The sequence below is a fragment of the Salvia splendens genome, chromosome 14 (assembly GCF_004379255.2).
Source record: "Salvia splendens isolate huo1 chromosome 14, SspV2, whole genome shotgun sequence".
Lineage (NCBI taxonomy): Eukaryota > Viridiplantae > Streptophyta > Magnoliopsida > Lamiales > Lamiaceae > Salvia > Salvia splendens.
In genome coordinates, this window is record NC_056045.1 from 25331273 (window position 1) to 25387812 (window position 56540).

Consider the following 56540-nt stretch of genomic DNA (forward strand, 5'->3'; position numbering starts at 1 on the left):
TATCGCCGGCTGCAAGGCCTTTTCCATCCATTGGTTTATCGCGTTGGTCGTATAGGCGTCCAACGCTTCGGCCATTCGACGTTCGTACTCCTCAGCATCCCCTCCGCTACCACCACTACCACCACCAGCGTTACTCATTTCGCGTTGTTGCTCTTGTACAGAAATTAAGATAGAGAGAGTACTCGTTAAAACAAGTGGTGCGAATGAAAATGACGAGCAAAGCGCGTATATATAGTGTTTTGGAAAAACAAAAATTCGCGCTAGACGGTGCGCTGGGCGATCCGGGCGCTGCAATAGCGCCGAGCGGATCGCCCAGCGCCACGCGACCACCCAGCGCTGCGCGGTTTCTCTCTCCATTCACCCGTTGGGCGACTGCAATAGACCGCCCAGCGCCGGCGCTCGGCTGGGCGGTCGCTGGGCGGCATTGTGGATGGTCTTAAAAGAATTTCATATTCGGACTATGTTATAATAAAATATTTTAACCAAGGGAAGGCAATGATGTTCACATTTATTATTATGGGAGTTAATGCGGGAATTTAAAACACCACAAAAGATGAAAATTTCGAGAATTGAGGCAAATTCTATTGCCAAAAGAGGTTATGAATTGATATGATCCTAAATTCATCATCTTCGATCATGGAAATTATATATAGTATTTTTTAAAGAAACCATGTTCATAATAGCAATAGATGACCAACACTCTTACGACACGACACCTATGCAATAAATGGGGAAAAAAGGCATTTTGCACTCTTCAATAGAAAATCTACAAACGTATCATCTTAATTTAGGAGTATCTGAATAGTGAATATCACATTTATGATACCTTCCAATTTCCCCAAAACATTGTAACATAAATTTTGAGGTGATTACCAATTCTGCCCTACATTTGTGGCTAAATGTAATTGTTCTAGAATGTTAAATTTACAATTGTGCCCCCCTATGTCATCTCGCATGACTGCCCTCAGTTTCTCGTGATCTTTGCGTGCGACGCGCGACACGTAAGGGTACAAAAGTAATTGCGAGGGCTATATATAGACGGCCAGTGATGTTCGTACAGTCGAAAGGAGAAATGCAAATTGATTTGTGTTATCCAATTTCTTTTTTTGTCAAAATTTCACCGTAGCTTTAATTTTCTCGTTTAATCGATCAATTTAGGGTTTTTCCGATTCGTCACCCAGTCGACTCAGCCATGATTTCCGATTCGATCCCCAACGCGTCTGTCGCTCTTGCCTCATCCAACCCCAAGGATTTGGCCAAGAAGAAAAGGGTTCGTTTTCTGCTCTCGATTTTTCCTCTTATGAGTTTATGCATGCATTGTGAGCTGCATGTTGATTTCTTTCTTGTGAATGGAAATGATATAACTTTTCCCCATTCAAATTCGTGTTTTCGGAATTTTTAGCTCTGGAATTTATGTGGTTTAAAATTCCCAGTTTTCATTGCCGTATAAGTTTTTTGTTAAACAATATTTTTCGAAATTCAGGCCAATCGGTCGGCGAAGTTGAAGCAATGCAAGCTTGATGCTCGCCGGGAACAGTGGCTTTCTCAAGGTATTGGAAACAGCCCCTTTTCCCACCATTTGGAAGCACTATTCTCCTTTCCGTAAAGTGTTTTTGTTTTTTTGCTTTCTTGGATATGATTACTTAAAAGTTATTTTCACTTTGATAGTTTGATTAGTTACTAGTATTTGATGAGCAAACGATTTTATTTATTTTTTTAATCTTTCCAGTGAAGGGTAAGGGTGGGTGTAAGGAGGAGGTGAATGGTGAAGGGGGTCTAATGAAGTTGGAAAACAAGAACATGCCTATAGAGAAGCCGGAGAAAAGTCCAAGGCGTGAGGATGGAATATATATAGATGGATTATCCGTTCACCATTTTAGTGATTTCGAATCCTCGCCCGCTAACAGCCCCACCAGTAGTGCATTGGGCGGAAACGATTCTGGCGTTAATTTTACTTCCAGTTGCCGAAGCAGCAGCAGCAGTAGCTGTAGCACTAATGGTTGCTTTTCGGGTATCATGAGTGAGGAAGATGAAGGGAATGGTGGTGATGATGGATGCTTGGATGATTGGGAGGCTATGGCTGATGCCTTGGCTGCTACGGAAGACAAGCATTTGGGTCATAATCCCAGCTCGGGATATGGATTACCTGTGGAGAAGCATGGAAATACTGCGGTATGTGGTTCTGGGCTGAATTTGGCAAAGCAGCCTTTTTGTGAGAATGATAATCCAAGAGAGAAGCAAGAGAGTGACAGGACATCTGTGCGGATATCTCAAGCAAAATGCCAGGCTTGGAGGCCTGATGATACATTTAGGCCTCAGAGTTTACCCAATTTGTCAAAGCAATATTGTATTGGGTTAAATTCAGATCGGCATTTTGGTCTAGGAGGTTCCGTTTGGGGCTGTAAGAATGTTGGGCCAGTCCCTACATCATGTCCGATTTGCTATGAGGATTTTGATTTCACAGATTCAAGCTTTGTCCCCTGTCTCTGTGGATTCAGGCTCTGCCTTTTCTGTCACAAGAGAATTCTTGAGGAAGATGGGCGTTGTCCTGGCTGCAGGAAGCAGTATGACTACAGCCCTGTTGAAGGAGAAGCCACATTGGATGGAGGGAGCTTGACTTTTCGACTTAATCGTACCTGTAGCATGACAACAAGATCCTAGAAAGAGTCTCCGTTCCTTGATCTGTATGTTAGGTCTCCCTTTTTTCTTGGTGCGCATTCCGTTTGTTGTCGCTTGAAAACTGTTTTTCGCAGTCCTAGATATTGGTATAGAAATTTGATTTTGGAGCACAGAGAAATCAATCTAGCACTCTTATGATTTCAGTTACTTTTATATATATAATTATGTATGTATATATTATGTGTTATCATATGAATAGCTGCACTTATATAGTAATGAGGTGCATAAACATTTTGAAATAAATGCTTTGTTATTTATGATTGAGAAAACTTTGTTTCACTGTATTCTAATAGTTGATTTGTTCCCAGTGGTCATTTCCTTTGAGAAAAAATGGTCTATTTTCCAGAGAATCTGAAAATGCTATGGGTCTCAATATTTGAATCGGTATGCACAAGAAGAATTCAATGTGTATGGGAGGTTGTTATTAACTAAAGAAATTGAGATATAGATAAATATAACTAAATACTGATCTCTATCAGCTTGTGCATACGTAGCTGGCTGAAATCGGATCGGTGAAACCATGAGATTAGTGTGCTGAAATGTTACTGTTATAATGCTTCACAGGCTAGCGTGCAACCATTGAGTTGGTGGTGGATTTGGCTCTTGATGTAGTGAAATGACAGCAGTGAAATGACAGTAATTACAACTTTAAGTGATGACTCAAACAGTCGAATTTGCTTTGTAAGAAGATCCCATTTAATGAACTATTAGTCTTTTAGAGTCTTTTAGATATTTTTCTCTTACACATGCAACCTTTTTTCTGTTTTATTGTTGTGGGGGAGGAGAAAAAAGGCATGCTGGCTTCTCCTTGTGATACGGTGAATAAACCTGAGTCTGAATCAGGGAAGGTCTTGAAGCTTACAGTAATCTATAAATCTATTATACATTGTGGTGCAAACTAATACTACTATTATTCTAATTTTGGTAGCGTTTTGTTGGGCTTAGAGGATGCAAACTGACATGCCTAACGTTGAGACTTTTTTACCTTATATTTCATGTGTTAGCTCATTCTTGAACAGGAAACTCTCTCTTCTTTATCATATTTTGAAGGTATTCCATTTCCTACTAAAGGAACCAGCGGTGATGTATGACATTCTTTCAAAAGTGATGGTGTCATGGTGGTGGTATCTTTTAATGATTTGGAACCATCCATAATCCATTTTCAATGGTAGCCGGTGACTTGGCTGGATTTCACCTATTTTGGGATCAGAAGATTATCTTACAGTACATTAGTTTCAAGTGCAAAGATATATGTTTTGAGTAACAGTGTGGTTCAGAATTCTTTATATGAATTCAGTACTGAATTACTACATTTCAAATGTTTTTTGACCGGTTACTAATACTATTCAACTTGAAATAATTATCTTTAGCTTGTGTCATCCATCTCTCTCTTAAAGTGTATGGATAAGTGAGATGGAAACAAAAGAGAGAAGAGCAGAGTATGCTTGGTTTTGTATAGATCGAAATGCACATCACAAAAGCTGAACTAATGTTGTAATTTATATGATATCATGTGGTAGACAGCATTCAACTTGTGCTGTTTGAGGTTCACACTTTTGTTAAGATGGTAATTTTGTGCTTGTATTTTCTGTAATTTTTTGGAGCTGGGTTTTAATTATTGCTACTATTTTTATGGCATCTGTACTGTGATGTGTTCTTGTACAAGGATATTTAGAGAGAGCTTTTAAAAATCTCTTAGCAAGTGAAGTGGTATTGAGGAATTTTGGGGGTGCATTTAGCCCCACCCATACTTTTCAAAACAAGACTTCAGTATTTTATGAAGGCTGAAATGCAAGAACCAGACCTATGCTCTAGAGGGAGTGTCTTCCACCACTTACTGAAACTAGAACCCTCCAAGAAAACATCTGTCCCCATCCATCCATTACTAACCCATGCATACAAATCTTGCTCCAACCTCAGAACCTCATCCCTAACCTGATCATACGGCTTCGCCCTCAGCTCCTCTACCACTGCCCAAAACGTTGTCTCGGAGCTCCCCCCGGCCACCATCCTCTCTGCGTGCTCCCGCCACTTCTGTGTGAACTTGTACCTCTTCGGCCTTGCTTTCACCATGTAAGGCCCCGTGTCCTCATTTAGCAAGTGTCTGTAGTAGTTCGCTATGTCTAGTGGCTCCATGAGCCGCCTGAACAAGGTCCCTAGCTCTACCCATTCCTTCCTGCCCTCGAACCCATCGGGCAGCTCGTACCGCTTGATCATCTCGACGATCTCGTCCCATATCCCGGAGAGCTCCTGCCTCTTCACATTGGCGTTGAAATCAGTTATATCTTTTTGGATTTTAAAGGTGTCATAGTAGCCAATCTTCTTAATCTCACAGCTAGTCTTGTATTCATGTATCTTCTTTAGTGCTTCTCTTATGGTGTCTTTGTTGGAGTCTATTCTTCTCTGGTTCTCCGTCTTCTGCCTCTCCATCTCGCCAGCAGCGCGAAGGCACAGCCGTGCTTGAGCCGTCTGAAAATCAGTTAGAAAGCATCAAGATCAATTGCTGTCATGATTCTGTGTATGTGTGTGTGTGTGCGTGTGTGTGAAGCATTGAGTGGTAGTATCATACAAGGCCAAGATCATTTAGTGCAGCTGAATAAGATGTAGTGGCTTGAGCATCTAAAGGGATATTTACAAGGCTGTCTAGGTAGATCACATCTTGCATATTTAGGCTCTCTTCCAATTCACTTTCATATAAGAAATGGTCTCTCATCATTTTATGCAGAAATTCTGTGTTTTCTTCCTCGGGGCTGAACTGAAGGCAGAAGAAGAGCATCTGCAGCACGGCGTCCGGGTTGTCAACCACAACAAGCTTCCCGTTCCCCGGACAGAAGAAGAATGTCCCGAAAGGCCGATAAGGGCTGAGCTCAACTATGCTCACAACAGTCTCCAGCAGCAAACTGGTGCACCCCTTGAGGTTGCACGCGGCATGGCTTGCCACAGACAGCGCGTTTCTCATGACTGACAGCAGGAAACCCGATGCTGCAGATGAGTCCTGCAGATGGAACTGTGATCTCGGGTTGAGAGACTCGAGAACGGCATGCAGCCATGGCTGGATGCTCGAGAGAGGAGCCAGGTTTATCCGTGGCACAACATCATGCCTCATCACAAAGTGGAAGAAGCAACGGGACCAGTTCTCGCGCCTCAAAGCATGACAGAAGACATGGTTTCCGGCTAGTGGCGATCCAAAGGTTACACAGAGAGGCATTGTCTGAGAATGGTTGGATCTTATGTATTTCTCAAAGCACCAAATGGCTGCGAGAATGGCCGTTGCACCCCCCGAGGAATGGCCCGCGAAGACGACCTGCTTCCTCTCAGACATAGCTTTCTCCACCTGAGATCCATTTTTGAGTTCAAAGACAGTTCAATTACTAAATAGACTATGTTTATATTGAAGCTCTCATCTTGATAAACAATCCAAAACTTATCCACACACAGCAACATGTGTGTGTGTGTGTGTACCAAACCTTATCACCACCTTGTGGCCCATTTTATCTTTTGGAAATCTCACTTTCTCCTCATGAAAAGTTCAGGCAATCAAGATCATCCAAACCAAACTAAGCCCACAACAAATTCAAGAAAAACAAAAATCTCAATATAAACTAAAAATTCAGTCTATATTCAAGATTTGCATACCTCTGCTGCAAGTGGTGATCTGCTCAATAGGGCATCAAACCTTGTAGCAAAAGCTTCATTTACTAATCCAATCTCTTCATTGCCAACACTCCTGATACATGGAAACTTGGAGACATCAACCTCAACTTCCCCAAATGGATCCCTGGTGTACCAGTCATCAACACACCATGATCCCGGGAAGGCGAAAAGAACATCGTTAGAGCCCCGGGTTTTCTCATGGATGTATGGCTTCCCAGGGGCCTTTTCATGAGCCTTCATGGACAGTCTGCAAGCCCTTTGAATCACATCCTCTTTCAATCCTATCTTCTCTCCTAGCCTCCCTCCAATCATCTTTATGCAAGTTTGTGAACAAGTTGAGAATCAAATTAGAAAGATTTTCTTGAATCTGGGATTTAGATGGATTGGGATGAAGGTGTGTGGTAGTTCCTGTAATGGATGGATGATGATGACATTGACTTGGATTCTCGCTAGACTTGAGATTGGCAAAAAAGATGGTAAAGCAAAAGGTAGTTGGAATTATGTGTGTTTCATGGAATTTTCTAGGAAACTAAGGCAAGCAAAATACGGAGTACTAATTGATTTCACTTCTAAACTGAATTTTTTATTATTTCTATTGTTTGCGTTTAAATTTGTTTGATATAGAAATACATATTCTTGGTCACACTGCAATTGTAAAATCGTAGTTTCTATGTTGCTAGTTTTTAGCGCTTTTTCGAAAGTCGTTGATTAGTTACAACGCCTTATTCATCTACACATCAAAAATCGTCATCGGAATCAGAGCTCGTCCCAAGCCTCTGCGTCGCGAAATAATTCTGCAAATTCTGAAATCTCACAGGCGACCTCGGCGTCGGCGACAATGGCGGCGATGCGCCACCTCTCTTCTTCTCCAACTTCTTCCTAATCTCTCCACAGACTCGATCCACACTCTCCAAAAAATCCTTCACCATCACAAACAGCTGCAACGGATTCCCCCCTTTCACACCCGTCTGATAATAAACGTTCGTCTTCCTCATCAGCTCAACCACCCTCCTCTCCTCCTCCCTCACCACAATCAGCTCCTCCTCGCACCCCTCCAAAAACCCCCACATCTCCGCCGCGAATCTCCCCACCTCCCCTCCGTCGCCCCGCCTCAGCAGCCGCTTGATCTCGTCAACCCTAGCCGCGAGGGCCTCGCACGTGCCGGTCAAACCCTCGTAATCTACACGTGCGGCTCTCTTCACATTGCAAAACTCCGCGTTTAGAGCCTCCACCGCCGGCAACCCTAGCATTAGGCTCTCTCTCTCCTCCATCTCTGTTTCTTCGCCCTTGCGCTTCCCCTCCGATTTCGCGACCTGCTCTACCACGAAATGGAGCAGCGTGGTCTTGCCGTCGGCGCTCTTCACGTCGGAAAGCCTCCGCAGCGATGTGAGATTGAATCCCTGCGCGTTTCCCCAATTCGTGCCGGCGTTGAGTCTGTTTCCGGCTTTGAGGATCGCTTCGAGGAATTTGAAGAAGACGCCGCCGCTTCGGAGCTCGTTGCAGCCTAGCTCGCAAGTCTGCAGCGACTCCTTGAGATGGAGAATCTCCGGCTCGTAGCTTTCTCGGAAGAGCATTGCATTGAAGCGGACGAAGGCTGATGGGATTTCTCGTAGAATGTGGTGAAGGAAAGCCTCCGCGTCGGCGAGTTTCGCCGGATCGCCGGTGAATTGGAGGATTTTGGTGGTTTCCTCTTGTGTTGGGCAGATTTTGGTCAGTTTCTCTAGGGTTTCGGCGTTGAGTCCTCTTCCCTCCATTGCTGCTTCCACGATTTCTCTGCGTGAGATTTGCAGAGATTTGATGACGATTGCTGTGTTTTGGGATTTTCTCGGATGGAGAATGAATATTTGTGTTGATGGAGCTGCAATTGAGCTTGAGTTCTTGTTTCTTTCACTTGGTTTCTGATCGGTATAGCCGAAGAGTGCTTCCATCAGTTCATCATCAACCCTAATCGTCCAAAAAGAATACTCTGTTTGTTCAGTAATCTAAATAGAAACAGCAACAGAGACATCAATTGAGATTGTGAATTTAATTACCTAAATGAGCCGTCATTGATCTCATTCCACACCATGGAATGATCTGTGTTAGCTGTAACTTTGTCCCAGTGCAAAGGCTTGAGTTTGGTTGTGTGAACTCTGTTTTCTTGAATTCTTGGAGCAATGGGTGGTTTGTGAGATAGTGGAGTTAGTTTCGTTGCTAGTTGGGGCGGTGGTGGTGGCCTTGATTTTGGTGGAGGTGGAGGTCGATGTGGCGGCGGTGGTGCCGGCCTTGATTTTGGTGGAGGTCGAGGTGGAGGCGGTGGTGCAGGCCTAGGAGGTAGAGGAGGAGGAGGAGGTGGTGGTGGTGGTCGAGGAGGCGTAGGTGGTGGTGATGGAGGTTGAATTTTTGGGTGTTGAAGCAATGGAAGTTGTTGTATTGGCTCAGGCTTCTCTCCTCTGCTATTCATTCTCTTCACCTCTTCCTCTTCCATCATAGGATTGTACCAAACCTTAGAAAAGCAGCCGCTTTCGAGTTTCCTAAGATACAACACGTCCATTCCTTCCTCATCGACTATCACTCCCTTGAGGGCCGCCCCGCGCTGTCTCAAATCGACTGGTGGTGGGAACTCCCGGCGGAAACTGGACGCCCGTTTCCCGCCATCTGCCCCTCGGGCCAGCCTCAGCCGGTAGATGAGGTAGAACACTATCCCAGCCAAGATCACACTGATCGTGGCCGTGATAGCAACGACCTCGACTATTGTCCGACTGTGTGTGGCCATATCGATGATTTTGAAACGCTGATGCTAACGATTTTTAATATGTTTTCGATGGGAGACGAGCACTGGCTTTGTAGCAAATATTGTAGATTTGTTTGGAAAGAATTTTGTGGCTTTGTTTACTTGTTTTGAACAATGAAGTTTTGAGAGTGTCTAGTTGAGCTGTGGACAATTTCAAAGCTGGTTCATGGTGGTTGAGCTCTGAAATGACTCTGTTATCCATTTCTTTTATGTTGGTTTGGTGGAGGTTTATGAGGGGCTTTGATGTAATTCAATTGATTGGTGGGTTTTAGGTTTATAAGATATGGTTGGTCGAAATGTTTACTATGTCTCATCTGTCATTAATTGTATCGACGACAATTGTCTTTATTTGGGGTTTACAGCTTAGAGTTGTTTTGGTTGTGGCATTTGTATCACATTGTCTTGTCGACTCTTTCAATTTCATATTTCAGTACATTTTGCACATATAATAGTATACCTATACACGTTGGGAATATAGATTTGATCAAAATAGAATTCAGGATTGAAATAGGGCATGTGGTAGATGATTGTAAGGGTCACTTTGTGTGTGATCCATCGTTTTCAAATTAAATTTTGCTTGTGGCCTTGTGGGTTTTAAGCGCAAAGCACATAGCTCATCTAGAGATAATCACCCATTTAGTTGTTGATTACAGCAGTAATCGTTGAATTACTTAGGTGGAAATAATTGGGAAAATTAAGTGCGGGAGCTACTAATAAATGTGCAGTATCACCATGAAATTATTTTTTCTGTTCAAGTATAATGGCTGTTGGATCAATTATTCCAAAATTTATTTCTAACTTTGTAAAACTATTAAATATAATGATATCATCGAGCACATAGCCTATAGGTTTGAATAGTTTATTGAGGAACGAATAATTTATTCCCGTAAATGTTTTCTTTTAAAATAAGTCTCTTTTTGTAGGTTGGAGGAAGTAAGATGGCAATAAATGAATCAACAATACAATATTAATGTGAATTTAATTGACAATTCTTGGGAAGCGTGCTAGAGGACCACTTCTAACTTATAAATGACCTACGAGCCCAAGAGGACCACTTCTAACTTATAAATGACCTTAGAGCATCTCCAATAAGAATAGCTCAGTCATAATCTAGTCACAAACTCCTCATGCCACATTATCAGCATTAAAAACTTTTCATGTCACATCATCAGGACAAACAATTGGACAAGCAATAGGTCGGCCATAGCCTAGCCACAATCAACAAAATTATAAAAATAACAATCACACAAAATACGGAATTCAGCTTACGACACAGATACGAGAAAATGCAATAATTTTATTTAAATTAAAAAAGGTACATTAAAAAAATTACATAATTAAAAAAAAAACTAACGCCGTGCAGTCCTCCGCGCCCACAACTCTTCAATTAAATCCATTTGGAGTCGAATATGAGCTTCCACTTGGCACATGTCGGCATGTGCTTGGAGGCGGTCGGCTTCATCGTGAGGTACCCCACTTCGTACGTTGGGGGCGGCCACGCCGTGGCTTGGACCGGCTTCATTATCGTTGTTGGCCCAACTAGTCAGTTGTACACCTTCATCTTCGACAATCATGTTGTGCAAGATAATACAGGCGTACATTATATCAGCAATGCAGTCGACGTGCCACAAACGCGTTGGACCCATAATTGCCGCCCATCGAGACTGGAGCACACCAAATGCGCGCTCCACGTCCTTGCACGCCGACTCATGCCGTTCTACAAAGTAGGTCTACCTCTCATCTGATGCGCACCTGATCGTCTTCACAAAGACGGGCCACCTAGGGTTTATCCCATCCGCCAAGTAGTAGCTCATATCATGCTGGTTCCCGTTGGTGATAAAACTGATGGTCGGACCGACGCCGTGGCACTGCTCGTTGAAAAGGGGCGACGAGTTGAGGATGTTGAGGTCGTTGTTCGACTCGGCTACCCCAAAATATGCATGTCAAATCCACAGCCGGTAATCAGCTACGACCTCGAGGATCATCGTGGGATTCTTTCCCTTGTAGCCGGTCGTGTAGAACCCTTTCCAGGTAGCGGGGCAGTTCTTCCACTCCCAATGCATACAATCTATGCTGTCTAACATACCCGGGAACCCATGCTTATCCCCATGCATCTGCATCAGCTCCTGGCAGTTTTCGGGGGTAGGGATTCGAAGGTACTGATCACGGAATATTTCAACCACGCCTTGACAGAAATACTTCATACATTCAAGGGTAGTCATCTCACCGATGTGGAGGTACTCGTCCCACATGTCTGCCGCGCCTCCTTAGGCCAACTGCCTGATTGCCGCAGTGCCCTTTTGAATAGGTGTGTGGCCGGGTCTGCCAGCCGCATCGTGTCTGAAGCGGAAACACATATATCGACGCTCCAAAGCGTCAACAATACACATAAACAAGGCCCTGCTCATCCTAAAATGCCGCCTGAAAAGGTTGGTGTTGAACCGCGGCTCCGATGCGAAGTAGTCTTCATATAGCCGCTGATGTGCATCTACGTGATCCCGCTCAATCACTGCTCGGCGGTGGACAACGGGTCGAGGTCGAGGTACCGCCGGCTGTAAGGCCCTTTGTATCAGCCGGTTTATCTCACGGGACGTATAGGCCTCCAACTCTTCGTTCATTCGCCGTTCGTACTGTAACATCCCAAAAATGACTCTAGACGAATTCATTATTCAGGTTAAGAAATATGACGTGAGTGGAATCAAGAAGAAAATCGGAGTTGAATCGGTGATCATAAATATAATGTGATAGGAGTATAAAGTTATCTTTTCACATGAATGAAATCCAGTCTCCTTATGTGAACTATATGTGCCCAAAATTATTACGTGAAGAAGATATTAAAACTGCAAATTTGACTAGAAATATCAAGAGAAATCTATAGAAAAGAAAATACTTATGCATGAATTGAAAGGTGCCACTTGTACACCAAAAATACCATGAAACTAATTAATAATTTGGGGAGACTTTTATAAACCCAAAATAACACTATTCATCCTCATTTTCATCCCTAAAGTCGTGCCCTCCGTAGCCAAGGAGTTCCAAGCTTTCATCTTCAAATTTTAACCCCGTTTCTCAACGTATTGAATATCCGATCGAGCAATCTGTGTTAAATCAAGGTAGCTCTTCATTCTATAATGTTTTGAAGATTGAAAATTTATATATCTTGGACTTTAAAACTTTTAGGGATCGTCCTCCATAGGTGTTGAAATTGATGGCTCAATTGTTGTATTAGTGTCGAATATGTTACGTTTAGACGCCCTAAAGCATGTTTTGATCCTTGATTTTGAAGTTATGAAATTTTTTCCGTATAATTGCTAATGGAACTGAAAATATACCTTAGGTAGATGGTTTTGGGTGTTATATGTTCACAATAGATGAAATGAATATTTAAAAGATGATTAAATATGAATTGAGATAAAATCTTGATGAGAATCAAACCCTCTGTTCTGCCTCCTCCTAGTTTGAATTATTAAGCATGTTTAGATATGTTAAAACTTTGGTTTAACAATTTCTATAATAACTATGATGAGTCTAAAGGATCTCTAATTTATATGGAGAATTTAGGAGTTTGTTTACTATGTGTATAAATTGTTTGAACCATATGACCATAAACTGTCAAAAATTCTAGTACACTACCATATTTTGGTATGTGTTATCCGAAATATTCAGGGCATTTAAGATCGATGAAAACTTTATTGCGTAATTTCTAAATTAACTATAAGGTGTTTAGTTGTTCTCTAAATTTTGTGATTAGTTAAAGAGTACAAATACTATTTATAAAAATTGTGTAGAAAATATTGCCAGAAACTGTTCGATTTTGTTAGTCTCTGGCAAAAGGAGAATATCTCTCAAACCATTAGGAATTTTTGAGTGAATCTTGTTTCATTGTAAAATAGACTTCATGGGGTATTTAAAAAATATTATATTAAGCCTCTAAATCCTTTTTAATAGATATAGAACATTAATGAGAAATCAGTCCAGTGCATTTGTTATATAAGAAGTTAAATGATGAATCAATGAATTACTATACATGTGGGATATTAAATAAGGTTAAAGGAAAGAGTTTAGCTCATAGTAGTATTCGTTTTCTATAAATTAATGTGGATTGCATGTGATTAGTAAGTAAAACGAGAGGTTTCACGGCGATAGCCGAAATGGAAGAAAAAGGGATCCAGAGTGACTGGAACATTAAGATGGAAAAAGGGCTTATGCTCATAAGCCTGTCAGGTAGCATGCTCAATACTTAAATGGTCTAATTCTCTTATGTGTTTTAATGTGTTTATTATGTGACATATTGCTTGATAAATTATGATTAATTATGTGATAAAAGACTTATGAGGTAAAATATGAAAGTAAGATGAATTATTGAATGATTTGGTAATGAAGTATGAAAAGGAAAGAATATGATTGTGACTATAAAGATGGTGAGATATATACAAATAAGATTTACATGTAAAATATGTCTGATCGATCTGTGATGACGTCTGATCTGTCCTACATCTGATGACATAGGACAGCAGCGCTGCATTATTTGTGATCACTCGTCTTTTGGATAACCGAAGTGAGGATCGTCTGTTATCTGATGGGCCCTATCTGATCTGTCTGATATGCACCCTCATGGGTGGTCTGATCAACTGTCTGATATGCACCCTCATGGGTGATATGATTATCTGTATGCACCCTAAATGGGTGGTCAGTGCGGAGTCCTCTCAATGACAAAATCCGCGTCCGTATCTGATTATCTGATTCTGATTCTGATTTTGATTCTGATCCTGATCTGGTCCGCGTACCCTAGTCTGTCACTAAGCACATTAAGGGCCCATATGTGAAAGTTATGTGTTAGTGTGGATCAAAATATTCGTGATGATATATGTGACAATACGCGTATGATAATATATAAGTTATAATATGAGATTTGGTGAAATATCTGTTATATTATACGTGAAAATGGATTATGTTACATAATTATGTTGAATTTTGATAAAAATATTGAGAATCTGAGATTTAAAGTCGTAGATGAAGATGTGACTACTGGTACGGGTATGTAGATACGTGTAATGTCGTCTGTGATTTGTCTATGTTAATGTGTGGATATCATGTGGAATATTAGATGCTTCATATGAATGCTGATGACTGTTGATAAATTCTGGGTTTGATTTTGCCTATTGTTGGGTTCTGGGCATGTGTTGGTTATAGAGGAGATGCTGCCCAATTTATGTTAGAAATTAATAAGACAATAATAATATGATATATGCGGTAATGTTTGGTAAATAAAATAATAAGAATTTAAAGAATTTTAAAGTTGTATGATTATTGCTTGTAGAGAATTTTGGCTGAAGTGTTGGGTGTGCTACAGGTTTATCGGCATTGGGGAGTATCGGTCGATGTTCATTCAAGTCTACGTCAGTGTTGCATCCTCGTCGGGTCACTGAATGCTATCTGTGGTATATAGTGGTGGCATGTTTAGAAATCCGATTATGATATTCTAAAATCAGTTGCGTTGTAGTTTAATGTTGATAAATTAGTTTTCGAGGAAATATAAACTTATATGCTTTTATATGTAAGTAATGGTCTCAATTGGTTACGATAATGAAATTTTAAATTGTCATAATTGATGGCGCCTCTTTCGTGACATCACATATTCGACCGGTAGATGGTCGGGTAGGGGGTGTTACACGTACTCCTCAGCATCCCCACCACTACCACCCGCGCTACTCATTTCGCGTTGTTGATTTTGTACAGGAATTAAGATAGAGAGAAAACTCGTTAAAACAAGTGGTGCGAATGAAAATGACGTGCAAATTGCGTATATATAGTGTTTCGAAAATTAAATAAAATAAAAAATTAAAAATCGGCTGGGCGATCGCTCGCTGATCGAGAGCATGCAATGGCGCTCGGGAATCGGCGTGCGCTCGCCGATTTGGCACTGGCCAGCTGCAATGGTTCGGTGAGCGGACCGGCCAGCACCGGGAATCGGCTAGCCGGTCCGCTCGCCGCCATTGTGGATGCTCTAACAAGTAATCCATCAGTTCCATTATATGTTAGTAACACATTTTTGGCACATGTTTTTAGGTAGTAGTATTTAGTAGTTAAATAAAGAGAATAAAGTAGGAGTGCTAGAAGAATGTATAAAGTAAAAAAAGATAGATGAACAGTATAAAAGGGAATACGTCTCACTTAATATTGGATGGAGGGAGTAACAACTTAGATGATAAATTGGATTGAAGTAGCTTAGATACATTCGACTTTTTAACTCAAGATAGGTTTAATTCTTTTTTTGGATATTTCAAATATATAAACTTGTATTCTAAAATATATATAATTTTTTTTCAAATCACTTATTCATATACCTCTGTTTAATTCTTTAGTTAGCAGTTTAACGTCAACTAAACATCAAAATAAACATGAGCATGCTAGCAAGTTTACTGCATAACTTTTCACAAATTATTTTTCTTAATCCATGTGTCTTACTTTAAGTATTTAACATGCAATGTTGCTGCTAAATCAGAAAATATCTAATAAAATTTCTTTAAAGCAAAAGTGGTGTTCACAGTAAATTGAGTGATAATGGTCCGCACCAATTAGTATTTTGTCTCAGGTGGGCGATCTTTAGATTATTGTTTAATCTACTGTAATAAGTAATTATTTCAAGGAAAGGCAAAACATTGGCATATAACCTTTGGAGAAAGCAAAGCCTTTAATCTTCTTTGGATAGGGAAGGAAAATTTGAGATCAAACCCTTTTTTTTATTTGTGGTAATAGATTCTCTTTTCAAAAGAGAGGACGCAAAAAATTCTCTTCTGCCAGATACACAGAAAAAAAAAAGTGAAGCTTCGATTTGCAAATATTTCTACTACTATTTGTTAGCTGACACGGATTTAATTATTTACCACCAAATTTTCAATCCCTATTTCCTAAATATCTACCAACCAAATGTTCAAAAATAGAAATCCGAGGCAGCACGAACCATTGAAAAAATCTGCATCCTCGTTTGCCTTCAAACATCTTTCTTGAATATCTTGACTCTCAGTTTTCATGTAATCCCAGGCTCCTCTAAAGCGCTGAAGGGCAGTTACAAGCTGCTGCCCAACAAAATGTTGTGTATGGGCTTAACCATCGAGCGGCCAGCAGCCCGAGTGCTTAAATGTGCCATAGGCCCATAGCTGAAACTGATATTGGTGACAAGAGGGGCACAGTTCACAACTGAGGACAGACGAGGAGCAAGAATCATCACGACGTGTATGTCACAACTCACAACCAAGCCCTAAACGTCGAGCAGCCGATCTCAATCAGTGGCCAGTAGCCTCGAGCGCTTACTTAGAGGCTTACAGTGTGCCATTGCGGATACTGATATTGGAGACAAGGGGTGATCGCGGTCGCAGCTGAGGACAGATGAGGAGCAAGAATCATCACGAGTCTTCCTCTTGCGTCCCACCACATCCCTCTCTTCTCCTCCTCTCAACATGAAATCTCTCAACCTCTCCACATCCGAGAGCTGCACCGGTTTCATAAGGAAGTCCTCTGCCCCTTCTTCCAAGCACCTAAATGAGTGACACACAGTTCAGCATAATGTTTCATATTCAGAATTTAATGGTCAGTTTTTCCAACTCAAACACGTCTAACACAGTCAATGACTCAGTATCAATGAATCTCTAAGAATTTCCTAAACTGGTCAAAATATGGATACGAATATTCATAAGCAAAGCAAAAATCGTAAAACTAGTTGAAGACATATCTGATATGCATAATGCTAATGACTATATTATCAATGACCAAGTTGTGTTGATAAAAGGCTATATTTCCATATGCTAAAAACTAGTTCAATGAAGCTCTTACAATTTCCGTAAGTGATCAGAATTTGGATATGCAGTTCATAAGCAAACAAAAACAGCAAAACTACTTTATGACAGATCTAATATGCAACTAGAACATAAAATTAAAATGAATCAATTTCTTAACAGCAAAAAGGGGCCCGAATCAATACCTATCAATTCGAGCCAAAATGTTCTCAGATGACATGATCACCACCGGTATTTGCCTCAACTTTGTCGAGCCCTGTCAAGAGAGGAAGGCAAACATGTTGTCATCAAAATAAATAAATCATTCTCAGTTTTGAAACGAAGTAAATTATGATCCCACAAAAGCTATCAAACACCAACCTTAATCTTCTTTAGCAGTTCATATCCAGTCATTCCAGGCATGGAATAGTCCGTGATTATCAGATTCACCTTCAAGTCCTGAAACAGATACATCAATAATCATCAAACAAATACTCATAGATATCAAATATTCTGCAGAAATGTCAGATTAAGCAAAATTGAAATTGATCCAATTGTCTTTAATAGCCAAAGTTTGAAATGAAAAACATCAAACACAAAGATTAAATTTTTAAGTCCTTGATTCAAACATTGTACATCAGCAGAGTAAAAAAATTGTGTGTTCTTACATCAAATCCAAGAGAGCTTCTCTCCCCATCTATGCCCAAATACTGCAGAGCTCTACTCCCACTTTCCACAGCAGTCACTGCAAATGACAACCAAATTAACTTCAGCAACCAACCATAATATAATCCCTCACACTAAAACATACAGAGCTGAAACACACACCTTTGCAGCAAGAAATCTTGAGCAACCGCTCGATGACCTTCCTATCAATAATACTGTCATCCACAGCTAGAACATGGAATTCTTGATCACCGCTTGAAGAGCAACCGCTCCCGATATCTTGAAGAGCCATTTCCCTCTCCTGGGATTTTCCACAAACACCTCAGCTGCAACTATATGCTTGGGAGAGATGAATATACACATTTGGGAAACAAAGCATCAGTTTTGTATATATATGAGGGGTGGTTGGCTTTGGTTGAATTGAGTGAATGAATGGTGGGTGGGATTGGAAGATCACGGAGAGAGAAAGAGATCTGCTTTTGGGAAACGAAAAGACAAAAAGCAGAAACAGGGGAAATCTTTGCAAATCTACTTCGCACTATATAGCCGACTTGTCGCTTTTATATGACAGTTTCAACTCCTGAAACAATAAAAAAAATGGGTAGCAAGATCAAGATTTTGCCATTATTTTGTTGGTTTAATAAATTGTTTTCGCACGGGTTTCATTGCTTGGTGCAATAACGTGTGAAATTCGATCTGATTTCATGTCTGCTGGGGTGAAATTTTGCGGTGGAAAAGGTAAAAAAGGGTAACAAACAGTAAAAAAAAAAAAGTGAGTGGTCATTCACATATGTGTGGGCCTGCGGTTGACTAGTCTTGGATCTCGAGCTTCATTCCACATTTCCATTCATTTTTTTTGTTGATTGAGTCACCAAATTTGATCAATTTCGTTTTGAATCTTTCAAAATTTTAATTAAATAATACTAGTATTACTAGTACGAAGTTTCATGGAAGAAGTTGGAGATTATAAGTGGTGAATAATGTTATGTAAATTAAATTGTACTTTACGAAGCAGGTTTAATATACTTTGATGTGATTATTGGCTCATTTTTAGTTAAGGGAGCAATTAATGACGATAGCGGCGGTGACAGGAGCAGAAAAATAGAGAGAGGTTTGAGCAAACAAGAAAAAATGACAGAATAAAATATGGAAGTAGGAGTCAATAAATTTTTTTTTATTTTAGAGCATCTGCAATGGGCGGACGATAGCACGCCCGATGGCGCACATCGTCCGCACCCATTGCGAATGCGCGCCATATGGCGCGGACGATAGTCGCGCCCTATACTTCAGTTGCGGAGGATAGCGCGGACGATGGTAGGCCATCGTCCGCGCCATCGTCCGCCCCATTGCGGCTGTCGCGGACGATGGCCGCGGACGATAGACATCGTCCGGGCCATCGTCCGCCCCATTGTGGAGGTCAGGGACGATCGACCGCGGATGAGGGCACGCGGTTTCATTTTGTTATAAATACCGTTCATTTGTAACATTTCATTTCACGCGATTTCATTTTCGAAACTTACATTTACATAATTACTACGAAATGGATTCAAGCCCTAATAGTCCTACGTTTAACGCAGGGGCGCATTACCGGGTACAGAACCCGGCGATTATCGTTCGTTCGACACCAACACCCATTATGATCCCGATTTCAGTACGGAATGGTATGGGTTGTCTGACATGGAGCCATCTCCGCACCGTCCAACCGCAGCGGCCGATCCCGACCCCGCAGCGACCGCTTCCGCCCCGGCCAGAAAGAAGCGGAACCGGCAGCGGGCGCAGAAGTTGCCCTCGGCCGTACGAACTACAACGACGACGAAACTCTCACTTTGGCCCGGTGTTGGGTAGATATATCGGAAGATCCGATATTCGCGAACAACCAGCGACAGATCGCGTACTGAGAACGCATCGCGGACCTCTACAATTCGGTCAAGCCGCCGACCGCGTACAAGCGCAAGCGTGAGCAACTCCGCAAGCACTGGGATCAAGTCAAGAAGCAAGTGAACTTGTACGCGGCGGAGTTCGAGAAGTTCACGCGGTCATAGGTGAGCGGCGAGAGCGCGAGCGACGTGCGCACTAAAGCGATGTTGTCGTACCGGTCGATGTTCGGCGATTTCAAGCACGAGGCCATTTGGGCGCTCTTGAGGGAGAAGCAGAAGTTCCAAGGTGGAATTCTGCACACTGGTGCGCCGAAGAGGACGAAGGTCACCGAAGTTGGTGACTACACGAGCAGCGGCAGCGGCAGTCACCCGGTTGACCTCAACCGGGCGTACGTGGATGAAGGGAGTTCCGGCACACCGGTGTCCTTCCGGCGTCCTCCCGGCGTCAAGGCTGCGAAGGCCAAGGGGAAGGCGACCGCGACCTCATTGTCGACCGCTGCAACCCAAGCTCCAGTCCCGGTAGAGCTCCCGACCCAGACGGCCACCGCGTTTGAGTCTTTAGCAACAGCGTCGATGGCAAGGACGATGTTGCAGACGCACAGGGCCCTCAAGAAGTGTACAGACCCCGACGAAGCCGAATATCTCCGGGCGTTACTCGATGAGCTGCATCGGAAGTTGAGAATTGGTCCGACTTAGTTTTTTTTATTAGTTCAATGATGTAACTTTTTTTTATTAAAACTTCGCCGTTTGTTATTTAGACCGTTTTTTATTTACTCGTTACTTGTTATTTGAAAACAGTTAAATTAATTAAACAAAACAATAAATTGATGATGTGGTGCGCCATAGGGCGCACCTTAGGGCGTCCCACTGAAGATGGGGAGGTAGGAGGATAAAACTGCTGACGTGGCGCGCCATAGGGCACGCCTTAAGGCGCCCCATTACTAATGCTCTTACATTAAATACTTATATTGTTTTAGTGGTTTTACTCTCATGACATTCATTGCATGTAGTAGATATTTTCATTTGTCAATTCAACTTCAATTGTTCCCAAATTTAGTTTTGATGGTACTATTATGAATTTTTAAAACACTATGATATAATTTAAATTTTAAAAATTATGAAACATATCATAATTAGTGTACTTTTCTTATATATTTTTCAAATGGTCCGAATAGATATATGTTGATAGATCTAGCACGTCCAATTGTGATGCTGTCTTATTATTGTCTGCAATAATACTATTAAGAAGTATACATTTTTTAAATGATTGAAATAATGCAAAAAAAATATTATTATAATTAATTACATAGATGAAATTTTATGAAAAAACAAATAAAAGTCTTTTAAATTAATGATTGGGTTTAGAATCTATTAAAGTGTGGATTTGTGCTAGAAGCTTCATTCATGTGCACGCCGATGAATAATTTATTGCATATAGTATGAATTTTGTTGCATATGTTGCTAGTTAGATTAATACTTCAAGCAATATTAGTTTAATTTGTATAGTTATAGTAGCAGCAGTAGTAGTAGTATGAAATGCATTTCAATGTTGCTAGCTAGCCAGTAGAGTAATTATTATAAGAGCATCCACAATGGCGGCGAGCGGACTGGCTAGCCGATCTCCGGCGCTCACCGGTTCGCTCGCCGAACGATTGTAACCGGCGAGCGCCATTTCGGCGAAAAATCGGCGAGCGCACACCGATTCGTGAGCGCTGGGCGATGCGCTCGCCGGTCCGCTCGCCGCCATTGCAGGCTCCGGACCGGCGAGCGAAATTTTCTTTTTTTAAAAAAATTTTCGTAACACTATCTATACGCGTTTTGCACGTCATTTTCATTCGCACCACTTGTTTGAACGAGTACTCTCTCTATCTTAAATAATGTAATTTTTTTTTAAATTAATGTAATTTTTTAAAAATTAATATTTTTTTTAATATATATTTTTTAAATTAATGTTTTTTTAATGTATTTTTTTAATTTAAATAATATTATTGAATTTTCGCGTATCTGTGTCGTAAATTTAAATTCCGTATTTTGTGTGATTGTCAATTATTTGTTTTATATAATTAGGAGTGATGTGACTGGGCTATTGCTGGGCTATTTCCTTGTCCTGATGATGTGGCAGGAGGATTTTTAGTGCTGATGATGTGGTATGAGGAGTTTGTGGCTGGGCTATTGCTGGGCGAAAGCCATTGTGGATGCTCTAAGCAATGCTAGTTTAATAAGTACAAATAACTATGAAATGTAGTTGTGAAATTATTTTAGTGGGATAGGTAGCTATAATTATCATATTATTATTCATTTAGAATTATTATTCATTTAGAATTGTATTGTGAAATTCAATCTCATAAATCAAACATTATATATATTTAATATCGAGATATAATTTTACTAATTGAACGGACTCTTAATACGGTGTATTAGTCTTTGCAAAAAAAGAATAGGGAATATAGCGTTCATTTTCAATATTTGAGGACCCCCAACTATTTATTCGATCATTTTCCTCTTAAAACCAAAATCCAAACTAACAGTGTTAACACTTATGAGTTACTAGATGTAATATGGTTTTAATTTCATAGTCAATGTTTTAAAATTTTAATCAAATGTATTGGAATATAATAATCTATCGTCAATGACAATCAAGCACATAATACACACTCATATTATCACTTCAAATATGAAAATAATTATGTGTGGAAAATATTCCACCAAGATGGAATCTTGTTACTCAGATTTCTAGATTACTATGTGGAAAACAATAAGCCGAATTTAGTTGACTACAACAATGAAGATTTGAGAAAAGTGTTTACCAAATCTTGAAAAAGATAAAGAGAAATCGGAGACCGGCTTGAAGACGAACCGGAGACCGGGTCAATACATTGGTTTGAAATGATTTTATTTTAGAGGGAACATCATTTTAGATCTACGAACTTTGTGAAAGTATCATTTTAGGTCCGTGAACTTTGAAAATATCATTTTAGGTCCGTGAACTTTGAGTTAGTATCATTTGAGATACTTTTTACTATTTCCAAGTTTTTTTGGACGAAAATACCCCAAATACCTTAAAGTGTATATATTTTTAATAAATTTATCATATACTCATATTTTTTCATAAATATCTTTATAATATATTTTTGATAAATTTTCTAAATATAATTTGACCTTAAATATTATCACTTAATTTTGTGACATGCAAGTAAAATTGTTTCTTCAATTTTTTATATTATTTTTTTAAAATTGAATAAAGAACTTTTCTTTAATAATAAAAAATTGAATAAAGATATTATTATAAATATCTTTACAATATATTTTTGACAAATTTTCTAAATATAATTTGACCTTCAATATTATCATTTAATTTTGTGACATGCAAGAAAAGATCTTTATTCAATTTTTTATTATTAAAGAAAAGTTCTTTATTCAATTTAAAAAAAAATTAATATAAAAAATTGAAGAAGCAATGTTACTTGCATGTCACAAAATTAAGTGATAATATTTAAGGTCAAATTATATTTAGAAAATTTGTCAAAAATATATTGTAAAGATATTTATGAAAAAATATGAGTATATGATAAATTTATTAAAAATATATACACTTTAAGGTATTGGGGGTATTTTCATCCAAAAAAACTTGGAAATAGTAAAAAGTATCTCAAATGATACTAATTCAAAGTTCACGGACCTAAAATGATATTTTCAAAGTTCACGGACCTTAAATGATATTTTGTCAAAGTTCATATACCTAAAATGATTTCCCTCTTTATTTTATTACTATAAAAATGTTTGAAATGAATGAGGAAAATCCGCCGAACAAGACACGTGTTTCTGTAACCAAAGATGATGTCATCAATATCTAAGCCTAGATTTGTGTCCCACAGAAAAGATTCTAGCAATCCAACTCTAAATTCTTTCTATCAACTTCCAACTACCTCATAATCATTCATTCCTTAAATACAATTAGTATTTAGACCATCCACTACGGGTCTCGTCGGCGTCTCACGTCTCGTCCCGGAGAGACGGGACCCCGGCGCGACGCGTTGCAGCTCGCCTTCCCATCCCGGGTCGCGTCCCGTCGAGCCAAGAGACGGGCTGTCTCGCCACGCGCCTAGGTGACGTAGCGCGACCCGGGGTCGTGCGTGACGCCCACTCGCCGGCCCGCGAGTGGGCGTCGTCACGTGCTGATGCAATAAATATTTTTTAAAAAAATTCAAATTTTAAAAAAATAAAATAAAAATAAAAGAAAAAAAATTCTAAAGGTAATAATACCGTTTTTTTGTTTTTTTTCAAATTTTTTGATTTTTAATTAATTTTTTTACTCTATAAATACTCTTAAACTCATCCTCATTTCACATACAAATACACATCTATTCTTCCTATCATCTAAATTTTCTCTCAAATTTTCTTTAAATTATTTTATTTTTCTTTAAATTTGAATTTTAAATTATGTTGTGTGTTTTTTAATAAAGTGTATTTTTTAATAAAGTGTGTTTGTTTTAATTGAATTGGGTTGGGAAAAAAAATAAAAATGAAATTGAATAAATAGTAATTAAGGGACGGAATAAGGGACGGAGCGTTGCAGGTTCCATGCCTTAGTTAAGGGATGGAGGAAAAAAGGACAGTGGGGCCCTTAAATAGTGGTCAAATAGTAGTTAAGGGACGGTATAGAGACAGCGTAGTGGATGGTCTTAGTGCTACGAAAAAGATTAGATAGAAAATCCGATAATGATGAAAGTAATCACATTTTTATACTAATTTTTTACACTTTTTTTCATTATTTTTACTCCATGGACATTTTCATCCGTTTATATTTGTGATTGTTCTCCTTCTCTCATGTAATATTGTATTTTGCTTGTCGTACTTATTTCACGCTATTTTTTTGTTTGTTTTGACTCATCATTTACCTCATTTCACTTAATAAACACGTGATACCCACCCAACTATATCATCCCTTTATTTTATTAAATTTTTACATTCTATGAATGGACATTTAGCTGTCAAATTCCCCATTTCATTTTTACCACGTGTTGTTGGTAAAAATGATCCTATAGTGTTATTTTGATCTTGATCAAATCATACCAATTTTAATCCAAAAAATAAAACTGGTGATCTGGGTGGAGACGTGGAGTTCTTACGTGCAAAAAACAAGTATTTTTGAGCTTGTCGATATGTTCCATGTTACTCCTCTATTTATACCACCCCTCTGAATTAGAAGCACTTTTTATATCAGAATTATATTCAAGGTTTGGGAATGTGAAATCTTTACAACCGAGATGTGAATGTTTCATGTAGACAAACAAACAGAGGAGCTACTACTTTAAGACAATTCTTATAAATAACTTACACATGGTTTCTAAGATACAATGATTAGAATATGTAATAACCTATTCTTGTACTACATCCAGAAACATAGAAACAGGTCAATAGTCTATATAAGATGATGATATTGGACTGGACATGGTTCAATTCAAGAATATGTTATATCTGTTGTCATGTTGTTCTTTCCAAACCACCTCCAACCTGCGTTAGAGAATCAAGAGTCGAGGACATCATGCTCGGATACTATGATGTTTAGCGCGCGCAGAGTTTGCAAGTAATGTTCCTCTAGAGTCTAGACAAAAGGGACAAGTTCAACAACATATGTAAAATAGTTCTACATTAACAAAGTTTCAACAAGGTTAGAATTTTTATTTATTCAGAATACTGAAAATCAACTTGAAGAGAAGTGAACATACAAAGTTATCTATACATGATTTTGGGCATACATGATTTTCACCTTCAGTTAATTGCTTCAAGCTTCCGTTTTCGATTGATCCCTGGGTTCAGATACCTTTGCTCGTTTGGTGTTCGAATCACTCTTATCACGGACAAAATAGAGTAAGTTCTATCATCATCATTTTTTCTTCAATCACCAATCAAATCTACACAATCAAGAAATTTCCACTATTTTTGTAATGCTTAGATACAATCATCTAACATTCTCACTCAACTAAAATACTACTATGAGATTGTGAATTCTCCAACGTATGAGTATATCAAGTCATGATTAGACTGTTACCAAGCCATGCTATATTTATTCTTCTTCTCGAATTAAGCTCTGTTCCTTTATCTCTGCATGCTAGCTCTTTTTCTCGGACTTGTAAATTTAGCAATTTACTAGTAACTATACTAATTCACCCCATAATAATTGTAACATAGTACTAGTATTAAAAAACTCAATCAGCCCATAATAATTCTACATAGTATTATTGAAAAACTCAAAAGGAATGAACAAAAATCATCTTTTCATTTTACAAACTTTATAAACAATAAAAATTATACAAACGTAAATAATAGTAGTATGAAAAACGGGCAGGGCTGGCCCAGTTATAACAGACTTGATTTCCTAAAAAGTGGGCTTCAGCAAACACTATAATGGGCCGCTTCGGGCTTCAAATGCATTTTATAAAGATGATCATGAAAATTACTAACAATTTAAATTGGATTACATGTTGTTGATGTCATATTCCAACTTCAATAGAGTTCATATGTAACATTAACATAGTATGACACTATCATCGGACACAAAATTAAAGTAATCGGATTAATAGTGACAACAAAATGGAAGCTTGTCAATCAAATCTAAACTTGTTTTTCAAATGCTGGAATTTATTATTTTATGTTGGCCATATTTGTTGTTTATTTATTGTATTTTGCCTCAATAATGAATTATTTGTATGACCTTTTGGGCCCATATGGTATGAGATGTAGATGCATCTCGCAAAAATCTCCCTAAATAGTGACAAAAATTAAGTACTTTGTCCTCCATATTACAAGAAAGGTCGAATTAATCTCATGTGACAAAAAGTATGCATTAGTTTTTATTCCATTAAGTGGGAATTTTCAATTATAAAAGGCCTAAATTGCAGGAAAATGACGTCTCAAACTGGAACTACACCTGCTTTTTATTGATTCTTTGACTCAAATTCCGAGTTCCAATAATAGTACTATTATTAATCAGCTGATGAGTATATTTGAAAAAAATCTAAAGTTGAACAAATGTTCAGTGAATAACAGTGAAGCAATTTACAGTCAAAATAACTGACACATCCAATCAATGCTACTGAAACCAAAAAATGAAGGTTGCAACAATCTATAAGGTAATGAAATTCCCAGAAACACACACACACAAATATCACATCTATCTAAGGGCATTAGCAATGGGGCGCCCGGCGCCCTAAGGCGCGCCACGTCAGTAATTTTATCCTCCTACCTCCCCATCTGCAGTGGGGCGCCCTAAGGCGCGCCACGTCATCATTTTTTTAATATTTACAAAATCCATACGAATTTAAAAAAAAATCAAAACCGCGTGTCATCGTCCGCGACCTCCACAATGGGGCGGACGATGGTGCGGACGATGGTGCGGACGATGACCACCGTCCGCGCCAGCCGCAATGGGGCAGACGATGACGCGGACAATGGCCATCGTCCGCGCTATCCTCCGCGACCGAAGTATAGGGCGCGGCTATTGTCGGCACCCTATGGCACGCACCCGCAATGGGTGCAGACGATGGATGGCGCGGACGATGTGCGCCATCGGGCGTGCCATCGTCCGCCCATTGCGGATGCTCTAATTCCCAGAAACACACACACACACATGATGCAAAATTCTTATTAAGGTAGTGAAATTTGCTGTGAATTCAATGATCCCAGAAAGAATACCATCTTCCAATTCTCTTCTCAGAAACATTAATAAATGTACAAAATTACAGGGGAGAGACAGCAAATTTCTTTCCAAAAATCTCATCTTTCTTTTTTCCTTCTATGCTAAATAAGCTGAAAAAACAATCCACCAGAAAAATGCTGGAGTTTGTTGTGTGCTAATCAATTAATTAATGTGTGTAGATTTGATATCATTTTCATTCAGCTCTTTGTACAGCAGTCTTGAAGAGCAGGATGTACAGCTTCTGATCCATGGAGAAATACATAAATCCACCCACTGAGTGTGTCACAAATGACCCAAAACTGGTCCCTACTATGCAGTGCCAAGCAGGTCCATATACCCCATCAAACTCCTGTCAAAAGCAACACATCATAACTATCTCATCAATGCTATAAGGATAGTTATGCATATCACTGTGTATGTGTGTGTGTGTGTGTGTGTGTGTGTGTGTTTTAACTCTAGATATTTCACAACGTTTAATGGGAATCTAAAGAAACTGATGAAAGCCCTCATCACTAATCAAGAAGATTGAATTAGGGGTAATAATTGATTGAACTTAGTTACCTTTTTTAGAGTGAAAGCTAGAGTCTTGGAAGTGAACTTTTCCAAGCTATCATGCGCCTTTCTTGCACAATTAACAGCATGAACCTGCATGAACGGCGGCATATCGACGGCCACAACCTTGACGCCGCTGCAGGAGAGGAAATCAGCGAGCTCAACTTGCGAGCTGCAGAAGGATCTCCTTCTCCCTCCGCCATTGACGGTTGGAGGAATCGAGGAGAGAGAGTTTCTTCCCCTCACAGCTTCTTGCTGCAACCCCTTCAGCTTCTCCTTCTCCTCATCGATCTCGTCGAAAGACGACATTTTGGGGATTTTCTTGAAAGAGGGCTTCTCCAAATCGTCGCCCTCCTTCTTCAGCTTCTCCTTCTCCACATCGATCTCGTCGAAAGATGGCATTTTGGGGGCTTTCTTGAAAGAGGGCTTCTTCAAATCGTCGCCCTCCTTGTCCTTGTTGAATTTGGAGCTCACCACCAGCTGTTTCTTCTCGAAGATTTTGTCTTGGGAGGAGAAGAAGGCGCCGTTCCTGGCGTGGTGCAGGCTGCTGGATTTGGTGAGGGTGGTGCAGGATGTGTCGTGGAGATTAGGGGGGTCGGGTTGGGGGTGGGGGGAGAAGTGCTTCTTGTTGTTTGTGTAGAGCTTGGAGAAGCGGTGGGAGATGCTCTGGATGGTGGAGGGTGGGGCTGCCACGATGGGGTCTGGGAGGGGGTGCGGGTGGCGGTGGCGGCGGGCGGCGGCGGTGGAAGGGTTGGGTTTGGGTTTTCTTGATATGGGATCCATGGCTGCTGCTAAAATGCGCCTCTGGCTGGGATAGAATGTGAAAATGGGGTTAAAGAATGGTGTTGGGAAGTTTAACTCTTCAATAGGGTATACTGTGTGTGTGTGAGAGAGAGAGAGTTGTACTGGTACATATGGATGTGGACTAGACTTGCAATTGCAATGAGATCTGTGTGTTGGGATTGGTTCTAAAATGCGCTGGGGGAGAACCGGAGAAGGGGGGCCGAATGAGGCATTTGGGTGTTTGTTGACTGTTGACTGGATCTGCATCTCGCATCATGTGGTACTGTGTGCATTAGGAGTGGTACCTGGAATTTTGACGTGATGAATTTTTGTTTAGCGAAGATAGAATTTGAAGCTACCGAACTTTAACAAACCATTCATTCATTTATTATTTATTCCTGTTCTTTTAAATGCTGCGAATTCTGGAATTAATGTAGTCTTTGTTTCTTAATTTGGGAGGGTAAAACATATTGTTAGGATCTCAAGAATAGGACAAGATTTTTATGAATCTAAGAGCATCCACATCCGTGCTGTTTGGCAAGAGTACGGATGTGGGTCCGGACCCATTTTTATTAGTTTTTTACTCTCTGCGGCGGTGCTCGCTGGTGCGGCTGACCCCTCCTCGCCGCTGTGATCTTGCCCTTGGCACGACGCTGCTTGATGCATCGAGCACGTCCGTGCCGCTGAGCAGCTGACGTGGCGGCGCCTGATTGGCCAACGGCAATGCCGTTGGCAATTTCGTTTTTTCTTTTTTAATAAAATTGGATTTAATTTAAAAAAAAACCGAATTAAATAAAAAAATTATTTTCCCACTTTCCAATAAATTATATCCATTTTCTCTCCACTTTTAATTTATTTTACAATTTTTTCCCCAAAATTCACATTTTTATCTATAAATACCCCCCACTTTCACACAAAAAATTTCACACCACACTACACAATTCTCATCTAGATTCTCTCATCTTCTCTTACCAATTCACAATCTTTCACTCTTACTTACAAAAAAAATGTCCGGCTCCGGCGATCACCCCTCCGACTCCCGCTGTTGGAACCACGAATGGTTCGGCTCACAACCATTTCCTAGTCCGGAAACGCAATTTTCGGCCCCTCCTCAAACCCAAGGTTCTCAAGTTCCGGGTGGCTACCGTCCTTACCCGGTGGACGACCAAGATGCCCCCGATGGGCGATACGGGTGGGCACCCGAACCCAGATCGGGAGGGAGCTGCGGCGGCGGCTCTCAAACTCCTCTTCCTATTTCTACACCTCGTGGTGTCCGCACCCCGTACACTCCGGCGGAGATTGATCAATTATTCAAAGCCTATTTGATTATTTCCGAAGATCCGGAGATAGGCACAAACCAAAGCAGGGATAGGTTTTGGTTGCACGTCTCTCGCCGGTACAATGAAAACCGCCCGGCTGGAACCATCGAGCGCAATTAGGCATGCACAAGGGTCACGAACCGCCGGTTCCGGTTCATGAACCGGCGGTTCACGGTTCAGGAAATGCTTGAACCTGAACCGGCGCGCCTAGCTCCCAGCGGTTCCGGTTTCGGTTCAAAAAACCGGCAGTTTACGCGGCGGTTCAAAACCGCCGGTTTTCGATTTTAACCGCCGGTTCTGGGCCGGTTCGACGGTTCGCCGATTTTTTTTTTTTTTTTTGCATTTTTCAACTATTCAATTTTTAATCAAATTACATTACACTTTTCAAAGTTGTTTATATATGAAATGTGAGTAAATAAAATTGAAAAAAAAAATACGACTAAAATTGCAATTTTATTGAAATTGCATGTTTACAAGTTACAACAATTACAAATCGAAAACATATGCGGGATTTAAGTCTTAAACAAAATTTAAATACAAATGAGACTACTAGTCAACAACTAATTACAAATGACAAGAACGACGTTGAAGTTCTTAAACGTATTAGTGTATTATATATATACTCTTAATCGGCGAAGAAGATCTTTCTACATAACTAAATTAAGGACACCTTTAGCAATTCAACTTTAAATGTTGAGTTTCGTCTAACAATCAACAATTATAGTAGAATTGTCAAAAGTTTCCCTCATTTAGCCGTATAGAGAAATATACTTCATCGACTAGAGTATATACAAATACAATTATGTAATTGTATTTGCATATTTTTAAAGTAGGAATTAATGGGGAAAAAAAAGAAATAAAAGAAAAAGGACTTGAGCTCAACTTAAATTTAAAATTTAAGTTGAGGTGCCTACGTATCCCAATTGTTCATTTGCATTAGGGAATCAAAGTCCACGTAGTTCTCTTACCTTACTTACCTATTTGGCTTGGCCGGCGGCGGTTGACGGTTGGCCTAAGCCTCATCCCCGGTGAATTCATCTTGTGATCCCTCTTGACGATCATCCCAATCATTTTCTTGTTCTCAGACGTCAGCTTTGACTCAATCATCAAGTAACATCACGGCTTCCATATTTTTCGTCGAGAGCTTACTTCTTGATTCATCCAACACGCGCGAGCCAACACTAAAAGCGGACTCGACGGCGACGGTGGAAGCCGGAACAGAAAAAATCTCCTTGGCCATTGAAGCAAGGATGGGAAAATCTTTCTCGTGGGTTCCCCACCAATCGAGGACGTCGATTTGGGCGGGAGGAGTAGGACCTTCATCACCATAGGAAAAGAGTGAATCAAAATATAAATCTAATTCACTGACCATACCTGAGGACCTTCCGCCGGTGTTGTAGTTGTATAGGTCGGCTAGTTCGGATTGCGTGTCGGGGTCATCATAATCGGCTTGAAATGCAAAGCCATAGTTATGTTGTGGAGGAGGGAGTCTTCTGACTTGGTGGGTGTTGTTATACTTGGTTTCATATTCGGTGTAGAGAGAACGCAAGTTAAACTTGAGGTTTTGTTGAACAATTGACCGGTCCGGGAGGTTTATTTGAAAGGTTTCTGAGAGGTCGACTCCAAATTCGTGACTGGTATCGGATTGGATTGCTTGAAGGGGACCAAGATCAATTGAACTCAAATTGTTATAATAAAAATCTAAAATTCTAGAGGTACCTACTATTTTCCATTTTGGATCCAATACCTTTGCAATCAAAAACACGTTTGGAATCTCACTGAAATACTTGAGCCATTTTCCAATCATATAATACAAAACGCACATTAACTCGGGAGAAGAGGAAGCATTTTTCATTGCAGTTTTAAAACCAAGGGATATGTACATGCAATGCTCTAAAACACGAACAGCAGTGCAATAATAAACACCCGACAATTCAACAGTAGCATTTTTAAAATATTTGAACAATTTAAATAAAGACATACTATGATCCCAACAACTATGCGAAAGATATAAATCATGCACGGGATTAGTTCTATAAAAATCACATAAAGCATCTTTATGTGTCAAAGTAGAATTCAGACAATCATATGTCGAATTCCATCTATGAGACACACCCATAGTAAAATTCGTATACATGACATTCTTTTGATGGCAATATTTCTTCCATGCTTTGCCAATAGGTGGCTTTTGATGGATTAATCTAACTGCATTTCTAATAGGAGAAACATGCTTTTGCCATAATTCAATCGCATCTTGTACACATAAATTTAAAATATGGCAAATGCATCTTTGATGAAAATACTTACCTCCAATTACCGGTGTACAAGCCGCAATCAAATCGGCAATACTTGCTGTGTTGGCAGTTGCATTATCAAAACCAATAGAAAATATCTTGTTGCATAACTGAAACTCATTCAACACTTGTATAATTAAAGAAGCAATTTCGGGTGCAGTGTGTGGAGTTTCAAATTCTCTAAAACCTATTAAACGTCTGTTCAAAGTCCAACTATTGTCCACAAAGTGAACCGTAATGCCCATGTATGAATGACGGTTAAAACAATCCGTCCACACATCTGAGTAAATGTTCACCCTGTGGCCCAAGTTAACTAAATAACGAGATAATTCTACCTTTTTCTCCAAGCATTGCCGAACGGTAGATCGTTGCACGGTCATTCTACCTATTCTTTTGATTGCTACATTCAAACCACTTTGCATAGTAACCTCAAATTTTTTATCATCAAAAACGTTAAAGGGCAAATGTTTCCTAGCCGCCCATCTAGTCATTGTATCATCAAAATTCTTTTTCTCATATTTAAACAGAGGCGTACCTGACGAACCCGACCCGGCGGGTTGGAAGTTTAGCTGGCTTTGGGTAGAGGTAGTGCCGCATTCTACCCCACCAAATGGCGACGGAGGGTGCAATATCCACCACCGACGGACCATTTGTACACTTTATTGCAATAGTTGCAGTAAACATGAAAATCCGAAGTCTCTTCTTGAGAGTTCGGATCGTGAGGACTTGGAATCACCACCAGGACCTTCTTGTAGTGTTTGACAAAAATGTCCTATTTCAAAGCTTTTGCCGTGTTAGCGGGTGGAGGGGGAGGCATCTCCTCATTTCTGCCGATGCTAGACGGAATACGAGAATGCGATCTATCCTCGTTGTTGTCAGAGTCCGACGATATAGTAACGTCGAACTCCTCATCTTGTTGGGAACGACCTCCCCTACTCCCACCTTGTTGCATTTCAGCAAGTAGCATGGCGGTCCTATGATCTTCTTCCATCTACAAATATTATATACGTAGAAGTTAAAAGTATGAACGCAAAAAAAAATTATGAAATTTTGAAATATGAATTGGAAAACAAATTTTTCATTACTTTCTTGCATGCGTTCGGCTGCCAATCGGGAAACCTCTTCCATAACATCTCGACGACTAGGTCGTCGATATTTTGAGGGACGCGAAGTACTTTGATCTTGGGCTATTCCCTTGCCCCGATCCACCACAAGAAGAAGACATATTGAAAATATTGATAAATGAAAGTAGTATGGACTTGGAATGAAATATGTATGAAGTATAAAAGAAGTGGTAAATTATGAGCACAACAACAAATATAGTAGTGAGTAGAAAGTGTAGGATTGAAACGTAAACTTGCACAATTAGAGAGAATGAGGAGAGAATAGAGAAATGAAGATTGAGAATGAAATCCTTGTTAACACAAGAATTGGGTAAGGAAATATGAAGGAGAAGTGGGGTTTTTAAAGGAGTAAAATTTGATTGAATTTTTTTTTTTGAAATTTTGAATTCGGCCGAACCGCCGGTTTATCGCCGAAACCGGCGGTTCAACCAGAAACCGGCGGTTCGTCCACGGTTTGTGTCAGAAAACTGGCAGTTTATGACCGGTTTTGCAGGCCTAAACACTGCACCTACGACCTAGCCTCTGAAAAGTCACCGGAACCGGCAGAAACCGGCTTCCAAACCGGCGGTTTCTGACTGAAAACCGCCGGTTTCTGACGAAAACTGCCGGTTTTCCCGGAAAACCGCCGGTTCCCACCGAAAACCACCGGTTAACCTAAACCCTACCTGAACCCCTACGAACCCCTAGCCTACTGAACACTGTTTGACCCGTTGAACCGGCGGTTCAAACCGCCGAACCGCCGGTTCACGGTTCAATATATTGCCGAACCTGAACCGGCCCTAAAGAACCGGGAAACCGCCGGACGGTTCAAACAGCCGGTTCCAGGCCCGGTTCCGATTCATGAACCGGCGGACTCGAACCGGCGGTTAACCGCCGGTTCGGTTCGGTTTATGCACACCTAAGCGTAATGAGAGTATGGTGCGCAATGTCATATTCAGAGCCAATGAAGAAATCCAAAAGTTCCAGGGGTATTGCCTCCAGGAAGAGCGGTCGGCGGGGAGCGGTAGGAGCGAGCTCGACATCATCAGTGCCGCCTTGGCGACCTACCAATCCATAAATTACAAACTGTTCAAGTACCTCAGCGCTTGGCAGGAGGTGCGTGTGCATCCGAAGTATAGGTGAGGCGTATCATCCTCCTTCAGCAAACGGTCGAGGCCGGTATCCCTATCCGACGCCGGCGAGGATGAGGTGGCTAGCCAGCTCGCCGGAGCTAATTTGGGTAGCCCCGACGCCGGCCCGAGCAGTTCCCAACGCCGGCCGCAAGAAAGGAGAAGCTAACGACCAACCTCGTCGCGCTGCGACTCCATCCGCCCCCGCTCCCGCTTCCTTTGTGGCACCTCAACCCCCCACCAACTCGTTGTGGACCCTTTTGGCCCAACTCAATTTGGCCGATAGGTCAAATATGACCCCCGAGCAACTTAATTCACATTTGGCAATGATACGGGGTCTCCGAAGAACATTGGAGATAGGGCCAGAGGAATAGTCTTCCACAGTGGCAGACGCATGAATAAAGTTTGGCAGGGGCTTTACTAAAATTTCTCATACTCTCTTTTCTTCATAAAAAATAGTTTCATTTTGCCATTTTTGGATATCGACTAGTCCCATTTCTAAAAATGGAAAGTTTCTTTCTCATATTTTTATCTATTTTTCTGTCTATCTCTTTTACTTTAGGTACTTTTTCTCTTTCTTTCATACTTTATTAATTTCTCAATAAAACCCGTGTTGTCCACAAATGAGACTATTTTTTTGTGATGTCATCTCTTATAGTTTACTCTCTTCAGCTATCTTATTTTATTCTCTATCTTACTTTACTCTCTCCACTTTAACCTTTAACACATCAACTTCTCAAATCATGTGCCCAAAAAAAACACCACAACTACCTTGAGACGAATGGAGTAAAAATTATAAAAATGCATAAATATCTAAGAGGGAACATCTATTTTGGTCCATGAACTTTACCAAAGTATCATTTTAGGTCCGTGAACTTTGAAAATATCATTTAAGGTCCACCAACTATGAGTTAATATCATTTGAAGTAATTTTTACAATTTCAAAGTTTTTTTGGACGAAAATACCCTCAATTTCTTAAAGGGTGTGTATTTTTAATAAATTTATCATATACTCATATTTTTTATAAATATCTTTAAAATATATTTTTGACAAATTTTCTAAATATAATTTGACCTTCAATATTACTATCATTTAATTTTGTGACATGCAAGAAAAGATCTTTATTCAACTTTTTATTATTAAAGAAAAGTTCTTTATTCAATTTAAGAAAAAATTAATGTAAAAAATTGAAGAAGCAATTTTACTTGCATGTCACAAAATTAAGTGATAATATTTAAGGTCAAATTATATTTAAAAAATTTGTCAAAAATATATAGTAAAGATATTTATAAAAAAATGAGTATATGATAAATTTATTAAAAATATATACACTTTAAGGTATTGATGGTATTTTCATCCAAAAAAACTTGGAAATAGTAAAAAGTACTTCAAATGATATTAATCTATAGTTGGTGGACCTCAAATGATATTTCAAAGTTCACGGACCTAAAATGATACTTTGCCAAAGTTCGTGGACCAAAAAAGATGTTATCTCAATATCTAATATATAAAAGAGGGAACATCTTTTTAAGTGCACGAATTTTGCCAAAGTATCATTTTAGGTCCGTAAACTTTGAAAATATCATTTTAGGTCCGTCAACTACAAGTTAATATCATTTGAGGTATATTAAACTTTTTCCGGACGAAAATGCCCTTAAGACATTCAAAGGTCAATTTGGACAATTCGTTCGCCACTCATCTTGCATCAGAGACCTAGAGCCCAACAATTTTTAACGACAAATTTTTATATTTAAATTCAATTTGGATGATAATTGTTCTCCATTCTGAAATTCATATAAATAATACTGGGAATGACAATCCAAATTAATAGTTATCTAATTTAAAAACAAATAAACTAAATATAATTCACAAATCACCTATAGTAAGTTGTTAAAATGCAGTTTAAATTGAAAAAATAAAATAAAGTATGAAGTCTCAATTCACTATCCCTACATAATTGGTCATCTAATAATTGAAAAATTAACACATATTTTTTACGTCAAATTGTAATTATATTTAAATTCAATTTCAATGGTAATTAAATTAAATAGTAGTAAAAGAAATTGTTGGACTTTAGGTCTTTGACGCAAGATGAGTGGCGAAAGAATTGTCCAAATTGCCCTTTGAAGGCCTTAAGGGCATTTTCATCCAGAAAAACTTTAAAATACCGCAAATGATATTAACTTGTAGTTGACGGACCTAAAATGATATTTCAAAGTTCACGAACCTAAAATGATACTTTGACAAAGTTCGTGGACCTAAAAAGATGTTCCCTCTATATAAAATTAATCCAACACAAGTTTAACAAAAAGAATAATACAATTCATGTTCTAGTTGTGTTTATTTTGCTAAAGCAATAAATATCTAATACATAAGAGTGCATGATTATCTAACTCACTGTGATTTTGTAGACTTACTTCCTTCATTTCCTATAAATAGAAATTCTTTCTTTTTAATTTATTTTCTAAAAATAAAAACTCTCAATTTAGGAAATAGACCTACAATCTTTTTGAAAAGAGGGAACATCTTTTTTGGTCCACGAACTTTACCAAAGTATCATTTTAGGTCCGTGAACTTTGAAAATATCATTTAAGGTCCACCAACTATGAGTTAATATCATTTGAAGTACTTTTTACTATTTCCAAATTTTTTTGGACGAAAATACCCCCAATTCCTTAAAGGATGTATATTTTTAATAAATTTATCATATACTCATATTTTTTTATAAATATCTTTAAAAAATATTTTTGACAAATTTTCTAAATATAATTTGACCTTCAATATTACTATCATTTAATTTTGTGACATGCAAGAAAAGATCTTTATTCAACTTTTTATTATTAAAGAAAAGTTCTTTATTCAATTTTTAAAAAATTAATGCAAAAAATTGAAGAAGCAATTTTACTTGCATGTCACAAAATTAAGTGATAATATTTAAGGTAAAATTATATTTAGAAAATTTGTCAAAAATATATTGTAAAGATATTTATAAAAAATATGAGTATTTGATAAATTTATTAAAACTATATACACTTTAAGGTGTTGAGGGTATTTTCGTCCAAAAAAACTTGGAAATAGTAAAAAGTACTTCAAATGATATTAATCTATAGTTAGTGGACCTCAAATGATATTTTCAAAGTTCACGGACCTAAAATGATACTTTGGCAAAGTTCGTGGACTAAAAAAGATGTTATCTCAATATCTAATATATAAAAGAGGGAACATCTTTTTAAGTGCACGAATTTTGCCAAAGTATCATTTTAGGTCCGTAAACTTTGAAAATATCATTTTAGGTCCGTCAACTACAAGTTAATATCATTTGAGGTATATTAAACTTTTTCCGGACGAAAATGCCCTTAAGACATTCAAAGGTCAATTTGGACAATTCGTTCGCCACTCATCTTGCATCAGAGACCTAGAGCCCAACAATTTTTAACGACAAATTTTTATAATTAAATTCAATTTGGATGATAATTGTTCTCCATTCTGAAATTCATATAAATAATACTGGGAATGACAATCCAAATTAATAGTTATCTAATTTAAAAACAAATAAACTAAATATAATTCACAAATCACCTATAGTAAGTTGTTAAAATGCAGTTTAAATTGAAAAAATAAAATAAAGTATGAAGTCTCAATTCACTATCCCTACATAATTGGTCATCTAATAATTGAAAAATTAACACATATTTTTTTACGTCAAATTGTAATTATATTTAAATTCAATTTCGATGGTAATTAAATTAAATAGTAGTAAAAGAAATTGTTGGACTTTAGGTCTTTGACGCAAGATGAGTGGCGAAAGAATTGTCCAAATTGCCCTTTGAAGGCCTTAAGGGCATTTTCATCCAGAAAAACTTTAAAATACCGCAAATGATATTAACTTGTAGTTGACGGACCTAAAATGATATTTCAAAGTTCACGAACCTAAAATGATACTTTGACAAAGTTCGTGGACCTAAAAAGATGTTCCCTCTATATAAAATTAATCCAACACAAGTTTAACAAAAAGAATAATACAATTCATGTTCTAGTTGTGTTTATTTTGCTAAAGCAATAAATATCTAATACATAAGAGTGCATGATTATCTAACTCACTGTGATTTTGTAGACTTACTTCCTTCATTTCCTATAAATAGAAATTCTTTCTCTTTAATTTATTTTCTAAAAATAAAAACTCTCAATTTAGGAAATAGACCTACAATCTTTTTGAAAAGAGGGAACATCTTTTTTGGTCCACGAACTTTACCAAAGTATCATTTTAGGTCCGTGAACTTTGAAAATATCATTCAAGGTCCACCAACTATGAGTTAATATCATTTGAAGTACTTTTTACTATTTCCAAATTTTTTTGGACGAAAATACCCCCAATTCCTTAAAGGATGTATATTTTTAATAAATTTATCATATACTCATATTTTTTTATAAATATCTTTAAAAAATATTTTTGACAAATTTTCTAAATATAATTTGACCTTCAATATTACTATCATTTAATTTTGTGACATGCAAGAAAAGATCTTTATTCAACTTTTTATTATTAAAGAAAAGTTCTTTATTCAATTTTTAAAAAAATTAATGCAAAAAATTGAAGAAGCAATTTTACTTGCATGTCACAAAATTAAGTGATAATATTTAAGGTCAAATTATATTTAGAAAATTTGTCAAAAATATATTGTAAAGATATTTATAAAAAATATGAGTATTTGATAAATTTATTAAAACTATATACACTTTAAGGTGTTGAGGGTATTTTCGTCCAAAAAAACTTGGAAATAGTAAAAAGTACTTCAAATGATATTAATCTATAGTTAGTGGACCTCAAATGATATTTTCAAAGTTCACGGACCTAAAATGATACTTTGGCAAAGTTCGTGGACTAAAAAAGATGTTATCTCAATATCTAATATATAAAAGAGGGAACATCTTTTTAAGTGCACGAATTTTGCCAAAGTATCATTTTAGGTCCGTAAACTTTGAAAATATCATTTTAGGTCCGTCAACTACAAGTTAATATCATTTGAGGTATATTAAACTTTTTCCGGACGAAAATGCCCTTAAGACATTCAAAGGTCAATTTGGACAATTCGTTCGCCACTCATCTTGCATCAGAGACCTAGAGCCCAACAATTTTTAACGACAAATTTTTATAATTAAATTCAATTTGGATGATAATTGTTCTCCATTCTGAAATTCATATAAATAATACTGGGAATGACAATCCAAATTAATAGTTATCTAATTTAAAAACAAATAAACTAAATATAATTCACAAATCACCTATAGTAAGTTGTTAAAATGCAGTTTAAATTGAAAAAATAAAATAAAGTATGAAGTCTCAATTCACTATCCCTACATAATTGGTCATCTAATAATTGAAAAATTAACACATATTTTTTTACGTCAAATTGTAATTATATTTAAATTCAATTTCGATGGTAATTAAATTAAATAGTAGTAAAAGAAATTGTTGGACTTTAGGTCTTTGACGCAAGATGAGTGGCGAAAGAATTGTCCAAATTGCCCTTTGAAGGCCTTAAGGGCATTTTCATCCAGAAAAACTTTAAAATACCGCAAATGATATTAACTTGTAGTTGACGGACCTAAAATGATATTTCAAAGTTCACGAACCTAAAATGATACTTTGACAAAGTTCGTGGACCTAAAAAGATGTTCCCTCTATATAAAATTAATCCAACACAAGTTTAACAAAAAGAATAATACAATTCATGTTCTAGTTGTGTTTATTTTGCTAAAGCAATAAATATCTAATACATAAGAGTGCATGATTATCTAACTCACTGTGATTTTGTAGACTTACTTCCTTCATTTCCTATAAATAGAAATTCTTTCTCTTTAATTTATTTTCTAAAAATAAAAACTCTCAATTTAGGAAATAGACCTACAATCTTTTTGAAAAGAGGGAACATCTTTTTTGGTCCACGAACTTTACCAAAGTATCATTTTAGGTCCGTGAACTTTGAAAATATCATTCAAGGTCCACCAACTATGAGTTAATATCATTTGAAGTACTTTTTACTATTTCCAAATTTTTTTGGACGAAAATACCCCCAATTCCTTAAAGGATGTATATTTTTAATAAATTTATCATATACTCATATTTTTTTATAAATATCTTTAAAAAATATTTTTGACAAATTTTCTAAATATAATTTGACCTTCAATATTACTATCATTTAATTTTGTGACATGCAAGAAAAGATCTTTATTCAACTTTTTATTATTAAAGAAAAGTTCTTTATTCAATTTTTAAAAAATTAATGCAAAAAATTGAAGAAGCAATTTTACTTGCATGTCACAAAATTAAGTGATAATATTTAAGGTAAAATTATATTTAGAAAATTTGTCAAAAATATATTGTAAAGATATTTATAAAAAATATGAGTATTTGATAAATTTATTAAAACTATATACACTTTAAGGTGTTGAGGGTATTTTCGTCCAAAAAAACTTGGAAATAGTAAAAAGTACTTCAAATGATATTAATCTATAGTTAGTGGACCTCAAATGATATTTTCAAAGTTCACGGACCTAAAATGATACTTTGGCAAAGTTCGTGGACTAAAAAAGATGTTATCTCAATATCTAATATATAAAAGAGGGAACATCTTTTTAAGTGCACGAATTTTGCCAAAGTATCATTTTAGGTCCGTAAACTTTGAAAATATCATTTTAGGTCCGTCAACTACAAGTTAATATCATTTGAGGTATATTAAACTTTTTCCGGACGAAAATGCCCTTAAGACATTCAAAGGTCAATTTGGACAATTCGTTCGCCACTCATCTTGCATCAGAGACCTAGAGCCCAACAATTTTTAACGACAAATTTTTATAATTAAATTCAATTTGGATGATAATTGTTCTCCATTCTGAAATTCATATAAATAATACTGGGAATGACAATCCAAATTAATAGTTATCTAATTTAAAAACAAATAAACTAAATATAATTCACAAATCACCTATAGTAAGTTGTTAAAATGCAGTTTAAATTGAAAAAATAAAATAAAGTATGAAGTCTCAATTCACTATCCCTACATAATTGGTCATCTAATAATTGAAAAATTAACACATATTTTTTTACGTCAAATTGTAATTATATTTAAATTCAATTTCGATGGTAATTAAATTAAATAGTAGTAAAAGAAATTGTTGGACTTTAGGTCTTTGACGCAAGATGAGTGGCGAAAGAATTGTCCAAATTGCCCTTTGAAGGCCTTAAGGGCATTTTCATCCAGAAAACTTTAAAATACCGCAAATGATATTAACTTGTAGTTGACGGACCTAAAATGATATTTCAAAGTTCACGAACCTAAAATGATACTTTGACAAAGTTCGTGGACCTAAAAAGATGTTCCCTCTATATAAAATTAATCCAACACAAGTTTAACAAAAAGAATAATACAATTCATGTTCTAGTTGTGTTTATTTTGCTAAAGCAATAAATATCTAATACATAAGAGTGCATGATTATCTAACTCACTGTGATTTTGTAGACTTACTTCCTTCATTTCCTATAAATAGAAATTCTTTCTCTTTAATTTATTTTCTAAAAATAAAAACTCTCAATTTAGGAAATAGACCTACAATCTTTTTGAAAAGAGGGAACATCTTTTTTGGTCCACGAACTTTACCAAAGTATCATTTTAGGTCCGTGAACTTTGAAAATATCATTCAAGGTCCACCAACTATGAGTTAATATCATTTGAAGTACTTTTTACTATTTCCAAATTTTTTTGGACGAAAATACCCCCAATTCCTTAAAGGATGTATATTTTTAATAAATTTATCATATACTCATATTTTTTTATAAATATCTTTAAAAAATATTTTTGACAAATTTTCTAAATATAATTTGACCTTCAATATTACTATCATTTAATTTTGTGACATGCAAGAAAAGATCTTTATTCAACTTTTTATTATTAAAGAAAAGTTCTTTATTCAATTTTTAAAAAAATTAATGCAAAAAATTGAAGAAGCAATTTTACTTGCATGTCACAAAATTAAGTGATAATATTTAAGGTCAAATTATATTTAGAAAATTTGTCAAAAATATATTGTAAAGATATTTATAAAAAATATGAGTATTTGATAAATTTATTAAAACTATATACACTTTAAGGTGTTGAGGGTATTTTCGTCCAAAAAAACTTGGAAATAGTAAAAAGTACTTCAAATGATATTAATCTATAGTTAGTGGACCTCAAATGATATTTTCAAAGTTCACGGACCTAAAATGATACTTTGGCAAAGTTCGTGGACTAAAAAAGATGTTATCTCAATATCTAATATATAAAAGAGGGAACATCTTTTTAAGTGCACGAATTTTGCCAAAGTATCATTTTAGGTCCGTAAACTTTGAAAATATCATTTTAGGTCCGTCAACTACAAGTTAATATCATTTGAGGTATATTAAACTTTTTCCGGACGAAAATGCCCTTAAGACATTCAAAGGTCAATTTGGACAATTCGTTCGCCACTCATCTTGCATCAGAGACCTAGAGCCCAACAATTTTTAACGACAAATTTTTATAATTAAATTCAATTTGGATGATAATTGTTCTCCATTCTGAAATTCATATAAATAATACTGGGAATGACAATCCAAATTAATAGTTATCTAATTTAAAAATAAATAAACTAAATATAATTCACAAATCACCTATAGTAAGTTGTTAAAATGCAGTTTAAATTGAAAAAATAAAATAAAGTATGAAGTCTCAATTCACTATCCCTACATAATTGGTCATCTAATAATTGAAAAATTAACACATATTTTTTTACGTCAAATTGTAATTATATTTAAATTCAATTTCGATGGTAATTAAATTAAATAGTAGTAAAAGAAATTGTTGGACTTTAGGTCTTTGACGCAAGATGAGTGGCGAAAGAATTGTCCAAATTGCCCTTTGAAGGCCTTAAGGGCATTTTCATCCAGAAAAACTTTAAAATACCGCAAATGATATTAACTTGTAGTTGACGGACCTAAAATGATATTTCAAAGTTCACGAAGGGGCGTACTAAGGTGCGCCCTATGGCGCACCACATCATCATTTTATTGTTTTGTTTAATTAATTTAACTGTTTTCAAATAAAAAGTAACGAGTAAATAAAAAACGGTCTAAATAACAAACGGCGAATTTTTAATAAAAAAAAGTTACATCATTGAACTAATAAAAAAAAAACTAAGTCGGACCAATTCCCAACTTCCGACGCAGCTCATCGAGTAACGCCTAGAGATATTCGGCTTCGTCGGGGTCGGTACACTTCTTGAGGGCCCTGTGCGTCTGCAACATCGTCCTTGCCATCGACGCTGTTGCTAACGACTCAAACGCGGTGGCCGTCTGGGTCGGGAGCTCTACCGGGACCGGAGCTTGGGTTGCAGCGGTCGACGATGAGGTCGTGGTCGCCTTCCCCTTGGTTGTTCGCGAATATCGGATCTTCCGATATATCTACCCAACACCGGGCCAATGTGAGAGTTTCGTCGTCGTTGTAGTTCGTACGGCCGGGGGCGTACTCATCGCAATCACCGGGAGGCGGCAACTTCTGCGCCCGCTGCCGGTTCCGCTTCTTTCTGGCTGGGGCGGAAGCGGTCGCGGCGGGGTCGGGATCGGCCGCTGCGGTTGGGCGGTGCGGAGACGGCTCCATGTCAGACAACCCATACGATTCCGTACTGAAATCGGGATCGTAATGGGTGTTGGTGTCGAACGAACGATAATCGCTGGGTTCTGTACCCGGCCAATGCGCCCCTGCGCTAAACGTAGGACTATTGGGGCTTGAATCCATTTCGTAGTAATTATGTAATTGTAAGTTTCGAAAATGAAATCGAGTGAAATGAAATGTTACAAATGAACGGTATTTATAAAAAAACGAAACCGCGTGCCATCGTCCGCGGTTGATAGTCCGCGACCTCCACAATGGGGCGGACGATGGCGCGGACGATAACCATCGTCCGCGCTATCCTCCGCGACCGAAGTATAGGGCACGACTATCGTCCGCGCCCTATGGCGCGCACCCACAATGGGTGCGGACGATGGATGGCGCGGACGATGCGCGCCATCGGGCGTGTCATCGTCCGCCCATTGCGGATGCCCTAAGACTATGATTGGGATGTAGTAACAGGCGGTGATCAGGGTTTTAAACTTGAGTTTTTATTCGATATAATTATCATTATTCTCGTGTGTTGTTAAGTGCATTACATATATAACTTCGAATCATTTTATTGCAAATTAGTGTCTCATTTTCTTAATGCACACTCTCATTATTATATTTTTAATTGTAGAATGTGGAGGACGAATGCCGTAACAATAAAGTTGAAGAATCAAGAAAGTGGGTCTCTAATTATAAGAAATAAATTATGAATTGATAGAACCAATTTCATTATGCATAAATCAATAATACTACTATTCATTTCATTAAATTAATGTGGACAACTCTTTGGTTTATTCACAGGAACACGGAACTCTCCATCATCAACTCTGCCTCTTCATTATTTACTCAGAAAATGGTCCCTCCACCCACACCAATAAACCAATAAATATAGTCGACTACGCCAATGGTTCATGAACTATGCGTTTTGCACACAAATAGTACCTAAACTTTAAAAATATCATGGGTAGTCCATGAACTAAGGCGTAAGCAAATTTTTTATACTTTTTCACTATTCATCACAATTTTGCACCAAAAATGCCTCTAAAGGCATGAAGGACAATTTTTGATTTGCATATCTAGATACTGGATTTGATATTTTCTTTATCTTTTTCTCTAGTACTAAATATGATATTTTCTTATAATTTGAGTACCTAAAATATTATTCACTTTACTTTTTCAATCACTCTATGCATATCTTCATTCTCACTCTTTTCATTAAAAATTTTAGGAAGTAAAAATTAAAATAAAAAATAATATGAAATTTTTAAATATATTAATTATAAAAATCAAAATTATAAATTTAATTATAAAAGTAATTTGTAGCAAAATTTAATTTTGATTGTGATTTGATTTTTTTTAATATTAAAAATTATAGTTTTTAATTAAAACTAAATTCTTAATTATTAATTAATCATAATATTTAATATTAAAAAATTTATTAATCAGAATCCAATTAAATTTAGCTAAAATTTATTTTGATAATTAAATTTATAATTTTAAATTTTATTCCATATTTAAGAATTTCATAGTGTATTTTTTTTGTTTTAATTTTTTACTTCGAGAAAGAGAGAGAAAGAAAATATAACATAAAGTGAAGTGAATAATATCATTTTAGGTACTCAAACTATAAGAAAATATCATATTTAATACTAGAGAGAAAGATAAATAAAATATCAAATCCAGTACCTAAATATGAAAATCCAAAATGTCCTTCGTGCCTTTAGGGGCATTTTTGGTGCAAAGTTATGATGAATAGTGAAAAAGTATAAAAATGTGATTATACCTCAGTTCAGGGACTACCCAAGATATTTTTAAAGTTTAGGTACCATTTGCGTGAAAAACACATAGTTTATGGATCATTTGCGTAGTTCACTCATAAATATACTAGAAATTACTAATTATCATTGTGTACATATATTTCTTTGTCCCTTTCAATCTTCCCAATATTTATTTCTACAAGTGAATTTGAGTGTTTTCATTTATGGCTTTTAACAGTAATTAAAGATGTCTTCATTAATAACTCTAAAATAATGACATTCAATCTTTCCTCTCTTCATTAAAATAATATAGCTACTTAGATAGATATGGGTACAAAACTACAAACAAACTCTGAAGGATGAGCATAGATGATCATTTCGCTGGCGCATGAAACACACAGAATCATTCTGGAAACATAATATTTTTTTATCTACAAACAAAGAGACAGATAAGAAAAGAGGGAAGAAATTTGACTGTAACACACACACACACACAGTAGAATCTACAATCATTAAAGAGATGAAGTATGGAATTGCACAGGCTGTGTCCCTACAATATGATGGCTTGAAAGTATAATTCCTAAGCAGGGGCAACCACACCCTTAGATTTGTTCCCAAATTAAGAGCATCCACAATAGTGGACGAGCCGGCGGACGAGCGACCGGCGAGCCGCTCGTCCGTCGGCGCTCATCCACTATTGTGAGCAGCGAGCGCGTCGCGGATGACCCCTCATCCGTCGGATTTCGCGGTTGTCTCGACCGTCCGCTATTGTGGGTCCTTGACGGACGAGAGCATTTTTTGATTTTTTTTTTTAATTTCAACTCTATATATCCAGCTCGTTGCACTTCATATCATGCACAGCGATCGTCGAAAATGAAGGCCTAAAACATAAACATATCATACCCTCGTTCGGCTAGCGGCAAACTATAAAGATTCAAGGCATACTAAACTTTGTTTAAATTATTTTTTTTGTTGAATTGTATTATTTTAATTTTTTTATTTAATTAAATTATTATTGCACTTCCTCCGTCCGTATTCGTGTCAAAATTTTAATTCCGTAATTGCGTATTTGTGAATTTGTTAATTTTTATTATTGTGCTTGTCCGCCGGGATGTCCTAGTGCTTGTCCACTATCATGTAGTGGGATGTCCTAGTGATGTGGCAGTGGGGTGGGAAACCCTAGTGACGTGGCAGAAGGTGTTTTTGGGAAGTCTCAGTGCTAGTCCGTGGGAAAGTCCTTCCTATTGTGGATGCTCTAAGGAGAGAAAAACATGTTTAATTTTGAAAATAAACATCTAAATAAAACACTATCCACAACAGCATCACAATACAGGAGTAATAATTCGAATCTCATGTCCGATCCAGTTCCTCCACCACCGTGAACCCCAGTTAGACACCCCCCCCCCAAAAAAAAAAACGATGAGTTCTTACTTCTTACAAGTATTGTACTTTCTCTCCGTCGATCAGATCCCAGAATACAAACTAGGTACACTTGGAATCTCAGTGTCGAAGCTCATTAAGTGACACATAAGCAAAAGGGTTATATACAAATTACATGTGAATGCCAACTCAGATGATTAACGGTACAACAGATTGAAACATACAGAAATTTTTCCAAGATTGGGTTGATTTCACATGATAAACTCATTCCAATACTCCTAATTGTACAGGCAAATCATGCAAGGACAGATTATGCTTCATAATGGATTTCTCTGCTTTCTATTTAACTACTACTATGTATTAAGAGCTTTTGGATAATACCAGTCAGCTTAGTAGTGATGTGCAATGCGTGAGCTGCTACACTTTTAGTTCCATGGACTAGGGAGTCTGCCATCTCGAAAAACTGAAGTGCCTCCAGATGCTGCAGGAGATGGAGATGAGGCTATATAACTTGCTCCTGAAAGAGAAACTGATGGAGGTCCTTGTGCAGCAGGTGTGAACCGCGACGGACTGCCTGCAACTACTAGTGTAGTCCTATAAGAATGGGGTACCTGCCACCATCAAACCAATTTAATGCACTACATGACTAAAAGCTCTGGAAAAGTACGAGGCTCAGATCCACAGCCATAATGTGTTGCACAAGGTAAGACCCATGGCCAAGTTTCACAAGTTATCTGGATAACTTTATACTCAAATGGACAGAAAGTGCCAGATTGGAGTAAGACAGCTCTTTCTAGATCGGCAAACCTGAGGAATAAGAAGAAAAGAATAATCTAGTGGAGATTTGAATAAATACCGTGTTTGGTACCGGCTTCCGCTGTTGGGAGTCAGTACATGGTGAACTACTGCTTGTACGAACTAAATGACGAGAATGCACATTATGGTTTGAAACATCATCAGCTTCTCCTCCCTCCAGTTCACCACAATGACTTACGTCTTTTCCTGTCCTAGGGGTATTGACCTTAATCATTGAACCTGAATCAGTTGTGTTATCAACTTGTAGTGGAAGAGGAGGGCGGCTTGGCGTTCCTTGCGCACAATTCTGGCGCTTTAAGTGTGCTCTTCTGCACTCAGAATCTGCCAACAGAAAATATACCACATGATTACAACCTTCCAGCAAGATTCAACATTAACACCAAAAAAATCCAGAAGGCATATGTTACCTGTTTAAGTACTTGTACTAGACTATGCTTTTTCTCATTTAAAACTTCCAACTTCTCCTTAACCTCCTTGGTTCTTTTATCCGCATCAATTGCAGCATTTTCCATGTTGACTTTCTAAAATGTGATCAGAAAGAAATTAATAAGAATATGCAACATGAGAAGAACAGATAATAGACGTATTTTGTTTGTAATTATGCTAGCTGTGTTCAAAGGTCAAGATGGTTAGATTGATGTTGCTGATCTCAGGGATCATAAGCAACTATGCTGCATCTCATACCTGCTAGCCTACTAGGCATAATACAGTGTTCCAACAGGGAAGAAACAAATTTCAATCAGGAAGCAAGAAAAGAGCAGCAGGTATAACGCATTGTACCAATTTTGTAGGCCAAAAATGGCTTCTTCAGTGAAGTAAAAGAATTACGATAATGCTCAGATACAAGTATACAAGGTCCCAATACGTCAACAAGGTTCATTTCTTAATATATCATTCTCGCACTAACAGAAACTTGACATCTAAACTCTGCAGATCTGCCTTTTGATAACCCTCAGAACGAGGCATGAGGAGACCTATCACCTAGCTTCATCCGGTAAGACATAGTACACAGACTATGAAAGAATCATGGTGTACGCAAGTCCAACAAATCATTTAATTTGTCATAAGCAAATGTGATCCTTGATTGAGCGAACATGGAAATCTCATATACAAGCTTAACATTCCGTTGGCTATCATGATTAAAGCATCACCTTAAAGTTGAGCTAATTGGACTCACAAGACAATCTTCACAAATCCATACAAAAAAAAGTGGAAAAAGACAATGAATTGAAATCATAAAGTATAATTCTTCTTTTATAACATTAAAGACCAATATCGAAAGCGAACCATGCTCTCTTAATTATTGTAAGCTATCTTGTAATATCAGCTCTACGGAAAATTCTCCTTTTGGGAGATATTGGAAAAAAGATTCGCAGAATGTGAACTTTTTTTATTTTATTTCTATGAATGGGAAACACGCTAGTGATATTGGCATTCAAACTAAAAAATAATGGAAGACGCCATCTTTATTGGCATGTTTAATTAAAATTGGAAAACGCCAATAGAATTGGCATGTCTTTTAAAGACGCAGACAAGGTGGACTGGAGTCTCAAAGTCCTCACCGGAATCTCCATTATGTATTCACAACTCCGGTGTGACTCACTGAATGAAGAGCTGCGGTTCGAGGATGAGGAGGTGCTGGAGTCTCAAAGTCATCACCGGAATCATCTGCCAGCCACACATCTCGCCTCGATCCGACCCACCACCATGTGCAGATTTCTTCCGTCACGCCAATAAGACTGGCTTCTTTAAAAAGATGGAGCAGACACGCCAAATCTATTGGCGCTTTCCAATTTCAATTAAATACGCAAATAAAAATGACGTCTTCCACTATATTTTGTCAATTCTATTGCCATTTTCCAATTCTAACTAAACACGCCAATACAGATGTCGTCTTCTGTTATTGTTTTAATCGAACACGCCAATAGCATTGCCGTTTTTTCTATTGATAGAAATAATAGAAAAAAACGGTTAAGCTTTATTCAAAGATCTCCCAAAAGAAAATTTTTCCCAGCTCTACTACATATTTCCTTGCTTTGTAGTAATCTTTTAACCCAAACTGCGATAAAAAAAAAACATGATTATATGAACATAAAATCCATTAACACTTAGCAACCACTGGAATTACTACATATCACACAAACGCAAAAATTAGCTAACAAAGCCTAATTAGACCACCAAAAACCTACTACTACAATATAAGCAATAAAGCAATGAACAATCACTCCCATAAATTAAAAAAATAAGAGTCAGAAATAGAGAGGCAGCAACATAATACCTCGACCGCCTTATTCAGCGGAGCCTCTGGTGCACGGTCGTTCATGACAGTCTCCGCATCCTCCTTCACCGCCAAAACATTATCCTTCTCCACCAATTTTCGCAAACACCCCTTTCCTCCTCCATCTATCGAAATCTCATCCACCTCCTTCTCCCCTTCCCCCTTCATGAAGTGCTCCCTTACAATCAAGTCAGAATTCGAGCAGAAATTATCGACATGATTACCAACACCAATTCCAGTAGCTGTATTACGCACGGGGTTCGGACCAAAATTGCCACAGCTGTGGTTGGAATTTTGGGCGGGGGCGGATGAAGGATTAGGGTTCGAAACCGTTGGTACCCGGGAAAGGGCTCTAGCTCCGCGGCGAAGGAGGATTTTGAATTCTTTGAGTGAAATTTTGGGGGCGGGGCTCGGCCATCGGTGAGGCACGCCGGTCACTTTGTGGAGGTTGCCTTTGTACAGTGATATCGCCACCATTTCCTTCTCTATTCTCTCACTGTCTCTCTCTTTCTGCTTATTTATACCTTTCGTTTTTAATTTTCACCATCTCCGCAATTTGGGATTGGGATTTGGGAACGGATTAACAAAAATCATTTTAAGAAAAAAAATATGATACCTTTAAATAAAAAGAGATATTTGAAGTTAAATCGAGGCAAGTTTTGTAGTATGTATAATTCTCCCTCGTACCCATAAATAATTCCCTTTTTTTATTTATCATAGTAGTTGATTACTACTCAAATTTTATTTTATTTTTTAAATTTTTTTCACCCACATTATTCTTATAGTATCATCTTATTTATAGCACTATGGTTCTTATATGATTATATACTAATAATGACGAAGTCTCATTTTTTAATTAATACTTTAATATAAAGGACCAATGAAATACCTACTAGTATAGGGATATTAAAAGTGCAATGAGGCTAGTACATTTGGTTTGCTCATAGAGAGGTTTAGAGATAGATTATCACTCAATAATCTCTGGTGCTAACACTACACTTTTTTAATGAAAAATGACAACGAAAAATATACCATAATGATTTGGGTCTCACAACGTTAAAATCCAGGCTCCATTTATGCTTGCATGCATCAGGGTCTTCAATATTGATTGCAACATGATTATCATCTAATGGCACATGAACACTATTGTTTAGGAGTACTATAGTACTTTATTCATGCATAAGCCGTGATATTTTCTTGACCTGTGATCTTTTGTTCTTGGTTTATATAATTAATCCTTATAACTAATCACATTAAATTAATTACACAGCCAATTATAATTTCATTTTCCACTAGCTCTCATGCAAGTTGTGAGAATCATGTGACATACTTAGCTCAAATCTATACTTCACCCAATTCAAACCTGATTATGGTGCTCTTTGCACCATTAAAACAAACACAAGAGCGCATATTGTATCACAAATATATTTAGTAATTCCCTATTCAATTTTCTATTCCAAAAAAGAGAAATAGGAAGAGAGGATGCATGTAGTCATGCAAATCCACTTCAAAGTACCTCAACCCATGCTTTTCTGCCCTCTTTATCTCCTCCTTGTTTATTAAAGGCCTCTTAAATTTATCATAATTCTCACCACAATATTGATTAATATCATATACTACTACTAATTCTCCATAAATCCCATGGTAAAAAACAGCAGCGGAGATGCAGAAGCAAAAATGGCTGCGGCTTTTGCTTCCAAGCAGCGAGGAATAGGTAACTGGACAACTTGTTCCAAGAGATCAGGTATCTATATATATATATATATATATATATAAATACATAAAAGATCGAATTCAATTCACAGTTTAATTAGGTGATTTTGGATGATTTGATGATGGCAGGGCAGAGAAGAAGTGGGAAGAAATGGAGCAATAATCAAAAGCCTGATCCAAAGGTCACAAGCTTCACCCCTCAGGAAGAGGATCTGATCATCCAGCTGCACTCCGTGGTCGGAAGCAGGTTCGAGAATAAAAAAAATTAAATACGAGATTGAAACACTCACACTCACACTCACACTCACGTGCGAATTTGGATAAGTGCAGGTGGACAATGGCAGACCTAGGGGCTTAAGCCTCTATTGACTTTAAAATTTTAATGTTATTTTTATAAATTTATCCAAATTTTATTACCTAAAAATAGACTTTCATAGAAAATAGAGTACCTACTAAATAGTAATGTTATATTCTGCGTAGGTGGACTATCATAGCCCAACAACTGGGAGAAAGGACGGAGAGCGACGTCAAAAATGTATGGAACAGCAAACTGAAGAAGAAGCTGTCGGCAATGGGGATCGATCCGGTGACTCACAAGCCCTTTTCGCAGATCTTGGCCGATTACGGCAGCATGGGCGCGTTTCCGGCCACGCGCCACCACGATCTCTCGAGGGGCTTCAAAGGGAAGGCGCTGCCATCTGTGAATGCGGAGGTCTCGGTTGGGAATCAAGAGGCGTCGAGCTTTAGCTGGAGTGATTTCTTTCTGGAGGAGGCGTTTGCGGCGCAAGAATATGATGAGGTTTTGGGAGAGGGGAAGATTGATGGCGGTGGTGGAGGCGGCTTTGAAGCGGCGGCGGCGACGACGTCGTCTGCGTTTGTGGAAGCGATGATTGGGAAGCAAGATGAGATGTGCTCGCAGCTGCCTTGCTTCTATGAGGAGCCATTTTACTATTGATCAAAAGAGTTTGTGTTTGCTTTTGTACACATTGTGTCCAACTCATGCTCTATTCATTGAAATTGAATCAATTAAGTAGTATTCCATTTGATATTTAAATCTAGAGTTCTAGCAAAATATCCATAATCTGAAATTCGATCTGAATCAAATTAAAATTTAGTTCAGATTTTTCGTATTTTTTATTCGGATATAATATTATAAAATCCAAAATATATTTTTATACATTTACTCCATATACTGATAAAATACTATATTTTAATTATAAACTTAACGAAAATATAAAAATTTTATGTTGAATAATTCTAATGGTGTTTGGTATTATATTTTTGGATTTTCAAATTTTTGGAATTTTAGAATTGGATTCTCGAATATTTATATCCAATTTTGAATTTTTCAGATTCGGATCGGATTTCTAGTTCAAATTTCGGGTATTTGGACTATTTGGATTTGATCAAATTTATTTATTTTTTTTATAAAATTTCAGATTAAATATCAAACAAACACTAAATCAATGAATCATATTCTATCCGTCTCAAGATAGTTTAGTTATACTTTTTTAGTGGACTGTCCAAGATAGTCGAGTTATTTCCCTTTTTGGATAAACACTTCATTTTCGCTCATACTTTAGTGAGTTACTCTTATCTTTCTTTCCCATACATTATTCCCCCACTTTAACTTTTAATAAGTTAATTTCTTAAATCACATGTCCAAAAGAAATGTCCTAATTACCTTGAGACTACTTTCCTAGACGAATCCAAACAAATAAACATACTCATTATAATGATAGTGATAAGTTGAAACCAAAGTAGAAGTACGTACTCCCTCCGTCCGCCATTAGGAGTCCCGATCACTTTTGCGCACTCATTTTATAAAAATGATATTAAATAGTTAAAGTGGAGAAATGATAAAGTAAAAGAGAGAATAATTTAAAGAAGACTCTTCTCAATATTGTTCTCTATCTTACTTTACAATTTCTTCACTTTAACTATTTAATATCATTTTTATAAAATGAGTGCGCAAAAGTGACCTGGACTCCTAATAGCGGACGGAGGGAGTATATGATATACTCCCTTGTCTCCGAAAAATTGACCTATTCCATTTTCTGCACTCATTTTGGAAAAATGATAATAAATAGTTAAAATGGAGAGAGAGTAAAGTACGAGAGAGAATAATATAAAGAAATCTCTTATTTATATTATTATCTCTCTTACTTTAATTATTTATCATCATTTTTTTCAAAATGAAGAATAAAAATGGAATAGGTGAGAGAGTAGTATTGTATTGTAAATAACAACATTATGATAAGATTGATGATCAAGCATCACTGTATATCTTCTTGATGAGGTTGAGATGGTGGTGCTCCTCCCCCGCCCATCTTCAAATCTATAGATATATATAGGCATGCCCATCTTCAAATCTATAGATATATATAGGCATGCACACGGGTTGAAACCACCGGTTCTGGTTCATGAACCGGCGGTTCAAGGTTCATCATCCCCATGAACCGGAACCGGCCCGCCAAGGGTCTCGGCGGTTCCGGTTTAAAAAACCGCCGGTTTTTGGCCTGAACCGCCGGTTCCGGTTCGGTGGTTCGTCAATTTTTTTTTTCATTTTTTATTTATTTATCTATGAAATGTGCGTAAATAAAATTAAAAAAAACACGATGAAAGTTGCAATTTTATTGAGATTACAAGTTACAACAATTACAAATCACAAAAACCTTGAGGTCTTGAAGTCTTAAACAAAAATTTTAATACAACTAGACTACTAGTCAACAACGAAGCTAATTATAAATTACAAAAAAGGCTTAGAAGTTCTGAACAATAATTTTATAAGTATATATACTCTTAGTCGGCGAAGGAGGTCTTTCTACATAACTAAATTGAGGACACCTTTAGCATTTCAACTTTAAATGTTGAGTTTAGTCTAACAATCAACAATTATAGTAGAATTGTCAAAAGTTTTCCAGATTTAGCCTTATAGAGAAATCTATTTCATCGACTAGAGTATATACAAATACAATTATTTAATTGTATTTGCATATTTTTAAAGTAGAAACAAATGAGAAAAAAAGAAATAAAGGAAAAAGGACTTGAGCTCAACTTAAATTTAAAATTTAAGTTGAGGTGCCTATGTATCCCCAATGCTCATTTGCATTAGGGAATCAAAGTCCACGTAGTTCTCTTACCTTACTTACCTATTTGGCTTGGCCGGCGGTTGACGGTTGGCCTACGATTCATCCCCGGTGAATTCTTCTTGTGATCCCTCCTGACAATCGTCCCAATCATTTTCTTGTTCTTTGACGCCAGCTTTGGCCCAATCATCAAGTAACATCACGACTTCCATATTTTTCACGGAGAGCTTACTTCTTGATTCATCCAACACGCGTGAGCCAACACTAAAAGCGGACTCGACGGCGACAGTGGAAGCCGGAATAGAAAAAATCTCCTTGGCCATTGACGCAAGTATGGGAAAATCTTTCTAATGTGTTCTCCACCAATCGAGGACGTCGATTTGGGCGGGAGGAATAAGACCTTCATCACCAAAGGAAAAGAGTGAATCGAAGTATAAATCTAACTCACTACCATACCTGAGAACCTTCCGTCGGTGCTGCAGCTGTATAGGTCGGCTAATTGAGATTGCGCGTAATCGGCTTGAAATGCGAAGCCAAAGTTATGTTGTTGAGAAGGGGGAGGTCTTTTGACTTAGTGGGTACTGTTATACTTGGTTTCATATTCGGTGTAGAGAGCACGCAAGTTAAACTCGAAGGTTTGTTGGATAATTGACCAGTTCGGGAGGTTTATTTGAAATGTTTCTGAGAGGTCTACTCCGAATTCGTCACTGGTATCCGATTGCTATGTTTTAAGTGGACCAAGATCAATAGAACTCAAATTGTTATAATAAAAATCTAAAATCTGGGAGGTACCGGCTAATTTTCATTTTGTGTCCAAGACATTTGCAATCAAAAACACCGTTGGAATCTCACTGAAATACTTAAGCCATTTCTCAATCATATAATATAAAACACACATCAATTCAGGTGAAGGGTAAGCATTTTTCATTGCAGTTTTAAAACCAAGTGATATATACATGCAATGCTCTAAAACACGAACAACAATGCAATAATAAACACCCGATAATTCAACAGTTGCATTTTTGAAATATTTGAACAATTTAAATAAAGTCACGCTATGTTCCCAACAACTATGCGAAAGATATAAATCATGAACGAGATAAATTCTAAAAAAATACATAAAGAATCTTTATGCGTCAAAGTAGAATTCAGACAATCATATGTCGAATTCCATCTATGAGACACATCCATAGTAAAATTCGTATGTCTTACATTCTTTTGATGGCAATATTTCTTCCAAGCTTTGCCAATAGCTGGCTTTTGATGGATTAATCTAACTGCAGTTCTAATAGGACTAACATGTTTTTGCCATAATTCAAGCGCATCTTGTACACATAAATTTAAAATATGACATATGCATCTTTGATGAAAATACTTACCTCCAATAACCGGAGCACAAGCCGCAATCAAATCACTAATACTTGCAATGTTAGCAGTTGCATTATCAAAACCAACAGAAAATATCTTATTGCACAATTGAAACTCATTCAAAACTTGAATAATTAAATAAGCAATTTCGGGTGCA

At 37.5% G+C, this 56540-nt stretch overlaps 7 protein-coding genes and 1 long non-coding RNA gene across 13 annotated transcripts; 3 read left to right on the forward strand and 5 right to left on the reverse strand.

Annotated features, from left to right (window-relative positions):
- Positions 1-1048: 1048 nt before the first annotated feature.
- Positions 1049-4036, forward strand: LOC121765810. Of its 4 annotated transcripts, none has more exons than XM_042162057.1 (4): positions 1049-1270; positions 1484-1550; positions 1730-2684; positions 3699-4036. In XM_042162057.1, the coding sequence occupies exons 1-3, from the start codon at positions 1193-1195 to the stop codon at positions 2659-2661; spliced, it is 1077 nt and encodes a 358-aa protein (XP_042017991.1). In that variant the 5' UTR covers positions 1049-1192; the 3' UTR covers positions 2662-2684; positions 3699-4036. The 4 variants fall into 4 exon arrangements, with proteins under 4 accessions (XP_042017991.1, XP_042017990.1, XP_042017989.1 ...); XM_042162056.1 differs by having other exon boundaries at positions 3730-4036; XM_042162055.1 differs by lacking the exon at positions 3699-4036 and adding an exon at positions 3244-3689.
- Positions 4037-4361: 325 nt separating this feature from the next.
- LOC121765144 (protein EDS1B-like) lies at positions 4362-6885 on the reverse strand. The gene is made up of 3 exons (XM_042161174.1): positions 6316-6885; positions 5249-6013; positions 4362-5148 (listed from the first exon to the last, which is right to left on the reverse strand). The coding sequence occupies exons 1-3, from the start codon at positions 6643-6645 to the stop codon at positions 4447-4449; spliced, it is 1797 nt and encodes a 598-aa protein (XP_042017108.1). The 5' UTR covers positions 6646-6885; the 3' UTR covers positions 4362-4446.
- A 9-nt stretch (positions 6886-6894) lies between these two features.
- LOC121765142 (formin-like protein 8) lies at positions 6895-9562 on the reverse strand. The gene is made up of 2 exons (XM_042161173.1): positions 8367-9562; positions 6895-8277 (listed from the first exon to the last, which is right to left on the reverse strand). Exons 1-2 carry the CDS (start codon positions 9086-9088, stop codon positions 7071-7073), a joined length of 1929 nt encoding a protein of 642 aa, XP_042017107.1. The 5' UTR covers positions 9089-9562; the 3' UTR covers positions 6895-7070.
- Positions 9563-12097: 2535 nt separating this feature from the next.
- Positions 12098-14714, forward strand: LOC121766185. The gene is made up of 2 exons (XR_006042922.1): positions 12098-12219; positions 13223-14714. It is a non-coding gene; the product is annotated as an uncharacterized LOC121766185 (long non-coding RNA).
- Positions 14715-15828: 1114 nt separating this feature from the next.
- On the reverse strand, positions 15829-18071 carry LOC121765799 (two-component response regulator ARR15-like). The gene is made up of 5 exons (XM_042162037.1): positions 17710-18071; positions 17550-17626; positions 17263-17340; positions 17088-17158; positions 15829-16644 (listed from the first exon to the last, which is right to left on the reverse strand). Exons 1-5 carry the CDS (start codon positions 17837-17839, stop codon positions 16389-16391), a joined length of 612 nt encoding a protein of 203 aa, XP_042017971.1. The 5' UTR covers positions 17840-18071; the 3' UTR covers positions 15829-16388.
- A 9030-nt stretch (positions 18072-27101) lies between these two features.
- LOC121763641 lies at positions 27102-28789 on the reverse strand. Its single transcript, XM_042159702.1, has 2 exons — positions 27685-28789; positions 27102-27472 (listed from the first exon to the last, which is right to left on the reverse strand). Exons 1-2 carry the CDS (start codon positions 28723-28725, stop codon positions 27317-27319), a joined length of 1197 nt encoding a protein of 398 aa, XP_042015636.1. The 5' UTR covers positions 28726-28789; the 3' UTR covers positions 27102-27316.
- Positions 28790-47290: 18501 nt separating this feature from the next.
- Positions 47291-50803, reverse strand: LOC121763838. Of its 2 annotated transcripts, XM_042159924.1 has the most exons (4): positions 50214-50797; positions 48343-48456; positions 47976-48256; positions 47291-47730 (listed from the first exon to the last, which is right to left on the reverse strand). In XM_042159924.1, exons 1-3 carry the CDS (start codon positions 50688-50690, stop codon positions 48230-48232), a joined length of 618 nt encoding a protein of 205 aa, XP_042015858.1. In that variant the 5' UTR covers positions 50691-50797; the 3' UTR covers positions 47291-47730; positions 47976-48229. The 2 variants fall into 2 exon arrangements, with proteins under 2 accessions (XP_042015858.1, XP_042015860.1); XM_042159926.1 differs by lacking the exons at positions 47291-47730; positions 47976-48256; positions 48343-48456 and adding an exon at positions 48463-49994 and having other exon boundaries at positions 50214-50803.
- An 853-nt stretch (positions 50804-51656) lies between these two features.
- Positions 51657-52984, forward strand: LOC121764780 (transcription factor MYB61-like). 2 transcript variants are annotated; one of them, XM_042160803.1, is made up of 3 exons: positions 51657-51957; positions 52056-52173; positions 52407-52984. In XM_042160803.1, the coding sequence occupies exons 1-3, from the start codon at positions 51855-51857 to the stop codon at positions 52879-52881; spliced, it is 696 nt and encodes a 231-aa protein (XP_042016737.1). In that variant the 5' UTR covers positions 51657-51854; the 3' UTR covers positions 52882-52984. The 2 variants fall into 2 exon arrangements, with proteins under 2 accessions (XP_042016737.1, XP_042016738.1); XM_042160804.1 differs by having other exon boundaries at positions 51657-51927.
- The last annotated feature ends 3556 nt before the right edge of the window (positions 52985-56540 follow it).

Coding starts and splice junctions, on each gene's coding strand:
- LOC121765810 (XM_042162057.1), top strand. CDS start 1,193: ATGATTTCCGATTCGATCCCCAACGCGTCTGTCGCTCTTGCCTCATCC. Junction 1,271..1,483: donor ATTTGGCCAAGAAGAAAAGG/GTTCGTTTTCTG, acceptor TTCGAAATTCAG/GCCAATCGGTCGGCGAAGTT. Junction 1,551..1,729: donor GGAACAGTGGCTTTCTCAAG/GTATTGGAAACA, acceptor TAATCTTTCCAG/TGAAGGGTAAGGGTGGGTGT.
- LOC121765144 (XM_042161174.1), bottom strand. CDS start 6,645: ATGATTGGAGGGAGGCTAGGAGAGAAGATAGGATTGAAAGAGGATGTG. Junction 6,014..6,315: donor GATCACCACTTGCAGCAGAG/GTATGCAAATCT, acceptor AATGGATCTCAG/GTGGAGAAAGCTATGTCTGA. Junction 5,149..5,248: donor CACTAAATGATCTTGGCCTT/GTATGATACTAC, acceptor ACTGATTTTCAG/ACGGCTCAAGCACGGCTGTG.
- LOC121765142 (XM_042161173.1), bottom strand. CDS start 9,088: ATGGCCACACACAGTCGGACAATAGTCGAGGTCGTTGCTATCACGGCC. Junction 8,278..8,366: donor ATCAATGACGGCTCATTTAG/GTAATTAAATTC, acceptor TTGGACGATTAG/GGTTGATGATGAACTGATGG.
- LOC121765799 (XM_042162037.1), bottom strand. CDS start 17,839: ATGGCTCTTCAAGATATCGGGAGCGGTTGCTCTTCAAGCGGTGATCAA. Junction 17,627..17,709: donor CAAGATTTCTTGCTGCAAAG/GTGTGTGTTTCA, acceptor TGTCATTTGCAG/TGACTGCTGTGGAAAGTGGG. Junction 17,341..17,549: donor GAAGCTCTCTTGGATTTGAT/GTAAGAACACAC, acceptor TATCTGTTTCAG/GACTTGAAGGTGAATCTGAT.
- LOC121763641 (XM_042159702.1), bottom strand. CDS start 28,725: ATGCAGATCCAGTCAACAGTCAACAAACACCCAAATGCCTCATTCGGC. Junction 27,473..27,684: donor TAGCTTTCACTCTAAAAAAG/GTAACTAAGTTC, acceptor TGCTTTTGACAG/GAGTTTGATGGGGTATATGG.
- LOC121763838 (XM_042159924.1), bottom strand. CDS start 50,690: ATGGTGGCGATATCACTGTACAAAGGCAACCTCCACAAAGTGACCGGC. Junction 48,457..50,213: donor CGCTGAATAAGGCGGTCGAG/GTATTATGTTGC, acceptor ATCACATTTTAG/AAAGTCAACATGGAAAATGC. Junction 48,257..48,342: donor TAGTACAAGTACTTAAACAG/GTAACATATGCC, acceptor TTCTGTTGGCAG/ATTCTGAGTGCAGAAGAGCA.
- LOC121764780 (XM_042160803.1), top strand. CDS start 51,855: ATGGTAAAAAACAGCAGCGGAGATGCAGAAGCAAAAATGGCTGCGGCT. Junction 51,958..52,055: donor AACTTGTTCCAAGAGATCAG/GTATCTATATAT, acceptor TGATGATGGCAG/GGCAGAGAAGAAGTGGGAAG. Junction 52,174..52,406: donor CACTCCGTGGTCGGAAGCAG/GTTCGAGAATAA, acceptor TATTCTGCGTAG/GTGGACTATCATAGCCCAAC.